The 71,574-nt window shown below is 44.2% G+C and overlaps 6 protein-coding genes across 6 annotated transcripts; all 6 read right to left on the bottom strand.

Annotated features, from left to right (window-relative positions):
- On the bottom strand, positions 33,060-34,657 carry LOC8083552 (probable carboxylesterase 2). The gene has a single exon (XM_002444475.2). The coding sequence runs from the start codon at positions 34,410-34,412 to the stop codon at positions 33,420-33,422; it is 993 nt and encodes a 330-aa protein (XP_002444520.2). The 5' UTR covers positions 34,413-34,657; the 3' UTR covers positions 33,060-33,419.
- On the bottom strand, positions 35,121-36,998 carry LOC8083551 (probable carboxylesterase 2). Its single transcript, XM_002444474.2, has one exon. It carries the CDS (start codon positions 36,340-36,342, stop codon positions 35,338-35,340), a length of 1,005 nt encoding a protein of 334 aa, XP_002444519.2. The 5' UTR covers positions 36,343-36,998; the 3' UTR covers positions 35,121-35,337.
- On the bottom strand, positions 37,446-39,845 carry LOC8083550 (putative anthocyanidin reductase). Its single transcript, XM_002444473.2, has 5 exons — positions 39,649-39,845; positions 39,305-39,477; positions 38,671-38,895; positions 38,062-38,444; positions 37,446-37,919 (listed from the first exon to the last, which is right to left on the bottom strand). The coding sequence occupies exons 1-5, from the start codon at positions 39,773-39,775 to the stop codon at positions 37,760-37,762; spliced, it is 1,068 nt and encodes a 355-aa protein (XP_002444518.1). The 5' UTR covers positions 39,776-39,845; the 3' UTR covers positions 37,446-37,759.
- Positions 50,913-51,601, bottom strand: LOC110437310 (probable carboxylesterase 13). The gene is made up of 2 exons (XM_021465711.1): positions 51,459-51,601; positions 50,913-51,366 (listed from the first exon to the last, which is right to left on the bottom strand). The coding sequence occupies exons 1-2, from the start codon at positions 51,599-51,601 to the stop codon at positions 50,913-50,915; spliced, it is 597 nt and encodes a 198-aa protein (XP_021321386.1).
- LOC8083547 (tuliposide A-converting enzyme 1, chloroplastic) lies at positions 52,961-54,480 on the bottom strand. Its single transcript, XM_002444470.2, has one exon. The coding sequence runs from the start codon at positions 54,360-54,362 to the stop codon at positions 53,295-53,297; it is 1,068 nt and encodes a 355-aa protein (XP_002444515.1). The 5' UTR covers positions 54,363-54,480; the 3' UTR covers positions 52,961-53,294.
- LOC8083546 (2-hydroxyisoflavanone dehydratase) lies at positions 62,518-63,814 on the bottom strand. The gene has a single exon (XM_021465832.1). It carries the CDS (start codon positions 63,692-63,694, stop codon positions 62,633-62,635), a length of 1,062 nt encoding a protein of 353 aa, XP_021321507.1. The 5' UTR covers positions 63,695-63,814; the 3' UTR covers positions 62,518-62,632.

Below are 71,574 nucleotides of genomic sequence, written 5' to 3'. Positions count from 1 at the left end.
CGCAGGACTCGCCTCAGGGGCCTCCGCGTCGGAAGACTCCTCCCCAAGAAGAGACGCGAAAGGCGCGCGCACAGAGGAGACCGCACGCGAAGCTTCAACTTCAGGAGCTCCACCAGCAGGAGCGGCCTCCGCAGGTGCAGAAGCCACCGAGTTTGACTCGGCAACAGATGAGCGGGCGGAGGAAGACTCCACAGGAGTCTCTAGCACAACCTCCGCCCTCCGCTTCTTCGCCAGCTGCTTGACAGCACCGCCACCCTTCCTCTTCCTAGCCTCCGCTGCAGCAACGGCCTTGGAAGAATCCTTCTTCTTCTCCAATCCCAACAAAACATCCGGAGGAATAACATAATCCTCATACTCAATCCCCAATTCCTCAAACACTCGGTTGAAACGAGGCATCGTACCAAGCGTAGACCTCCGCTGGAGATACTCCTTCTCCGAGATATTCCCGACGATCCTCCGAGCAGAAACCTCCACGCGGTCAAGGAAGGACTCTTTAGTCTCATCCTCAGGCAATCCCGCTCCGAACCGGGGAAACGGCAACCCCTCCGGAGGACCAAAGACCGGCACTTGCACCATCTCAATGGTGAACTCGTCATTCCTACGGCCAAGGGGCCAGTAATCAGCTGCGACCATCTCCTCAACTAAATCCCGACCTCCGGAGTATCGACAAGCTAGAGCAAAGGCCTTGTCGCAGGCAAGTCGCGCCTCCATCTCCTCCTCCGACACCGGATTCGAAGGATCAACCTTGTGAATAGGCCTAAGCAACTTCATCTCAGAGGCATAAGGATAAACCTTATCAACACTGCCGTCCTCCAGAGTCCTCGACGCGGCGGGAGTCTTCACGTAGAACCAGGCCCTCATCCAATCCTTCTCCCACTTGCCCTTTTGGCAGTAGGAAATCTCGCACCTAGACCCAGGCATGGTGCGGCGCGGCATGAACGCGCAGCTTCCAAACTGCGCTATATGCTCAACTCCATCGACATCCTTCACCTTTTTTGGCTGGCGCTGGAGTTCAAAATACGAACAAAAAGTACCTACGTGAGGCGCAGCTCCGTACGATTCACACGCCCAGGAAAATTTGCTAAGGGACAGTATCCCATTGGGACTGAAATGCTGTAGCTCCACATTGAAACTCTCCATCACTTCGCGAAGGAAATGATACGGAGGCATCCGAAGTCCGCAGGTGAAGAAATCCCTAAAAACCACCGCATAACCCTCTTCAGGCGCAGGTACCGTCTGACCCGCAGGTGGAGCCTTCGCTCGACCTTCCTTAAAAAACCTAGCCTCGACCATGTCGGCAATATCCTCCTCCCTCACAGTAGACTCACCAAATTCAAAAGTAATCGCAGCCATCTCCTCAAACTCCTTCGCACTAATCAGGTCACCAACGGAAGCTTCGACGTCAGATAACGTCTCCTCCAGATCTTGAGCCGCAGCCACCTCAAGCATCCAGTCTTCAAACCTCCGCAACCAACCACCGGACCTCACACTAAGAAAATTACGCAAAGGACCAGAAAAATCTGACCTTGAAGGGCGAGGCGAAGGAAAATGAGCCACCTTATATCCTCCGCAAAAACTTGAAACCTATACGCAACTAAAGCAAATGCGAGCTGGCGAAGGAAATAACGAAAACAGCAGGCAGCAAGGGTGAGACCCAAGAGCCTCCCCCATGCCCCTTTTATAGGGGGGGCCTGCGGCAACGCGACCGTTGCGATTCCCCGCGCCAAACGGCTATAAGCGGAGGAATCGGCCTGACCGTTGCGCTTCTTCAACGCCAACGGCTAACCCCAACGGCTATAATATCCTCCGCAATCTGACACGCGAAGGATATCAGACTATCAGAGCAACAATGATCGGAGGATCCTGGCAAAAAAAAAACCAAGAAAATTTATGACTAAGTAAAAGAAACGATTTTCCAACAATGCTAACAAACACATCCTGCGCACCAGGGGGGAAGGCAGCAACCATGCTCGTAGCCTCCGCAACGTGGCATCTTTTTGAGCACATGGACCGCAGGAGTGCCATTAGCCCAAAAAGGGGGGAACTGTTGGGGAACAGCTGCATCCTTCCCCCTGGTAGCGTCAAAGGTTATCCTTCACCCGAGGAACCTCCGACGTCTGAGGCGTCGGAGGATATCCTTCATCGGGAAATGCTAATGTTGACGACTCGTCTGGTCGTGCTAAGTGTGTGCAGGGACTGAGACACCGGCGGAGGTCCACGAGCAAGGAAAGGGGGGAACCTCCGACCCTCCCGGGTCCGAGGATGGCGGGAGAACGCGGCCAGGCCGAGGAACCTCCGACTGGACCAGGCTAAGGAGGAACTCCCGGGGTGGCCGGGTCGAGCAACCTCCGGCCAGCCAGGCTGAGGAACCTCCGACACTAAAGCGTCGAAGGATCCGCAACTGGGCGGAGGATCCAAGCCTCCGACCAGCTGAAGCCCCAGTCAGAGGATGAACGAAGGGCTTGCAATGTGAAATTACGCAGGTGCTTTAGGGTCAGTAGACTGTGATGTAAGAATATACTGGAATATTCCCCCACCGTCACGGGGCATTTATGTAAATGTCATTAGGTCGGTTTCCAGGCCCTATATAAGGGGCGCGATGCCGTCATTAATAAAGAGAGAGAGCACTCACTGTATTCACCTACTGTTGAGCTTACTGTCCGTTAGCGTTCAAACCTCTCACGGCTCCGAGTGAGAAGGTTCTCGATCCACCGTATTGCTGGGGAGTGCAGAGAGCATTTTCCCAACAGTGCCGACCTGCGCCGCGCCGGGCGCGGGCGGAGCGACGCGATGGCGCGACGGAGGTGGGGTGGGGCGGCGGGCCGGCGCGGGGCACGCGTCTGCTAGCGTGGTGATGGAGCCTGCCGCGAGTTGGCTCCTCTTGGTTCCCATCGGGTTTTGGCTGCTCGAGCCAGCGGCCAGCGCTTGTGGTGGGGTGGGGGTGGGGGTGGGGGGTGGCGCCGCGGCGTGGGGCGGATGCGGGGCGGGTCAGCGGCTCAGCGCTGCAGCTGCGCACCAGGGGCAGGGGCCACGGCCACGGGGCTAATCATGACCGCAGCGTGCGCTCGTCGTAGCCAGCCGAGGCGGAGGCTCCCCCGGACCAGGGTCCAGGGATCATCTGCTGCTGCCTCGAGGGCCAGCTCTTCGATTTTACTGTTGGCAGTGTCCACCTCGCGGTGTTTTTTTTTTCACCTGTTGTTCGTTTAGGCCTTGTTTACTTCATCCTAAAATTTAAAATGTTTTCAAAATTTCGTGTCTTTATAGTTTATCTGTAATTTATAAGATAAATTTTTTTAGATCTCATTAATTTATTATTAAATAATAATTATCAAATACAAACAAAATACTATAATAACTAAATTTAAAATTTTAAACCAACTAACCAATGCCATAGTGGAGTGGCAGCTCTTCGATTTGACTGTTGGCACGCTGTAAAAAGATCGGGGGTGCTCCCCGCACGGTCTTGGAAAAGCTGACAGAGGACTGGCTCAAGTCAGTCACTCGTGCATTTGGTTCCGACGACTGTCTGACGGTGTCATCTGGTACTTTTAAAAATTTTATATAAATTTTTTTTAAAAAATTTCTCGTCAGATTAAATCTTACAATATATGTATAGAACATTAAATATAAATAAAGTAAAACTAATTGCACAGTTACATGTAATTTATGAGACAAAATTTTTGAGTTAAATTAGATTATAATTGGATAAAATTTGTTAAATACAAACGAAAATGCTACGATGTCTATTTTGTAATAAAAAAAAATATTACAACTAAATAAGGCCTAGATATAATGAAACTATAAGAGTTTTGATTTTTTTTCTAGAAACATATTTTTATTCTATACTTACATATATAATATGTCTAGATATATAATAAAAATAATTTATCTAAAAATCAAAACTTATAATTTAGAACAGAGAAAGTACAACATTGTTAAAGGAGCTATCATGTTCGTAAGGGTTCTACAAGACTAATTGGAAAACTATATACCATTGATTTAAATGGTCATCTAATTGTATATATCTAACCAAAGAGTTCACACCAAATGGGATTAATAAGATATAGCTAAACTTGGATTAAAAAAGATGTTATAATTACTATTGTTAAATAGCTAACTTCCTAAGCCATGATTGCCGTACTACAATATGGAGGATTTGACAGCAATCCGAATGTACCAAGCTTTTTAACTAATAAAAGATCTACAATATAGCTAAATTCGAAATTATAGGAAATGTAAGACTCACGATAGATAGACAGACAGACAGATATATAAATAGATAGATAGATAGATAGATAGATAGATAGATAGATAGATAGTATTACTTTATATATGCTAGCTAAATTTAGAATCAAAGATATGAAAGAGAATATATAAATCATACCTTTATTAATTATCAAAATTTCCATACCATGCATGAGTTACCATACTACATATATGATAAATATTAGGACATTTGATATAAAACACTACCTAAAATCTTAAAACGATAATAATATATAACGGGCGTCTGTTCCGTTCGGACAGATCCACACATGGAACGACTCGACCGAATCGTCCTCATCCACTCCTGTATCTGCTCCTGGCCTCCTGCTCCACGCTTGCTTATCCTCATCCCCATTCTGTCGCACGCTCCCTCACCCACCCCACACCGGCTCCCGCGCCAGCACGCAAGCTTGCTGCCACCCCTGGCCGCCCGTGCTTCCTCCCTTCCTTCATTCCTCCCTTCTTCAAGAGCTCCATGCTACTCGGGGCTCCCCAGCGACCTAGCTCTTGCTCCCCCCACCAGAGATGAGGAAGATGGCGACGACTCCGAGTAGGTCGGTCTTTCTCTGGATATGAGCCCTCCTCCTCCACTAGTTCTGAGCTCTCTTCCTCCTCCTCCTCCTCCTCCTCCTCCTCATCCTCATTCTCTGGATCTGAGCCTCCTCCTCTTTCTCTAGATCTGAGGGACACAACAGTAGCCTAGGATCCTATTTTCTCCTTCCCCTGACGAGCTCGAAGGTGATGGGCCACGGCTAGAGCATCCTGCACCTCGAACCCATCCTCTTGTTGTTTTATATGCTTTTTTGCGGTGTCTCTGTGTTGTAATAGATTTTTGGAATATTGCAAAAGATGATTTTTAAATGTTGCAATAGGTGTGAATCATGTGTTGTAGAAAGAAAGTACTATTGTTGAGATTGTTGCAATAGGGGATTTTAAATTATTGAAATTATCTTTTACAAATATTACAACACAAAGTTGATTATTGAGTTGTTTCCATCTTTTCATGTTTCATGTTCGTTTTTACCATGTTGCAGTACTACTGCATGAGATGTTGTAGTACTACTATATGAGATGTTGCATTAGTTTTTTTTATGTTGTACCTTGCATTGTGCTTCCTGTTTCTGTTGTTGCAGTAGCTTTGGTTTGATATTGCAACAAGTATTTTTTTCTCTAGACATGATGCAAGGGTTTTGATCTGGATGCTGTATGGTGTTTTTTTGCAAGTGTTTCATTAGCATGTTTCAAGTGTTTCAGCTGTTCGTACTAATGTTGCAAGTATTTTATCTAGATATTTTAAAAGTATATGGTATCACGGATAGTGTGTTTCACATACATATTTTATTTGTTTCATATGTCTTTAGGCATATGCTGCAAACATTGTGTTCGGATGTTTCAAAAGTAGATCGGATTGCATCCCTGTCTTTACTTTTTCTGCTTCCTCACCTTCACCTTGTGTCTCTTTCTCCTCCTTTCGGCACCAACTAGACATCTGTTGCCTCTCCTTCTCTCTAGATGCTGGCTTAACCACCTTTCTATAGTCACCTCCTGCAACTGCTGGCTGTGGGCATGCACGTGAGCAGCGGAGGTGGTGCGAGCGAGGACTCCCCGGGTGTAGTCGAGGCATCACGGGGTGGTTTCCAAGCGGGTGAGCCCGCGTGGACAAAAGCGGAATGCAGTTGTGCGTGGGGAGTCAGAGTATAGGTCTGGGCGTCTGGACGTGCGTGTCCGTCCGGACGTCCGGGTGCTAGCAGTACTGATCTTGAAAGCTATATGAAGATAGAACATTTTGTAAAACTCAAAATTAAAATCTATCTATTTACAACAATGTTAAAAGCATCAATCTTATTAGCTGAGAAAGTAAGAAATTTCCTATTATTTAGAATAAAAATATTATTCATTCTTGTTGATGTTCTATGATGATATAACATATTATATTAAAAGACTTCATTCATAATATAACTAATAAATAGTAAATTCATAACAATATATTAGAGAAAATAAGCAATTTGATTTCCACACGAGTTTAGAAAGAAAAATGCCTAAATAAAGGGTCATGTAAAATACAGTTAGCGAGGAAAAATTTTGAACAAAAGACTATGAAAAATTAATTTTGATCTCCAAGTGAATTGGAAAAAGGAAACCTACTTAAATAGCCCATATAAATTATAACTAGAAAATATCTAGATTTAATGCCGAAAGTTTAAAATGTACTCCCTGCTGTCTAAATTATATGATGTTTTGGTTTTTTAAATATATTGTTGTTGCTGGGCATCTAGATATAATGTATATCTTAGTATATAGTAAAAGCCATGAAACTAGAAAAGTCAAAATATCTTATAATTGAGCTTTTTATCCGTATAGCCATAGAAAAAAATGCAGCTTCCTCGTATGTATGGTTTTTTTTTTAACTTACTTGTATGGCCCTGAAATAAAATTTTCTTCTATGGCTTTCTATCGTTGCTTGACAGTGTCAAATCAGTGGTAAAATGACCGTTTTACCCTTGACAAAAAATCTCAAATTCTTATCTGTCTAGAAAATTTCAAATGCAGGCTTTTTTATATAAAAATACTGTAGTATCTAGCCACTGTTCTAACTTGTAACTAGATAATACTCAGTGTGTTTCTTGCGGGTTATTTAAATGGGAAATATTGTCAATATAAATCATACCCCCTTCATTCCAAATTATAAGTAATTTCAAGAATTTTTAAGAGTTAAAACAACTATAAAAATTTATGACTTCAAATAAGTATACTATAAAATTATAATTGATGAAGAATCTAATAATACTTAGTTGATATCATAATAATTATTATCTTGTCATATAAATTTGGTAAAACTTACAACGCACATTGCCCACAACACGCACTGAATGGTGGCTTTGTAGCAGTTGCGTCTTCTGCAAGCTCTTAGTTGGCCTCGCAGCCCTGCCCCGCCCGCCTGCAAGCTCTTCTCCCGTTCTCCGCACCCAGCCTCCGCACTGAAATGGTACCTACCTAAAGGCTCGGAGCTTAGTTGGAGAATGGAAACATCTGCGTTCAAGACAGTTTGGCCTTCGCAATCCCAACCATACATGCAGAGAGAGACCATCAGGCGATCGATGCACCATGCATGTGAAATAAAGACGCACTTGTCGCCGGCCGGCCGGCCGCGCCGCTGCACGCCAGGCTCGCGGCCACGTGAGATATTAAACCTTTTGGTGGTGTTCATGATATGATCTTGAGCCGGCCACCACACTGCAGGAACCTTTACCAAAGGTGACGGCCGTGGCCAAGTGTGCACCACGTCTTCAGCTGCCTGCTGCAAGATTACAAGCAGACAGGAACGCAGCGGCAGGTGAAAAAGCGTCGGGTTTCTCGCATTATATCGCAGACGGCAAAAATGATCCATCAAGCTTATCTCTGCTGGATAAAATCTGAACAGGAGGAAAAGAAATTGAAGCAGGCATTGTATGTTTGGATATAGGATAAGCTTTTGAATCAAGATAAGCAGCCGTACGTTCAAAATCGCTGCTTCATCACGTGTTTTTGTGTGTGTGTGTGTGTGGTTGATAATCATCTGCTTTTTGCGAGGCATTTAACTTGGATTGGTAGTGCTCATTAAATCAGATTAGACAATTCTCACCTCTCAAGGGGGAAGGCACATGCCGGTCGCGGAGGTAGCAAGTAATCCCTAATTTTTTGTCGACAAAATTTCGTTACGTCCTGACAGTGTCCATGTGACCTGGTCCACATGGACAGTGGCACATATCCTGATATCCTAGTAGCCAGAAGCAGTCATAGGCTGCAACACTGAAAAAAAGGGTGTCGCATTTGGAAGCTAGCATGCATGCATGGCTACAATTTTTTCTTCTCTGAAGATTGGTTAGGTGGTCAAGGATGATGCTTCCAGCAATTAGAATCCAAATATAACCGCCATCTTTCCCTCATTTTCTACGCGTAATGCTGCTTTACAGCGACATTTCTTTCTGTCATATATAGCCGTTGGATTTAAACGAGATTCATGTCACCGCCCTGCAGTATCAGCCTATCCTTGTGCGCTGTCTAAGAGGCAGAGGATCCATGCATGTCCTACTGCCATCAGATTAAACAATACCAGCACTGCCGATTAAAATTGATACACGCTTCTCGTCTTCTTCTGAAACCACTACTGAAGCCGTGCTCGTTAAGCAGATTCAAAACCTGGAGCCGTCCAAGCTTTTGCAGCTGAAAAGTCGGCTGGGCGGCTGGCTTGACATTTGACAGTAGAATCAGAGAGATTCAGAGGCCGGCGAAGCAGACAAGAATCCTTCTCCTAAGTCCTAACTAACCCCTGGAATCCAAAGCAAAAAAAAACTCCTTTCAGCTCAGCCAGTGGCAACGCGCCAATGCCACAAGGCGGGACCAGCAGCTACTGAACAAGAGAAAGGCATTCACATGACGGCATTGCAGCTGTTGAGCTTAATTGTTCTGAAGAGCAGGAAGAGGACCGACCGTACGTGCTAAGACTGCTGCTTGTCGCGCCTAATGACATTTACAAACGTGTGGGTCTACGCTGATTGGACGGCAGAGAGACCGTGTTTTTCGAATTGGTTAACAGTTCATGTGACCTCGCTTTGCTGAACCCAATGAGCACATATGCTTGTGTTATACTACTACTGCTGAGTCGTCAGCAGTCTGATCTCTGAAGTAACTGCTCTGCATTTGAACGAAAGCTATCGATTAGTATAAACTACTAGAATTAGTTCGTAGGAAAAGCAAAAAATAATCATGACTCGCGCCTGTGACACCCTAGCTAAATCATGTACTAGCACCTTTGCAAGAAAATATTTGCTTCAACAAAGAAAAGGAAGAAAAGCTTGTGTGTGTTTTTCAACTGTGAAACTCACAACTGAAAGCAGCCGTTGCTCGTTGTATTACCCAGTCTAGATTCTTCTTTTGTGTAAAAGTATAATCAACAGCTCTTCTACCTTATTCGTTTTTTTAAAAAAAGACATGTTGCTGGTGACTTCATTTGGGGCACCAGGGTGACTGTTTTGTAAAGGACAGGATGCCTCATGCTCATGAAATTATTGCTGGACTTTGGAGGCCTGTTTCCAGGTCACAAAACCCGAAAACTGAAACTGTTCATGGAGAAGGAGAGGTGACAGTGGACCAGTCAGTGGTAGAGACAGATGCCTCACTGCTAGGATTTTTTCATGAGGAATTATGCATGGTTTCCTTTCCTTGTAGATAGTACATCGGCTCCTATTCATCCTTGTACCTTTCTGCCTGTAGGAAAAAGACACTAGTGTTAGACATCGAAAACAACAAATCTTAGCACGACCTGTGGAAATTGTATCGCTAACATCTGCTTTACATGCTGGCAAATTCAGAATTCCGCACCTGTCTGTCAACGACCGTTTTCGCAGAGCTGAGCACAGCAGCAGCCGGACCAAGGCCTTGTTCTCTGGCCGAAAAGTTTCTCGCTACGGTAGCACTTTCATTTGTATTTAGTAATTATTATCCAACTATAGATGCTTAAAAAGATTCGTTTTATAAATTAAAGACAAACGGTGTAATTAATTATTTTATTTATATTTAATGCTCTATGCATGTACCGCAATATTTGATGTGACGGAGAATTTTGAAAAGTTTTTGAATCTTACGTATAACTAAGCACTAAGCAGGCCCAAACCAAAGTTTTTGTCCGGAAAACAGTTACGCCAGTTTCATCTAAAAACAGTTACGCCAACAATTTTCAAGAAGAATCACCCTCAAATCCACCACATTGTCCCTCGAATCACTCTCTTATTTCTTCGTTAACCAATCATTGTTCATCTTGCAGCCTGGTTCATGCCCTCAGCCGATCTCTTTCCATCAGTAGCATGAGCCATGAGGCAGTGAAAGGAAGGAAGGAGGTGATAGCAATGCAGCAAAAAAACACATCAGAGCTGCAAGGACATGTCTACTCTCCTACTCACTCGTCTGCTATCCCAGCTCGCCCCCATCACATGCCGAGTCCATATCCAAGGATTGTTCATGGTCCACCAAGGGGGCCTTTGCCGACCTGCTTCCACAGCAGAAAGTTGCATGTATCTGGCACAGAGAGGCAAGCAGAAGGTTAGCCAATGCCGGCCACAGCCCACAGCGCAACGCAGCTGACGAGCAAAGTCTGAAGAAATGGAAGCGGGCAGCCAGAGTCAGTCAGTCATGTGCCAAAAAGCTGTCAGCTCGCCGGGCTGCCTTTGCCTGCATGCCTCTGCTGCTGCCTTGCTGACACCTTCGAGTGGCAGCTGAAATTTCGCACCTAAAAGCTTGCATTGTCTCTCCTACTCTACCACTGATTCATCGTTGCTCAATTGTGTACTGCTGCGCTGCGTTTAGCATGGCCACGGCCCTCGAGTGTCCGGGAGGACAATGATATCGGGATCCAAAGGCGAAATGTGGATTGCTCTCTGGATTCTTCCGTTTGTCTTTGTTGATTCACTGTCAGTCATCAGCAGGCCGGTGCAATCCATTTTGCTGCTTAAACTCTTCGCAAATCATTGTGTGTTGCCTTACGCTATAGACCGTAAGAATGATTGGAGGCGCATCTATACTGCCCGGGAAAAGGTGAGGAACCGCCAGATGATCAAACAATCGTTGGACAAATGCCAGGTAAGTTTTTTTTTTGGTCCCAAAAAAAAATGTCAGGTGAGATTCTGAAAAGGACTAGTAAAACTGTCCGCAGATTTTCTATAATGTTAGTTTGAATACTGGTGGAACCGTGGAAGTGGAATAATCCCTGGCAAATAGTGAGCTACAGCTACTTGTTTCCTCAAAAAAAAAAAAAAAAAGTGAGCTACTTCTTTCGACAATAAAGTGCGACACCACTATATCTGGCTTTCAGCCTTGCAGGCCCATAACCTGAGCCAAACTAACCACAGGAGTCCACGAGAGGTACAATGCGGCCCAATAATAACCCATATTGTCTGGACGTAGGGTCCTTTTTTTTTTTTGAGAGAGAGCTAGACGACTTGTCTGGCAAAAGGTACTGTCTGTTGTCGGGAAATTTGATAAAATTTACATAGCTAGGAAAATTGAAAGTTGATCTGTTTAGTTGGAAGCATGTGCTTAAGAAGGATAATGAAACAGATAGCTTATTTCTTCTTGTCTAATGAAGATATAATTGGTTGGGTTTCTATATATAGCACCCCACTTCAAATTCCGTAGTTTTTGGTAGTGCATCGGAACTCCCAAGAACCTGAAAGCGAACATGCCTAGATCACAAGCCGTACAGTTTAGTATACTCTGCTTAGTACTATTTGGCTTCTCCAAAATAAAATATTTCGCTTTTGTTTGTTCAAAAACACAGAGGAGTAACTTCATATTCTTAGCATGCTCAAAATCATGGTCCATAAAGATGAGGAATGATTCCTTTAATTTGACCGTCATCTTTTGCCCTGTTAAATAATATGAAGAGCTATCTCAAAAAATAATAATATCAAGAGCAAGTATAGATGACAGGATTACAATGTATTCTCAAAAGAGAAAAGATTACAATGTATTTGTACATAGTAGTTTCCAACAGTGTATTTGGATCTTATCTAATGGACTGACTGCTTTGGATGATACCCATGGCTGGGCTATGCCTTGATGGGCCAGCAGGCCTTGAAGAATTTATATGGAAAAAAGTCCATATTACCTCCCTTAACTTTTGCGAAAGTATGCTTTTCTTCTCTAAACTTCAAAACCGGAGAAAACCCTCATCCAATTTTTAAAACCGTTCATTTTACCTCCCTAGCCCAGTTATAGCAGTTTTGAAGATGATTTTATCTTTATCTTTTTTGTTTATTTTGACTGAATATTTAAAAAAATCATAGTAAATCACAAAAATTCATAAAATAAAAATCTATTTTTTTGGACTCCATATGAATAGTCTACACATTAAACATATAATATAGTATTCTTTAGTACAAATCTTTTGCTGTGTCTTTAGATCTATGTTTTATTATAATTAATTAGAATAACTCGTAGCGACAATTTCTATAGTCCAATTATGATGAAATTTTTATGGTGTCTAATTATTATATGATTGAACTGTAGTAAAAATATCGTACTCTTTGGATCATGTATAATTTAGTTATAGATTTATTTATATTTAACAAATATAAACCTAAATAAAATCTACATGAAAAAAATTCCTCCCCACTGGCTATACACCTCCCTTCCCGTACCGGTTCATTTCTATTCTCTTTCTACCCCACTCGTCCAAACAGCTACCTGAAAAAAAATTCCTCGTGTCTTCTTCACCATAGGTTGCGGCGCGAGCAAGAGCTCGCGGATGACAACCCTCGCAGCCTGCGGCCTCGTCGTCCGGGGGCAGCATGGGGAGGAGCTCGCAGCCCGCGGGGCGCCGGGGCCTTGTCCGGAGGTGGCGCAGGGAGGAGCTCGCGACCAGTGGCCTCATTCAAGGACAACGCTGAAGGTGCTCATGCAACACCAACCCCGCCCATGGCGGCCATTGCGAGACTAATCTATATCTCTTATAAATATGAATCTCACTAACTATTTCTCTTGCCAATTGTCATGCAAAAGTGTCCATATCAACATCCACTAACAGATCCAACTAACACATATCATTATGTCTTCATTCAAGCTATTCACATTACCAAATCATATCATTTATCAACATATATTGTAGTACTACGAACACCATATACATACATCTCCTAATTCTTAGTGATTAACACTCTAACCTACTTATATTTCTTCTTCATACCGCGGCAACACATGGAGAATCTTCCTAGTATTTATAATGGATCACAAACATCGACATATAGAGCCTATGCCAAAATAGGCATTCAAACCAAAACCTCATTTTATTTGTAGGTGATATGTAGCCAACAATTTGTTGGTAGATCCATCAATAAAGCTGCTTTATGGTGAATTTCCAATCGAGACTCACTTTGTTAGGCCATGTTTAGTTCTCATTCAAAAACTCTTTATTCATCTCATCAAATCTTTGGACACATGTATGAAGTACTAAATTGTAGACAAAAAAACTAAATGCACAGTTTGGTTATAAATCACGAGATGAATCTTTTAAGCCTAATTAGTTTATGATTAGCTATAATTGCTACAACAACTTGATATGCTAATGATGGATTAATTAAATTTAATAAATTTGACTCACAGTTTCGAGGCAAGCTATGCAATTTGTTTTTCTATTAGCATTCAAAAACTTCTCTCGACATTCTTCTGATATATCCGATATGATACTCAAAAAAATTTCTTTTCACGAGCTAAACAAGGTGATGGAGCTCTGCCAAACAGTTCAAAAGTTTGCAAACTCCATGTCGAGATAAGGACCAGGGGAAGCACATGCACCGTCGCTTGCCCGCCAGCAGGCTGCTGCACTGCACCACTAGCTCACTGGCCGCATGCATGCATGCCCACCTATAATGGAGGCCTTCACTTGGCTTGTGCGCCCAATCATGCCGCCGACTATAGGTTCACCAACGGTGAAGGAGTTAGGAGTATCCAGGGGCGGCGGCCGGCGGCTCTTTTCACCTGCCTTTTCGGCGGAGGCCCAGGCCTCGGCACGAGCGCCGGCTGGCAGTGCTGGACGCTCTGGCCACAGCCTCGGAATCTGAATGTTGGCGACGGCCGGCTAGGACAATCAGAGACGACGACGACGACGACCATGGCCGCTAGAATATTCCCAGGGACACTGCGAATTTGCCAGGAATCTTGGGCGATCTGGTACATCACATGGAACGGGAAAGCAGCAGTGAGTGCGGAATCTCATGGTTGGGATCTCTGAACTACTACTGCGACTGCGAGAGATCTTATCGCGAGGATCGGATGGATCAGAGGATCGCCATGCGTGTCAGGAGAGGTACCGTGCATTATTGTGCATGCGCGCGCCTTGCGGCTTGCAGCCAGACTGATCCATGTGTCCACCGTCCTACGAGCAGCAGGCTGCAGGCATGTGCAAGCATGGCACGCCTGGCGCGGTCTCTTCCTTTGTTCTAAAGATCTGATGTTGTTATACTGATTCTTTCCTTGCAAAGTGGTCTTGTGCAAATGACAAGACACAATGGCACAGACCAGATGAAGTTGAAATACTAGCTTAAGATCAAGATAAATAAGAGTTGGCAGGTTTAAGCCTATATTTGATACCTCAACAATCCAATTTATCTAATTTTAGCCCGCAACTTAAATCCTTACTCCATCCTAAATTGTAAGTTGTTTTAGCTTTATGTATCTTTTACTGTGGAGGGACTTGAGGGGCTGCCAGGTGAGTGATGTTGTAATTACGGCACCTACAAGCCCCTCAAGTTTCATCTGCTCAAATCAGCTTAGTGCTGATGTGGCCACATTTCAAATTTAAATGGAAAAAACAAACACTTTAAAAATAAAATAAAAATGTTTGGGGATGTAGAAAAATCGTGCAAAAATATCTGGAGCCTGTGAAACAACTTCTACAAGCTAAATCCAAATAACAAATTTAAATACTCAATTAATAATGCCTAGTGCATGCACACCAGCTACAATATAAATTTCTAGATGGTTACATTCATCACAGATGATGAATTGGTTTGTCCACTAATAATTATTTGCATAGTTGGTCACAAAGGGTTAACAGAGGTCTTCAGTCAGTCACCTTTAATTCAATGTCCATGTTAATCACCGTTTCTAAAGATGGTGTTGTATGCTCGTCACTGTTAATAAGAAAACAAAAAAAAACCAACAAAGCCAATCGATGAGGTCTGATGAGTCCATCGACGCACCGCTGCTGACCAAGAACCGCACCACTGCACACCTTGCCATTGACAACCCAGTCAACATTGGCGTTGTAGCTTGCCGGATCTGAGTGCACCGCACCGCCACCATGCTAGCATGCTGGCTTTGATGCTTTGCCCCGAACCATGCCACCAGCCTTAATGGATCTGCCTCACCAGCGCCCGATAAGTTGTGGCTTCGGCCAAATCCGCATCATAGGACCTACAAGACCCAATATCGTTCCTATCGGCGGCGATGGAGGGGGGGTGTAGGAGAGGCCGCCTTAGGCTAGATCTAGGGGCTTTGTCGCTGCTCTCATGTTCCCGCCTCGTGGCATCCTCATGTCCTATAGAGTTGTGGCACCGTTGGCTAGAGGTTCCACCTAAGAGGCTCGACGGTGCTTAAGAAGTGCTGATTGAGGAGATTGAGAGTTTGAAAGGGTGCTGAGATAGAGAAATGTGGGTTAGCTGGGTCTCCGCTTCATTTAATGAGCCATACCTCCTCTAAAAAATAAGCTCTATTTTCAAAACACATCTTAAGAGGCCTATATCTATTAACCATGTCTTTGAAAATGGGCCGGCCAACCCTGAAATTCATTTGGTATTTTTGGAGACACAAACATTTTTCAACCGCCTCAATAAGTAAAAGGGTTACCTTTTAAAATCTTTTTTGCAGTAGTGGTGATGACATGGTCGCTATATGGGTTCATTTGGATTTTTTCTAAAGGTTTCTCCATTTTTTTAGATTCATCAGCTCTTTTATTTAAAGCTTCTAGAACTTCTGTGTCATGGGCGCTGGTCATTTTTTGTGTGATTTCTTGTGTCTCAAAACATCATGGGCTCATTTGGAGTGAATGAATTTCACAGAAATCATACAAAAAAATTGGTAGGAGTTCATTTTCACAACGTAGGAAACAAAAGAAATCCACATTCCTAAGGAAGCCTTAACTTTTTCAAAATTTATGAGGTGTTGTATACTTTCTTCCCCATTTAGATTATGAGGTTTGCATGCCCACAGGGATTGAAACTAAATGGAATTGAAAGTTGCCTTACCCAAACCAAATAAAATCAAGTTTAGGGTGAGGGACCAAAATTGTACAAATTAGAGAGTTGAGGGGCTAAGGGCATGTCCCCAGGCAATTGCCTGGCTAGGCATGATTCTCAGGCATTGGAAATTGTCGCCTGGGTTTGCCTAGCTAGCTAGCTGCCTGGCAGGGCATGATCCAAACAGCCTCTAATAAATGTGGACTTATGTTTCTATTCAAGAGGACTTATTCCTTTCATCCACCAGTTCGAACAAGTTTGCCAAGGTGCCTGTCTCGAACTTTTACCGTTCAAAGCTCTAAGCAAATTTAAATTTGGAAATGGTAACTAGCCAGAATTCAACGGCTGATATTTCTGAAAATGCAATCAAATTTTTTGCCGTTGACTCTTTTTTCCTTAATACTCACAGGTAATCTCAACCACAGGTGAAATTTTAAACCCTGAAAATGCTTACCAACTAGTAGGTAAGAGAAAGAGTACGTAATTACTTGCCAAAAGAAGAAGAAGAAAAAGACAGGAGTACCTAATAACTAGAAGTGACGCCACCACGGCATCAGCATAGAAATGTCAGCATTCTAAAGATATCTCAGATACGTCCTCCACAACTGAATGTTTTGCGCAGTCCTTCGAAACTAAACTGTGATCAGAGAGCATCATGGACTAATGGTTTCTTATTGTCGACAACCATGCATGCAGAGAATTAATTTAAGCAACGTCGAATCTGTGCGAATGGGCATGCAGACCTGCCGTCATAAATATATTCCCACTTCTTATTTTGTAATGTGCTGATTCCTTACTTTTGCAAACATTTCTTAAAACTGATTTTATAGTAACAAAGAAAATCACAAGTTGAGCTTCATGGGTTGGATACTTGGATATGGTGTCAAATTCGGCAATGTTTAACGCAAGGCAGAAGAGAGAATGTCAAGGCAGGAGGAGAGAAAATGCCATATCTAGCTAGTCAGTCTTCCAAGTTCCCCTCTTCTCCACAGCTCACTTTGTCGGGCCACCACATGCTCAAAAAACATGCTTGGGACAGATTATGATACAAAATCCTTTTGATCTTGCTCTTTTGGTTCTTAATAATTTGTCAGAGTTTATAACTAGACAGTTCTCTTTCAGTTATCTCCGGTGAGGTGGCTAAGTGGCTAACTATAAAAGAATCAATACAGGAGTTTATATGCATGATGAGTCTCGATTGACATAAGAGGATGCAGAACTTTATTTATGCAAATCATGGTTACAAAACAGTAGTACAAAAGTTCGTAATGCACAGTGAACTGAACATTGTACACAGTACAACGACGAGCACGAAATACAAAATGAAAAGAAAAATGGACATAATGGTAGCACTGGCAACAGTAGGATCGGAGTACCAAATTATAAACGAGATGAGTACGGTGTACTAGCACTCAGCTTAACTGGATCCTTAGATGATAAGAACACGGCAACAAGCTAGTTGTTGGTCTTCCCTCTGTTGCCGATACCGGGGCTGTTGCCGGGAGCCGTAGGCCGGGAGTCCGTGGTCGTCGCCGGCATGCCTTCGCCGACTTGCTCACTGCTCGTCGCAGTGGCCATTTTTTGCTTTGCACTGAAGCCTCCATACCCTTCGACGACGACGACGCCACCCTTGCATGCTCCTTCCTTACCGTTGCACGTCGCCGTCACCAGCCGCCTCGCGTCAGCCTGGCTTGAGATGACAAGAATGATGAGAATGCATGCGCACACAACCTTGGAACTAGCCATGTGATCGAGTATATGTTAGCTAGGACTTGGAGTGGAAGAGAGGATGGATATGATCAGCAGCACTATATGGAGAGCTGTAGAGCTAGAGATATACTCTTCTGAAGTCTCCTTGGGTGCCATTTGAGAAGGGTGTCTACGACCATATATATAGTGGTGCGAGCACCGCAAAGATGCGGTTAGTTATATATGCGCCAGTTAGTGTACGTTAAGGTTCAGCGGCTGATATGTGTGAAAACAATCAACTTGAATCAGGTGTTCACTCAGGGAAGTGTAAAGGCATCTAGACAGCTAGTTTGGGTTCCGGTGATTAGTTAATGAATATAAGTACATGTAGCTAATCTTGTTTTGTAGGGTTTATAACAAAGCATTAGTCACATTTAGGTCAATTGGTTTTCTTGGTCCCTCTGAAGTGTGATTACTTAGGCTCTGTTTGGTTCCCCTTGCTAAATTTTAGCTAGCCTAGCTAAAATTTAGCAAAGCTAAAATTTAGCAAGGGGAACCAAATAGGCCCTTAGTCTTGAAGACACTTAGACTTATTGTTAGGATTCTTTTTTCTTTGACCAATCTATTAAAGGTGTCAAGGTTTGTAACTTGATTAAAAGTTTGAGGCAAGACAACATTGATGCACATATGTTAGAGTTACTCTAATTAAAAAAATAGATTTAGAGTGGCTAGATAGATAGAGGATAAGTCTAGAATCTCAAAGAAGTTGAATTGAACGAGAATGTACTTCAAATAGAGCCATAATTCAAGTTTGAAGTACACTGAACTAGTTGATCAAGGCCACCGGATTATCTGATGTGGCACTATGCTATACTATGTGTTAGACATTGTTACTCAACAAATAATCTAAACAGGAGGGTAAGCGAGAAAAAGAATAATACAATGCACCCTACCTATTAGTAAAGCAAGGCCTTCTAGAGCCTATCTAACACAGACATATATGCAAATGAGGGTACTAAAATAAATAGATTTTGATTCAATACTTAAATTGCACAGAAAAAAGAAAGGAGTTCAGACGAATCATACTTGATGAAACACACATTACTTAGTGAATGACTTAAGAACACATTTAGATAAATATTGACTCTTTTTCACATCTCTAACTATATTATCAGATTTCGGAACACGTGTGAGATTAAAAAAAGTAGGCAAACAACTTGACGATAATGTATGATGTTTCCATGAGCCAGTAAACTAGTGACCCTTTTGCATATTAATTCTTTTGTTGTGGGCAGCCTTCTTCATTTAGTATATTTGCTAGATGATATGTTGAAGGATCCAGAGTGGATCGACGAATGATCCAATGTTGATGTACTTTGAAGATTTTACGTTGGACATGTTTACTGGAGTATACAGATAATCCGATGGTATTATATATGGAACAACTAGTTCAACTTGGACATTCTTACTAGTGTGCATTATATGATCTGTCGTGTGCATCTTAGGGGGTATTTAGTTCCTCACCACCATCCGCCACGCCACAGGTGTATGGCCGCCATAGCACTGATGGCTACCGTTTGGTTGATTACTAATAATAGATAGCCACAAGTGCTCTCCTCTTTATTCTCGCCACAGGTTATGGCGATGATTTTCTCTGCCATAGGTTGTGGCGCGCCACAACTGAAGTGTGGTAAGTGGAGGCTGGCATCCAAACACCCCTTAGTGATCACAATATATCATGAAGTAAGGAATATTCAAGGATATTTAGTAGTGACAGGTGGAAAAACAGTAAGAACATGGCCTTGATGATCTGGTGCTCCTTTGTGAGGTACGATCGATCATATAGAGATACATTTCTTAGTAGGCTTTTTCCAATAACTAGAACCTCACCCTTGGGATATATTTGTGTTCAACATAGCTCATTTGAGCTCTCTCTAACCCAGATAGTTTTGCATACACTTGGTGAAGGGTTTGAGTAGTTAAAATCAAGAAGAGTGATCTTAGTGTGTGTATCTTGTGCTCTTGACTTGATCAAATGAAAATTGAGACATGTTACTCTTGGAGTTTTCTAGCTCCAAGACTATGGTGAAGGAGGTGATCTTCTTGTTGGATTTGTTGGGAGGCTCAGATGTTCTTGGTTTGAGAATCGCCAATCTGGAGTGAAGAATAGGTATTCCTAGTGGACCTTGAGGTTCTTTTAACTCAAGGGAGCTTAAGGTGCTCCATGATTAGTAGGTAGTGGCAACTACTCGATACCATATGAAAATTTGGTTGCCTCTTGTCATATATTACTTTCATGAGCTTTTTTATTGTTGCTTATCTTGTTATGTGCCTTGATCTTAGTTGTGTGAAGCTCTTCATAGACTTGTCTAGCACGTTCTTCTAGTTAGTTTCTTTCTTATAGATCCTCCAACAATATATTTAGTGTGATGTCCTTATGAACTTGATTTAGTGTGCTTGTGTAGAAGTCTTGGGGGTAGTTCTTGCTAGGGTTGGAGTACTCCTAAATAGGTTAGGTTTGTCACTTCAGTTTTTAGACCCTCAACTCATCCCTTTCCTCTTGAGTCTGTTTGTTCCTTTCAATAGGTATGGATCTTTCCTCACCCTCTCCTACCATCCTCCTAGTCGTCATCGCCACTCTAGCCATACTATCCTACAAAAACAATCCAAAACCCTTGTCATTGACTCCTCCGACCAATGTGACCACTAATCCCTTAGGTAAGTCCCCTACTTCTAATTCTAACTCCCTAGTAGCTATGCTATTCTTCCTTGGTTTGCGGGTCCTGTTGGCATTCCTTAGCATAATATACAAATCCACATGCATACATATATCAATGTAGCTTTTACCTAGGAGTATTCAAGATATCGATTTTCATAGAAAATATGAAGTGTACTGATCTAGAACTAATTTGTTCTTGGGTAATGATGATAAAGAGAGAAGAGAAAGATAGATAGGCCGGTGGGTACAGAGGGTACATGAAGGATAACACTAAGTTATTCTAATGAACTAAGCAGATCAACACTTATTCATGTTGTTTACTTTGAGCACCTAGGACCAACCAATTCACAGATAGGGACAAGAAGTAGAGTGGCATGCACCCGTAAGTCCTGCAGAACAGAACTAATGTAATGGAATAGATATGGACAACTTGTTTGGTGAAAATAGCTTATATTGGGCATGGATTGTTGAAAGATATTATTCTAAACAAAGGTTTTTGCTTCACTTCTTGTTGTTTCTTTTGCTTCTTGTGCCTATATGTCATAGACCATGGGGGAACTAGTGGCCATGCTACACAGACATTACCTAGTCCTCCTTCATGCTCTCTCACGTAGTTTTCTCTAATGATTAATGAAAATTAAAATGGCAAAAGTGGATGATTTTTTTCGAAACATAATAGACCCAATGTCTATTATTCTCTATGAGGATTGTAGTCCACCAAATTAATGACCAATGTTTGTGAACATAAATGTTATATGCCCAGTTCAAGAAACATTAAATTCAAAGTAAAGATAAATGCTATATGCCAAATGTATTAAGTATATATTAGTAATAAATATACATTCCATAATTTATTGGTCATTGAAAATTGTTTTGTTAACAAATCACATACCAATAACATTGGAAATTCATTTTAAATTATATTAAAATTCCATGATAATAAATTTCGTAAGTTGTCATTTATAGAAGTTTATATATTTTGTCTGAAACATTACGATATATCAATATTAATAGTTTCATCATTGCAGGTACTATATATATATATTTTATAAAATAATAGTACTTACACATATGATTCTTTGATAGAGAAAATTTAACATCTTGAGTGTCAGGGTCAGAATAAAATGATCGTTTATGCCATTGTAACTAACAGAGTCTAAGACCTAGGGTTCATTTTAAAAACAATATATATTTTTTTGAATAAAGGATATAATAAGCACTAGAATTTTGAGTAAACATGGTGACAATTAATAAGATCAAAACCTGAAAGCGAAAATATATACTCATGATGTCACGACAAGAGATGCAACAAAAATTAATATAATTTAAGCTAAATTTCAACTAAATAGTATAGAAACTCATAGAGACTAATGTAAAAGATGAAAACTTATATGGTGCAATTGGTAAATTTATAACAGCCGAAATAAAATTATAAGATATCTAGGTATCTATTGGTTTAGTAGAGAGAGAGAGAGAGAGGGAGAGAGAGTAATATAACCAGTTTTGATTAGTTTTATACGTATTAAAGTTAGTACTTGTGCAATATTACCACTCCGAATTCTGGTCATAAAAGCTCAGATAGAAGTTTAGCCCTTCTAAATGAAGTAGAGCGTGTGGGGTTTGAGCCTCCTGTGGGAGAGTTATTATACTATAAGAATATAAGATTAAAAAAAAGGAGGACAACAATGCCAGATCTAGAAGGGAGACTAGTAGAAGGGGGAGGAAAAAATGATAAAAAGACTAGACCAACTAAAATGGTAACTTTTATAAGCGGTAACAAAGAAGGATGTTTCAATATCACATTACAATGAAAAAAAGAGGAGGAATCCAAAATGAAATTCTTGATTTGACCGTTCCTACTCGCCATGGGAAAGAAGTGAGGAAGAAAAAGAGGACGGATGGTGAGCTAGCTAACTTGTCTAATTTTGGTGTAAGGACATAATTCCGATTTCCGCAAACTTCCAAGAGCTCCTTGTATATTCTATTACTAGTTACTACTGGTAATTTTCTATAGCATATCAGCCGTACAAATGTCATGACAGAAAATACTCGTTTAAATTGTTATACCTTTCGAGCTAATTCGTTGCTTCTTTTCTGTTCTAAACAATGAAACGCATCGTACGGCGTAATCAACATATTAATACATTATGCTCCACCATCAAAATAACCAGCTTTTGACTGGCCAAACAAATCACTCCTATATGTTTCAGGATCATCTTAATCATTGCGCAAATCTGCCCAGAAATCGCTGTCCACAACGATCTTTAACAACTACGGTCCATAAACGGGCAGGACCTCCAGCAAGCTCCTCTGCTTGATGGTTGTATATTTTTGCTACCATCCAACAAAAGCGCTAAGATTCCTCGGCCAATTGCCTTTGTCTCCTGCATATCAAAATGCTCATATATGTTTATGGAAGGGACAATTGTATTTTCTAAATCTGCAAGTACATCTATGATCTGCGGTGACGAGAGGTCATTTGCTGCAAGTTTGTTTGGTGGATTCAGATATGAAAGTTTATTCATCATCGCAAGAAGAGTCTAGCAGTAGCACAGATGTTCGGCTGGCCTCATAATGGAATGTCGTACGTAGCATTGGTATATATATATATATATATATATATATATATATATATAAAGAATGAAACTGATACTTGGAGCCACAATTTTAGTTTTTCTAACCTGGGGCACTCCTTTTGTAATCACATAAATTTCAATTTTGATTGAAATCGATTGTTGATTAAAATTGTGGGCTAGGAATTAGTTCCAAAATTAAGTCGAAGGGCGAATTTACATTTTCATCTAAAGTTAACAAATCTTACTTAACATATTTAGCATCGGAGTTAAATTTAGTCCGACTGAAATCAGCAAGCACATTTGCCACAAATACTTTGGAGTTTCTCAATAGCTGCAAATTAGCTTGGTGAGTGATGCCCTTTCTCGTCACAAGAAAAGCTTAGCATCTATGTTCCTCTTTGGCTTCACTAAGGAATGTCACAAGTAATAATATTGGGGTCATCTTTAAGAAATCAGAGCTCTGGAGTCAACTTTAGTTTGTCTAACTTTGGAGTCTTTTGTGTAGTCTTAAGAAATTTAACTTGGTTTAAAATAAGTTACCAATTAATTAATGAGAGGTCAACAATGCAACAATAGTATAATTAAATTTTGAAATGAGTCATGCGGCACCCTGAATGTATATAGCATTGGAATCAACTTTAATTTGTATAAGTTGACCTTATCAAGAAAGAATTCTGTCCAAACTGGAATACTCTTTTAGTTTAGTCTTATGAAATTAAGTGGAATACTCTTCTTAATGTAGTCTTATGAAATTATTATTTTTTGTCTTATGAAATTAACTGGAATACTCTTTTAATAGTAGTTGTATGAATTAGACTTGTTATAGAACTTCAAAAAGGTGGTTAATGAATCGATAAGAGAGCTTGGTAGACCAGACACCGGAGGCATCAATATGCAACAAAAAAAACTTCTTTAAAAATGAGACTACTTTTATACAGCATCAGCAGAAAGAAGTGACCCAGTGCTTACGGAGTCCGAAAAGCTTTACTTAATGACATCTTAGATACACAAATGATAAAGGACTATTCGTTGTGTCTGTTCTTGTTCATTGTGTCGGTGCATGTAAGGAATTCCATCCGTATTATACTAAGACTAATTCCATATTACCACTTCCTAATACGGTTATACAACACCAATGTGGCAATGCCTAAACAAGGGCACTGCCATTTCATACATACACCAAATGGTGGCAAAAAAAGAAAAAGAAAAAAAAACTCCCAATGGCTCGTATATGTTTATCCTTTGAATGTGGCAGCTTCATCTACAGTTCTACACTTCTCCAGAATTTATTTCATTTGGCTCTTTCTAATGAAGCCTATACTGCAGTTCCAGGAGATGTCGAGCTGTCCGTCATTCTTCAGAATTTGCAGCTAAGGTCAGGCTAATGACGTTTGGTCCTATGGGTGTGTTTGGTTTGTTTCCTATGTGAACCTGGCCAGTAAAACTAAGCCAGGCTACCTCAAGCCTGCTCTTAGTAAGCCAAGACCTGCTTGTTTGGTTACATGTGCTGCTGAGCCTGACTAGGATGACTTTGTGTTTGGTTGGTTGATTTGGTTTGTATACAGTTAACTCTTCCTTGAGCCGGTGAGTTTACCTCTTTTGAGACATTTTCACAAACACCTGGCATACACACGCACTGATCTTCCTCCTCCCATCATGCCGAGCTGCAGCCGCAAAAGTTATACTACGAATCAGCAAACTACCAAGGAAGGGGGAACCGAGATTGCAGTCATCGCGGCGAGAATGGCCTCACCTGCGCAGCGGAGAGCCTGGGCACCGGGTGGAGCCTGGTGGCCCACATGACAGGTCCATATGAGAAAGATGAGCAGGGAGCCAAACGCGAGCAGAAATATGGTGATGGTATACGGCAGCGCGCGCGTGTGTCAAGAAGCCTCTGCGGCGGCGTCCTAGGTGCACGGTGCAGCAACGCCCGTGCCATGGGCGAGCGTGCGCGTGACGACCCAAGGCCAGGAGTGGTGCGCGCGAATGGCCAAGGCCAAAGGAGGTCCGCGCTGCGGCCAGGTCCCGGTGCTCCCGCTCCCACGTCGCCGTCCTGTGGCGAGAAGAGAGGGAGCGTGGCCGACGTCGTGGCGCTGATCGTTGGGACCAGCATCACGTCCGGCATCCTCGCCGTGGGAGGAGCCCTTGGCGCTGGAGAAGCCGTGCGGGCGGTGAACGCGGATCTGGACATCCGCCGCTTCGAGGTCGACGACGGCAGCGCCACCGGGTCGATGGCGCCGTGCGTCGCCAGCTCCGACGACAACCTCACCACCTCCTACTCTCCTAGTCCCCCTCCCTGGCGTCTGCAGCCTCCTCACTACCGCCGCCGCTGCCGCCGGAGACGGAGCCCGTTCCGGGCGGCTGGTTCAACGCGGTCGGGTCCGCATTGGCGGCCGGCTTTGGTTTGCGGCCGCACGCCGAGCACATGGACGACGTCAGCACGACGATGGCGGCCACACCACGAAGAAGGACAACACGACAAAGAGCGGTGACGAGAACGGCCTGGCGGCTGGCCAGAGCCTGGCTCAGTTGGGAAGCTCGATTTGGGCTTTTAAAGCTGGCCAGACTATCTCTGTACGGTTGGCCCAAGTTGGCCATGCCCCAAGCCTTCTTCAACCAACCAAACACTCATTTTCTGGCTCAAGTGAGCCCTGGCCACATGTGGATTGCAACCAAACACACCCAATATGTAGGGCTCAACTACCTTTTCATCCAGCAAGGACTGCAAGCATCTGATTGGTCATCTTAATTGCATAGAGCTTACAATTGGCTTTGGAAATCAGGCTATCAAAACAGAAGAAAATTCTTTTTTTGGTTGGTCCTAAAGGACAGGTTGAGCACCAGGGCACTGCTCAAACGAAGGAACATGCACCTTTCGGATTTTTTTTTCGAGAACATGCGCTGCATGTATTTCATTAAGCGAGGGTTAAGAGTTTTACACAAAAACCCAAGACAGTAAACCACAGATTACCGTCACAGAACAAAGCCAGACCAAAGCAAGTTACACAGCAAGAGACAAAGAAAAGACTGCTGAACTACTGGCCCGAGGCTAGCAACGCCCCGAGCGCCCTGAAACCGGCAGCCACCCAGAGTGCTGCTTCGTCAAGGATAGCTTGCAGAAGAACAGCCGGCTATCGAGACGATCTTTCAAAGGTTCTCGCATTGCGCTCCTACCAGAAGTTCCAACCAACAACGAAGAAAAGAAAGTCAAAGCCTCGACGGATTTGCTTAGGAAGCCTTTTCCTTGAATCGGTCCACCAAGCCATAACGTCTTGTTCTTGTACTGTGATTATGTGCTGCAGCTGGAACCTTCTTAGGCAAGAGGACCAAACCTGGCGACTGAATACACAGCCCAAAACAATATGATCTAAAGTCTCAGGCGACTGATCACAAAAGATGCAGAGGTTGTCCTCTTGAAGCCCATGGCGCCACCTCCTATCCGCTGTCCAGCACTTCTTGTGCAAAGCCAGCCAGAAGAACAACTTAACTTTAGGTGGTGCCGAAGTTTTCCAGATTTGCCGAACTCCGAGAGGTGTGGAACACCCCAAGAACATTGCACCATAAGCGGATGTAGTTGAGTACTGCTGTGATGCAGCAAACCTCCAGGCGAAAGTGTCCGGCGTTCCAGAGGAGAGGTGGACTTGTTCAATTGCCCGACACAGGCCGACGAAGTCCGTGAGCAATCTTACAGTGTGAACGCATATTATATGATGCACCCATGCGTGATTATTGAGCGCCTCCGCGACGGTGACGCCCCACTTTCTCTTGGGCACTGCTTCAAAGACAGTTGGGGCAATGATCCTGATGCTTGCCCCTCGAAGCCAACTGTCTGTCCAGAAAAAAAATGGATTCGCCGTTTCCCAGGACGGCGGTAGTTGCTGCATTGAAGAAAGCCATGACGTCCCCATTTTCCTGGTCAGGCAAATCAGCCCATGGCCGTCCCTGATCGACCCGACGCAACCATGGCCAACGTAGCCTCAGTGCCAATCCAGTCCGACGAAGATCGGTGACCCCAAGCCCCCCCCCAAGGCTCACGGTCTGCAGCAGATCGGCCAAGCGACCTTGCAGTGCCCCCCGGAGGCAGAAGCCGTTCCTGACCAGATGAAACCGCGGCGAAGCTTGTCGATGCTTTCGATTGCCGAGGTAGACAGGCAAAGGGCAATGGACAAGTGCACTGGAATTACAGATAAGGTACTCTTAACCAGTGCAGTTCTGCCTGCTATGTTGAGCAGATTTCCTTTCCAAAGGGGGAGCCTAGCAGCCACGGCGTCGATCAAAGGCTGCTCGTCACATTTCTTAAGCTTGAACAAGGACAAAGGGACACCCAGGTAACGGCAAGGGAAGTCTTGTATCTTACACTGAAGCAACTGCTGAAGCCTTTCGAGTTCATCAGTCCCACAGTGGATTGGAGTTGCGATACTTTTGTCCATGTTAGAGAACAGGCCCGAGGCCTCCCCAAATAGCTGCAGCGCTGTGCTGAGTTGAAAGGTCCTTGTTTGGTTTTGGTAATTGAGTGACAACTTAGGTGGACTAATAGTGTTTATGTGAGATACACAGGAGATTAGTCCACAGGTGATGATGTGATGATGGAGGAGCTCATTGCATATGAGACATGACATGGAGTCATGTGACCAAGGTGGAGAAGATCAAGATGAGGCTTGGCTTGATGGACCGGTTGCAAGAGTGAAGGGCAAGTCGGAGGCTTTGAAGCGAGGGACCGCGTGTGACGGTGAAGCTTGAGCAAGACTTGGCGCCGATGGACCGAGGCAATGGTGAAGAGCAAGTGAGGTCAAGATCGATGAACCAATACGGTCACGTGATGATATGAAGTGGATCATATCATTTGGTGATTGGTTGGTGCATGTGTTGCATCAACATTGGAGGAGATGGAATGGAAAGCACAAGGCAAAGGTATAACCTAGGGCATTTCCATTTCACCGGTCATAGGTGTGTAGAGAAGTTTATGACCGGATTTAGGATAGATGGCTGTACTATAAAGAGGGGCAAACTTGTTTGCATATCGGTCATCTAGTGCCACTTGAGCGATCTAACTTTGCATTCGTGTTAGGATCGAGTGGCGTGGCAAGTTGAGAGGCTAACTCCTTTGGGAAAATGTTTGTGAAAAGCTAACACACTTGCACATGGTGGTTTACACTTGGTGGTGTTGGCACATTTACAAAGGAGGTGGAGTTCCTAGGGTTGAGAGGCGTGTGGGTTCCTCTCTCCCTCCCGCCGAGCTTGCGAAGCGGGATTCGGCGTTTTTTGAGAAAATTAAATGTATATTTTCTATTGCGCCGGTGGGAAATTTGGAGAAGTCGCGGAAGTGTTTCTCGCTGAGAAAACACTCACCGGACGCTGGTCTAGAGCGTCCGGTGTGGTGTCTGTGGCGCAGGTGTGCACCGGACGCACCGGAGTGAGTCCGGTGCTCAGCGTCCGGTGTGCGGGCGGTTTGGCGAACCTCTCTGCACTTGAGTCCGGTGAGCACCGGACGCTTAGGGTGCGTCCGGTGACCGTGCGAGTTTGCAGAGCTCTCTGCGCACGAGTCCGGTGTGCACCGGACGCGTCCGGTGTGACGCAGTAGAGCGTCCGGTGGTGCTGTGCAGGCGCGCGTGCGCAGTAGCCGTTGGCGGCAACGGTCGAGTTCAAACGGCTAGTGACACATGGCTGACGCCTGAGCACCGGACGCTGGGGGTTGAGCGTCCGGTGGCTCCTTGCGAGCGTCCGGTGCCCTCGTGTTTTGCCCAGTGAAGGGGAAACGGCTAGTTTAGCTCTTGGAGCTACAAATAGAAGTGGTGGCCGGCCTTGGCTGGTGCTGAGCACCCTTGGGACTTAGTGTCCATGCTTGGGGAGTGCTAGTGAAGCCTCTAACTCACATATGCTTGATAGTGATCATCCGATTGTGTGAGTGAGCGATTCTAGTGCGTTGCATTGAGAGATTGCATCGAGTGGCACTAGGTGTTCGTGTTGCAAGCCGGTGGAGCCTGTTACTCTTGGAGGTTGCCACCTCCTAGACGGCTTGGTGGCTTGTGACTCCGTCGAAGCACGCAAGGAGATTGTGCGGTGCTCCGGAGAAGAGATTGTGAGGGGTACGGTGCTCACCCTGCGGGGATCGTGAAGAGTAACTCTATTGGATTGTGCGTGTCATTGAGCTACCTCACTTGTGGGTAGGTTCTTGCGGTGTCCTAGTGGGGACGAGGTTCGTGTAACACCTCTTAGCCGCCGAACCACCAAGTGTTGGTCGACACACGGGGACGTAGCTTGGTGGCAACCAAGTGAACCTCGGGAGAAAATCATCGTGTCAACTTTGTTCTTCCCGTTGGTTTGCAAGTCCCTAACACAAGCTTGTTCTTACATTCACTTACTTGTGCTTGTGTAGTTGCTCTTGTAATTAGTTAGCTTTGTGTAGCTTGCTAGTTACCTTCTTGCTTGTGTAGCTAGAAGTAGTTCTCCTTGCGTGACTAATTTAGTTTGTGTAACCTTGTTAGTCACATTACTTAGTTTGTGTAGCTAAGTAAGTTGCGCTCTCTAATTTGGCATTGGTTGCCTTGTTATTGAGCTTGCTAGTGAGCTTAGACTTTGTGCGCTTTACCTCACTAGTTTGAGTAGGAGCTTCCCCAGTTTGCAAAGTACTAGTTGCATAGGTTTGTGTGACCTTGCTTCTAGAATTGGTTAGGTGAGCTCTTGCTAAGGTAGCACCTTGCTTGCTTGTTTAGGATCTTTTATAAGGTGCTAGAGAACTTAGATAGAGGGGTGTAGTCTTGGTTAGACCGATAATTTTAATTCCGCATTTGTTTCGGTTAGCCGGCGTAGTAAATTTTAGAAAGGACTATTCACCCCCCTCTAGTCCGCCATCTCGACCCTTCATGAGTACAGTTAAATCTTCTTCCGTTGGGGAAACAAAGAGAACTAGGTCATCTGCATAGGGGCTCACTCGCTGCACCCTTCCAGCAATCCCAAGTTGTGCAAGGTGGCCTTCGGCATCCAGCCACTGGAGCATACGGTTGAGGACTTCCATTACGAGCACAAATAGCATTGGGGAAAGGGGGTCTCCCTGGTGGAGTCCTCGCGCGTGGCACACTCATCTCCCTGGAGCACCATTTAGCAGAATCTTGGTACTAGCTGTCGCTAGTATTGCTGATATCCAGTCTGTCCATCTTCTCCCGAAGCCCATGTGTTGCAACAATTGTGTCTTTTGCACAATTCAAGCAACAATTGTCCCAACACATTGTGTCTTTTGCACTCTGAATGTTGAGGAGGATCTGGATCATCTCATGTTTCATTGTCCTTTTGCTATGGCCTGCTGATTCAGTTTAAATGTCATTTTGCCTAAGACTAACAACATTCTGAACATTTTGGAAAGTATGAGAGATCAGCTCAAATTACCCTTCTTCATGGAAATCATTGTTACAATGTGTTGGGAAATTTCGATTATGTGAAATTACATCATCTTCAAGAATATTTCGCATTCAGTTCAGAGATGCAAATCAGTTTTCAAAGAGTTTGCTCTAGTTATCCTAAGAGCAAAAGCAATTCATCACCCGCTTATAGATCAAGACAAAGAAGTACAACTACCATTTGTGGTGAGTAGAGGCAATTTTTCATGCAAATTTAATAGGCGATAGATGGAGATATGCCATTCTCTCATTGCAAGTTCTAGCATCGATATATCATTTTTTTGCCTTCTTTTCAAAATGAGAAGTTTCCTAAATTGTGTCAATCTTTTCTATACTCTAAAGTATATGTAGACCCTATATCTATAGTAAGAAAAGACCATTTCCTGCAAACCTTTTTAGAATAATCTTCATCTGCTACAAAGTAATGGGAGTTTTTTGTCTTCTGCAAATTGGTTTGCTAATAGATGCTTTGTGTCTGAAAAAAGGTGTATAAGTTAATAGTTTGCTTCAGTAAGAATGCCATTACGTGACAATGGAAAATTTTTCCCCTTTTGAAACATAGCATTTGGTATACTATTTTTTGTTTAAATACAAACAATCCTTTTGTAAAGTATATGATGTAAGAAACATCTCAAAGAGCTCCTTAAAAAGACACTTGCCAAATCACAGATTATATCGAGTGTGTAAACTGAGTAAGAAGCTGTTTTTTTTTTTTGCTTTCGCCTCCCAAATATGAGTAGAATCAAACCCACCACCTCCAATCCACCCACTGTTGCAACCCAGCCAACCATATCAGGGAGTTGGATGTGAGATTTACCAAGTGCGTATCTCTAGAAAGTTCAGATACAAAACTGTCAAAATGCTCTCTCTCTTTTTTCCATTTTGCCGAAAAAAAGAGTTAGACAGTTGTTCTACAAATTGTTGGTCATGCTCTTAAAATGAGATTGTCATATAGGTACCCTGAATATATATATAGCATTGGAATCAACTTTAGTCCGTCTAAATTGGCTCTTTTCAAGGAAAAAAGTTGTCCAAATTTGGTGCATTACGAAATCTAACTTAGTTGAGAATCATCTAAAAGTTGTCGATAAACATATTGAGAGGTCAGTAGAGCAACTGCGGCATATGTAAATTTTAAATGGGCTACTTTAATGCCGCTCCCCTAAATATATCTATGGTAGCCAAAGAAAAGTGCTTCATTGCATTGCTTGCGGACTCTGAAAAGACCGACACTTTGAGCTGAAAAATCCAAAGAGTATCCGTTCTTTTCTTACTGAGATTTCAGATAATCAAACTAAAGAGCACCAGTCGTTGTGTATTATTCTCATGTTTTTTGAGATGCATGTGCCGATGCTTTACCAAACAGTATCCTTCATTCAGAAGTCAGAATATTTTTTATGACATTTCATCAGAGACTAAACCCACAGATAACCAACATTGAACAATTGCCACGGTTGAAAGCCCATCAAACTTAGCTTGGAAATCAGAGTCAACCTTCAGTGCATGGACTAAAAGAACAGCTAATTATTATCTACAAACAATTGTACTGACAAGTGCTGTTTTTAGTTGGTTAAATGTTCCTTGCACATGCACATTTCAGTTGGCTGATTGACAATGGACCTCTGATTTCTGAGAGAATGCTTGACGACGAAGGCCTTGTCCATGCTGAGCGGGGAGTTGGACGCATGCAGACCAAATAGATATGGCCTCTTGGCAGGGAAGATAGTGCTCACAAAGAAATCGAATGGGCCCAATTAAAAACGAAGCCCAGAAAATGTGAAGGCTTCCCCAAAAGAAACCTTTATATGGAAACAAGAAAAACTGAACTAACGAAGAAACAAACAAAGAGAAGGCAATGCAGTAATTTAATAGGATGATATGTCTTTTATATTATCCTGTAGCTTCTCTGGCATCTGTGAAACTGAAAAGTCAAAATACTTGTGTACCGAGCCATCATTGACTTTCAGCCTTCATCATCATCCTCTCGACATAGACTGCACCCTGAAATCCAAAAAGTTTTCAAGATTCCCTATCACATCAAATCTTGCGGCACATGCATGAAGCATTAAATATAGACGAAAACAAAAACTAATTACACAGTTTGTCTGTAAATTGCGAGACAAATCTTTTTATCCTATTTAGTTCATGATTGGACAATATTTATCAAATACAAACGAAAGTGTTACAATAGCGAAATTCGAATTTTTTTTCAGAACTAAACAAGGCCAACATGGGAAGCAGAAGAGGCTAGAAAAGAACAAAACAGTATAATAAGCACATAAAAATGTATGCAAAGGCATCTTCCCATGTGAGCCAGCCTAGTTGACAAATGTATGAACAGCTGAACTTGCCAATTCTTTCTTCTTTGATTTGTTTGTAGGGGTATCTTAGCAATCGAACCCAGCTGAAATTTGTACTCCAATTCACTGCATTGTACTGTGTAATTCTAAAAAAAAAAAGAGTAATTCCTTGAGCAATAGCTGCTGCAAATAAAATAGGCACCATCTTGTAAAAGATGGAATCAATGTTTCCAAATTCTGTGTCTGAGAATTGGCAAGTTCAGCTGACATTTGGACCAAAATTGAGAACTGGTTCCATGAGCAATAGCTGGTACAAATAATATAAGGCGCGATTTCCACTTCAGTTGTGCTAGTAAAAGATGGAATAAATACATGTTTCAACAAAATTCTGTGTGTCCAACAAGTATAATTTCATCTGTATGACACTATGACTGTATCGTCATCCCCAAATTACCAGGTGCAATACATGAGCACCATTGCCTACTAACAATGGCAAATCCCCCTTCATCCATCCTTACACCCAATTTCAAAGAATACAAACACAACTCTGAACCTGAAATGTACTACTATAGAAGTAAAGTAAGTAGTGTAGCGCCAGCAATCTTCATCTGCGACGACGAAGCTGCAGTTATTCCGATCTCCGAGTATACAATGAACGAAGCTAAATTTGATCCAACAACGCCACCAGCCACCGCCGGCGAGGCGAGTCAGCGGTTGAGGAAGTCGCTGATGACCTTGTCCTGCGCGACGGCCTCGTCGCAGCTTGGCTCCAGGAGGTGGAACGTGTGTCCCTTGCCTGGCGCCTGCCAGATCTCCGCCTCGCCGGGCCACCCGCTGGCCGTGAGCCGGTCGTAGTAGTTGCGGCCGCGGTCGCGGAGCACGTCGCCCTCGCCGACGCACACGAGCACGCGGCTGCACGCCAGGGACGCCAGCGGCGGCGCGCCGTCCACGAACGGGTTGATGAGCGGGTCGTCCTCCCCCGTGGTGGTCGGGCACATGACGCGCCACAGGGACCCCAGGCTCTCGCGCACCTCCGGGCTGAGGTCGTCGGAGGGAACCTTGTCGGTGCCCAGGAAGTAAGGGTGGATCATGACGAGGCCCCGGATCCGGGCGCCGTGCGCCAGCCCGCCCTCCGTGGCGACGCGCATCGCCATGTGGTGCGCGATGTTGGACCCCGCGCTCTCGCCGCCCAGGTAGAGGCGGGAGAAGTCGGCGTGGCCCGCGATCCACGGGTCCCGGTTGTCGGAGTCGTCGGCGGCGAGGTGGGAGACGACCCAGGTGAGCGCGTCCCAGGAATCGGCGTAGGCGGCGGGGACGGGGTGTTCCGGGGCGAGACGGTACTCGACGGAGACGACGAGGACGTTGGCGAGGCCCGCGAAGGTGTTGAAGTAGGCGTGGAAGGTGGGGTTGAAGGCGGAGCCGAGGCAGAAGCCGCCGCCGTGGTAGTAGACGAGGATGGGGAGCTTGGCGGCGCTCCCGTCGTCGAGGCGCGGCGGGAGGTAGAGGCGCGCGGAGACGTTGGGGGAGATGACGACGTCCCTGGAGGCGACGCCCGTGGCGGCGTCCGTGGACGCGGCGACGAACTCGGTGCCGAAGTAGCGCTCCACGCGGTTCTTGTAGACGCGGATGCAGGGCATGGACTCGTACACGATCTCGTCGTCCGCGGACGCCGGCGGCGGGGCCACGGGTGCGGCGGCCATCGGAGATCTGGCTGGGCCGAGCAGCAGGCAACGATGTTCGACTGCTCCTCACCTGCGGTTTGGAGGGGCAACGGGACAGCTCACCTCACCTGTGGTTAGAGGGTAGCTGGTACAGCAGAGCCGTTCGGTGAAGTACTAGTTGGGCTAGTATTCCGTAACTAATCTTTGCTTGCAAGTTGCTATACGCCTCTCACATGCTGATTTTGGTGAAATTTGCCCCTCCTCTCAACCTTTCCTTCAAGCCAAAGCATCAAACGGGAGTAGGTTATTCAGCAAACAATCGCTGGCTGCGCAGCCTACCAATAACCAGTCAACGTCATGACCTTTTCTTATCTAGGGCTTGTTTCTGAAAACCAAAAAGTTTTCAAGATTCTCCGTCACATCGAATCTTGTGGCACATCCATGAAACATTAAATATAAACGAAAATAAAAACTAATTACACAGTTTAGCTGTAAATCACGAGACGAATCTTTTGATCCTAGTTAGTCCATGATTGGATAATATTTATCACAAACAAACGAAAGTGCTACAGTACCGAAAACTTTTCATTTTTTCGGAACTAAACACATTCCACTGGATGCAACGAACGCAGTCTTTTTTTTTTGGTGCATACATATTCAACACCTATTATCTTCACCGTTCAACATTGCATTGACATATGTGCAATCTAAATCAGTAATGTGAAGCAGCAGCGGAGAAGTGTGAAGTAGCAGTAGGAGAGTAAAAATACACGAATCTTGAAACACTTTTGGATGGTGTAGATAGTACATGTTAAGCATGTAAGTACATGCTACATCACATTATTGTTCAGTCAATGCCAGTACAGCACTCAGCACACAAGCACACGTACGCTCTTGCGCCAGGTCCGGTGACCGGTGACGCGCGTGAGTGCGGTTCTACTACTGGCCTACTGCTCCTACTTGACTAGCTCCCGGTGATGCGCGCAACCAGGCGGTCCATGAGGAGCACCGCCTTGTCGCTGTCGGGCTCGCGGAGGTGGAACTCGTGGTCGGCGGGCGCGGAGTCCAGCAGCTCGGCGTCCGCCGCGTCCCACCCGCTCGCCAGCAGCGCTTCGTAGTAGGCCTTGCCCTCGGCGACCAGCGCGTCGTCCGCGAGGCACACCAGGACACGGCCGCACCCGAGGCGCCTCAGGCTGGGCGCGCCGTCCGCGAGCGGGTTCACGCGCGGGTCGTCGGGCCCCGCCGCCGTCCGCCCCTCGCCGCACGCGAACTCCCACATCTCCGCTAGCTTGGCGCGCACCCACGCGTAGTTCGCTACCTCGTCCCCCGCCGCCGCCGCCGGGGGCGGCGGAGACAGGAAGAACGGGTGCAGCAGCGCCATCCCCAGCACCCGGGCGCCGCGGGGGAGGACGTCCGGCTCGGAGCCGGCGCGGAGGGTGAGGTTGTGCGCGAGGTTGGCGCCGGCGCTGAACCCGAGCACGAACACGCGCGCCACGTCGCCGTGGTCGCGGACCCACGGGTCGGCCGCCGGCGCCGGCGTCACCACCAGCCGGAGCGCGGCCCAGGCGTCGTCGTAGCAGGCGGGGACGGGGTGCTCGGGCGCCAGGCGGTACTCCACGGACACGGCGAGCGCGCCGGCGCGCGCCGCGAGGCGGTTCATGAAGGCGTGCTCGGGCGCGTCGGCCGCGGACCCGACCACTAGCCCCCCGCCGTGGAAGTAGAGCACGATGGGGAGACGACGTCGACGCCTGTCGCTGTCGCCGCCGGGGTGGCGCGCGGATACTGGGAGGTAGAGGCGCGCCCACAGGCCCGTGGCCGGGTCGAGGGTGACGTCCTTGGAGGCGACCCCGGTGGCGGCGTCGACGGAGGGCGGGACCGGGTTGACGGGGAGCAGGCGCTCCACGCGGCCGCTCTTGTACTGCCGGATCACGGGGGCGAACTCGAACGTGACCTCGGCGTCGGGATCCATGTCGACTGTGCGTGGTGGCGCGATGATGGCGACGTGGTGGTTATCGGATTTGTGGCGGCGGAGGGGTGAGCCGTGGCGAGGGTATTTCAAGACGTGTACAAGCTTAGTACGAGTTTTTCCTTACTGAACTCTTTCAACTTTCGCAAAAGTTCGCTTTTCCTTACTGAACTCTAAAACCGGGAAAAACACCCCCCTTAACTTTTAAGACCGTTCATCTTACCTCTCTAGCCCTGTTATAAGCAGAAGCAGTTTTTAAGACGGTTTTATATTTTTCTTTTTTATTTATTTTAGTTGAATCTTTGAAAAACTCATAGTAATCACATAAAAAATGGAAAAAAAACTTTTTTTTGGACTTGATATGATTAGATCTACAAGTGAACATATAATATGGTATGTTTTAGTTTAAAATTTTTGTTGTAGTTTTAGATCTATGCTTCTGTAATTAATTGGAATAATTCATAGCTTTCTACTTATCAATTGTGATGAAGTTTTTTATGGTGAGCTAATTATTGTAATGAGTATGAAATTTTTACTATAGTACAATCATACAATAATTAGTCCATCATAAAATTTACATCACAATTGGACCGTAGAAACTGTAGATATGAATTATTCTAATTAATTACAGAAAAACATAGATCTAAAGTCATGGCAAAAACTTTGTACTAAAACATATGATATTATATGTTCAGTGTGTAGATCTACTCATGTAGAGTCTAGTAAAATTAGATTTTTCATTTTATGAGTTTTCTTTGATTTACTATAAATTTTCAAAGATTCAACAAAAATAAAAAAAAAAGACAAAATCACCATCATTGCTGTAGCAAAACCACTGTCCAAAAACCATTTGAGAAGGTTATTTGACCGGTTTTCAAAAGTTTAGGGTCGGTTTTATAATTCGAGCGGTGAAGTAATCCATCTAGTATAGTTGAGGGAGTTACGCAGATTTTTTTCCTAAAAGAAAGCTACTTGCTTTCAATCACCCAGAAAAAAATCCGAAATTACTGCAAGTTCTAAACAGGAACTAGTTAGTTTCCGCAAATAACAAAGCCAGTTAGCTTGGCGTTTGGCAACGATTCTAGTGATTTATGAAAAATATTGAGTAAAAGAATATGCAACGCAAATAATAGAAAACCTAAGTCGAGCTATATATTTACAACAGAGCTCATACATTAGCATAATATGAGATTTCGGATTTTTCTTTTGACCACCCCGAAATTACCAAAAGCCACAAAAAATTGGGAAAATTTTGAACACTGCACACAAGTGGACTAAATTAGGCTAACTCAACGCGTATCAGTTCGCCCTGGTTTACCTCTTGTTTTATTTAAGTTTGTCTAGTTCCGAATTTGCGATGTGTAAATTGAAAAAATGAACAACGCAAGTTCCTCGTGCTGCTATGATTAACCTTCCAGCTTTATCCTTTCTGCATGCTGAGCTTGGTTGCATCAAGACAACCTAATCTCGCCGCACAGGCAACGCTGCTATCAAGAATCTCTTCGATGCCGTACTTGTACACGAAACCCAGCTCGCCCAACCTGTCCCCGTCAGGCTGCACCCTCGCCACCGCCTCCGTCCTGACGCAGATCCAATCAATCGCAACAGAAAATGAAAATCACCATGTCAGATATCCCGATAGAGCAAAATCATTCATAGTCTGTGTTCATGACTTCTTGTGCAGGGTGATGATGCTGTGAAGGCATTTGAATTTGATCTTACTCTTTCAAGATGTCGAGGTGAGGGAACTTCCTGGCGTAGTGGCCAACCACGTCGTGGATGGTCGGGTACGCGGCGGCGCAGAGGAATCGGCCGGCGATGGAGTGGCGGCGCTCCATGCAGAAGATGAGCGCGTCGCAGACGTCGTCGACGTGCACCAGCGGCAGCGACCCCAGGAGCTGCTGCAGGATGCGCGGGAGCCCGAAGTAGGCCTCGTTCCGGGACACGGGCGACACGGCGCTCTCCACCGTCTCCGGGACGCGGCCAAGGACCGTGTCGCCGGCGACGAGGCCCAGGGCCAAGGTCACCACCTCGAACGCCGGACTCTCGCCGCCGTTGTAGCTCAGGAGTTCCTGCTCTGACTGCACCTTGGACAGTATGTACTTCTGCAAATGGCCGTCAGATTTATCAGTTAATTGAAATATATAGTACATGTTTGACTAAAAATTAAGGGAGCTATTACGAGTCTACACTCTACACAAATTCAGGATTTTGTTTGATACATACGCATAATAGAATAGGTCATTTTTTTCATAGAAATAAAAACAGAGTAATCAGCAAAATTGTCCTCTGGCGTTCAGTTCAGAGATCAGAAGAAGCTTCGCTACTTACATCGAAGTGTGCGCTTCGGAGAGGATAGTCAACGTCGGGCGAAGTCCAACAAGATTCGCTGATGAACTCTCTGTACCCGATGACGCCGGAGACCTCCTCCTCCTTCAGCGGCGAAGCGGCCGATACGGAGGCGGTGTGGATCACTCGCTTCACCGTCCTGGACTCCTCGCACTGCCGGAGGATCGCGCGCACCGCGTCCACTACAGCTTCCGCCGTGCTCTTATACTGCCACAAGGCGGTCGGCGGCACGACAAGATTTCGCTTCAGATAGATAGAGAAAACAAGATAGACAAATAGCACCAGAAGAACCGCCAAGATGTTTCTTGTGTTCACAATCCTTCTTCGATGTCTATCGCTTCAATCTCAAATTTTTACTTTGGAAGGACAGTAATTTTCCACAAGGTAAAGTTATTTTTGTCCTCAAGAGCATGTGTAAACATACATCTCAATGCGAATCTGTTTTGAGATGTGTGTTTGCACATTTCTCAATGCGAATCCAATGGTGGAGAGAGTGACGACGTATGACGAAAAAAAAACCGTGTTCTTTTCCACAACTAAAGAAGAGACAGCAGCACGGCGCCTGACCATGACTCATTGAATAACAATGAAAGCGAGAGCGATGGCGAACTTTCACCTTGGAGCCGGCGTCTTGGAGCCCGAATGGTGTGGCGACGAGGAAGACGAACTGGCAACCAGCGATCGCCGGCGCGAAGGTGGCGGCGTCGAAGAGGTCAGCGTCGAACAGCCGCAGCCGCTCCGCCGCGCCGGGGACCAGCCGCCGCAGCAGCCCTGCCTTCTCCTCGTCTCCTGCAGCCACCAGCAGACGAATATCCGAATCAAGCAGCCACACACTGACGAACAAGAGCCGATCCACACTCGTTTTGCCTTTCGGCGTGTTTCGCCATGACGCGCGGATGGAGCCGGTGAGCCGCCATCAAACGAGGGAGGAGGTCACGGCACGCATGACGCTTGACGCACCGGTGTTCCGCAGGGTGGCGTGGACGGTGTAGCCTTTCTCGAGGAGCTTCTTGACGAGCCAGGAGCCGATGAACCCGGCGCCTCCGGTGACGCACACCCGCACTCCGCTGCTCTCGTTTTCGGCCATGGCTGCCTCTCAATGTGAATGGTAACAGTGTTTGGATTTGGATTGGACCGGGTTTGCTCTGGCGTGAGAAAGCTGGGCCGGCCGGGTACTCCATTCATCCAAATTGCAACTAATTCCATGAATATTGGAGAGTTAAAGTATCTCAAATTTAACTAAATTTATACGGTACGATAAGTTTGACCAAATTTATACGGTAGCATAATAACATTTATAATTTCAACTAAATATCATTAGATTTTTCATTAATTATATTTTCATAGTATATCTATTTGATGTCATAAAACATTATAATTTTTTCTATAATTTTTGGTCAAATTTGAGCTTTGACTTTTTAAGATTCTTGAAATGATTTACAATTTGAAATGAAGAAAGTATAAAATAATATATATATATATATATATATATATATATATATATATATATATATATATATATATATATACCCATGAGATTAAGCAGGATACCAAAAGTTGACCGTCTTACGGCGGCCGGGGACTTGTGGCTGGTGTCCGAAAGAGAAAGGTAAAATAGTGCGAGAAGCCAAGTCAAAACTCATGTGCGGCCAAAAAATACTCTTAAAAATAGTGTTGTTGTTGACTTGCAGTTTTGAATGCAATAGTATTACTAAAACTGTAATTTTTTAGAAGCTTAAAATACTTCACTTTAGACCTTTTTTTTCTATAAACCATTATTTTATTTCTTTTTGAAAAAAAAGGAAATGTTTCGAAAAACTAAAGTTTCTAAAATATAAGATATTTTTATTTTTTAGACATATTTATATTTATTATCTATCTAGACATAGTGCATATCTAAGTGCATAGTAAGTAAACTAGAGAGCCGCCACCGTCTAGGGTAGAATCGGCACCGCTTGCCTGCTCCTCACTCTGCCATTGCGCTTAGGGCCTATCTCCTTCTTTCTCTCCGGTGTGTCTGCCGGAGATAAGAGGGAGAGGGGACCCATCTTTTTATGTAGTTTTCTAATGTCTTGGGGTTGAGTCCAAATATTTTTTTTTTGACGAGATCAGATAATTTTCGATCGGGATCGCTAAGGTGATTGCCACGATGAGATCACCATTGCAGGCACCGATTTCACCGAAAAGACCCTACGAGGACAGCGTCTTCGGGTCACCGATCTATCTTCAATGGTCACAAAGAGGAAATCAAGGTTTCAACTTGATGAACCTGCATCCTATGTCGTCTTTTAATGATTTAGATGTATTTTGGACTGGTTCTAAAGCATTGGATCTTACGACACGTCAATGTTTTGGGGTTAATCATTGGGTTTGGCATAAGGACTACACTTTAGTTCCGGCATTTGAGGAAGCCATTGGGGAAGAAGACGATGAAAGAATTTGAATTAAATATTATGTATTTTTATTTCAATTTTTTCATGTGTAATTTGGGGACGTACTGTGTCAAAATTTAATATAAGTCTCCCATCCTTTGCAAAAAGTGCATAGTAAAATCTATTATATTATATTTAGAAAATTATAACATCATATAATTTAAAATAGAAGGAGTATTATAGTATTTTAATACTACAACATCCAAACATAGTCTAAATAAACATTAGCGGCCAGAGGTGGAGGAATATATAACCAAGTTGTGAAGTATATAAAATAGATAGCTTAGTTAAAGTACTAGCTCCATATAAGAAGGTTATAGAGATTATCACTAAAGGGAACAAATGGCTCTCATAGGCTGCAAACATCATAAATTTGTTTTGGTCAAAAAACATCATAAACTTGACTTTAAAACATTTTTCAAGGGAAACCATTAGCCTTGGAATATACATATTGCTATCACAACTCTACATAAGGGAAGGACAACATTTCATTTCATGCAGACTTACCGAGGGCTTCTTGTTTTTGGAGACACAAACCATCTTATTTTTTGAGTGTGTGGATCACTCAACTCTAGACCTAAATAGTTGCATACAAAGGATAAGTCCCAGGTTTTATTATCATATATAAATCTACCTTACTGGGATTTAACAAAGGGACTCATTGTTTTCTCCTGCTAGCAGTTATATAACTATACATGTTAATTTAACAATGTATCATCTGAATGATTCTCATATCTCTACTTTTATTAAAGACACTTCCTGAAACCAACCAACACAATGTAAAAAACTGAACCTAATCAAGGAATAGCATTGATCGAAAAAAAAATCAAGGAATAGCAAGAGCATCAATCATCATATACTATACGCTTTATTATTTCTATAATTCTAGCTGCCTGTAGATGTCTTAAAAATACTTGAACCCTTCCAGTTCTTTAGGGAGTAAAAAACGAACATGATACCATTTTTGAAAGTTAAATGGCACGACCAGTTGTATATATGTCAACTCATAATTGTAGAAATGAAATCACCTAAATAAACCTTTGAAAATAAATAACAACCCTCTAAAAATGAGTGATTTAGCAAGTTCCCACTCATTACCAAAACCTCGTTACATATGTAATTAACGAGACAAAGAGAAGAGGTGAGAATCAATGAGTAAAAAGGTGGGATGGGACAAATCAACGGGTAAACTCTGCAGTCCAAAGAATTCCCGTAGAGACATCAATGATTTCTATACGACATATGGCAATGCACCACGTGTTGTGCCAACCAGAAGGTGCATAGTAATTTCAAAAAGTGACCAAGCACATGCTGTGAATCAACCAAACCTCTCTCATTTCTTCAGCAGGCCAGGATATTGTGTATAAGCCAAAAAAACGTGAAAAAAGAGCAAACACCGAAACAAAAGTAGTAAGTAGGACTGCAAGAGTTCTCATCTGGTTTTATCAAACAGAAACAATCTTTTTCATCACCCTATGAGATGCATGTAGAAACAGCGGGACTACAACCCAAATCCTTAATTTTTTTTTCTATGTTGTGGATTGACACAATGTAAAAATCAAACACATTTCTGTTTGGACACACAAATCACCAAATGAATGACCTAGATGCATAAATCACAGTCTGTAGCTTTAGAAGAATCCAAGATAGGTGCAGTAATTAAAGCAGTGTAGCTCTGGAATCTGGACTGTCAATCAGAGATAGATGACTGCAGTAATAATAAAATTACTAATATATCAACGGTTGGAAATAATCCCTCCATCATAAATTATAAGTCATTCTTCTTTGGGAGGAACCGGCCAGCCAAACACAGTGACAAATCTCTGTTATTATATACCTTCAAAGTTCCTGACAAAGGCGAGCTGAATAACAACCAGCAAACCAGCAAACCTCAGGATGGGATTGTTAGGGAACAGATTACAAGAAATAATCAGCTTACAGTTAACTTATTGCATACACAAAAAATAGGATATTGCTTCGAGCAAGTGATGTAGATGATGTGCATTTCCATACAATCTGATACTAATTTGCTATATTGCACGAGCTATAAGCAAGCAGGTTTTCTCAATGAGTTCAAAATAAGACAGTTAACCAACACCGGCAAACCTCACAGGTCAATGCTGGGTGCTGGTCTATGATTGATTTTGGACAAAATATAGCCGAATCGCTTTAGGCCTCTCCATGCAAACAGGTAAACGCACATAACAACTCACACAAGGTAGGACTTTAGGAGAAATACTGGTTTCACCAAACTGCATGCTATTTGGACGCACACGTGAGATATCAGAGTTCAGAGCCAGCTTCGTCCAGGTTAATGCTGTTGCAGATTCAGGTTCTGCTGCTGCCCCTTTGAGTGGGATCGACAAACATTCTCGTCCACCCTGGCAAGCGCCACCCTCTTCTTTGCTTCTTTGTTCTGCATGTTACAAGCCAGTTCAGTATTCAAATCATATACGGAAAGACTGCATAGATGGAGTGGAATTGGTTCATTACCTTCTTGGCGTTTAGTTTCTCCTTGATCTTGGCTTTGAGCTGCCCTAGGCTAAGCTTAGTCAAATCCTCGGATTCACTTGCAACCTTCGCTCCCTTCTCTTCTAGCACTGCCATGGGTTCAGCAGTGTTCTTCTCACTACTATTCTTGCACACTGATGGCTCCATGGTGATAGCGTTCTTGGACAGGGACTCTGCGACTTCATCAAGCAATGCATTCTCCTTCCGAGCACCCCCTTCTTGTGTTGCTTTCATCTGCTCATTGCCATGACCAAAATCAGTTCCAAAATTGTTTTCCTTTAAACATTCATCCATGGTATGTGTGATATTTGGTACAGTCCTCTTATTTGACATGTCCTCAGTAATCATAACTGCATTTTCCTCAACAACTTCATCATCAGTCCCTGTTACTTCATATGGCACTTCAGTAACTATACCTATAACTTCCTTCTGTTCATCTGCATGAGCAATGTCAGTTTTGAGATGATCCAAGACAACATCTCCATCCATTGTAACTGTGCTCTGTTTCTTCTCATCAACTATCAGTGGTGTCTTCTCCTCAATTTCACTATCAGTCCCTATGACTTCTGGCACTTCAGTAGTTACCACTTCCTTATGTTCATCAGCATGAGCACTATGGGTTTTGAAATGATCATCCACAATAACTCCATTATTTGTAACTGTGCTCTGTTGCTTCTCATCAACTACCAGTGGCGTCTCCATCTCCTCAACAACTTCATCATCTGTCTCAGTGAGTTCCACTTCCATCTGTTCATCGGCATGAACAACATCAGTTTTGAAATGATTATCAACGACATCTGTATCCATTGTAACTGTGCTCTTTTGCTTCTCATCAACTCCCGGTGGTGTCTTCTCCTCAATAACTTCAATGTTTGTCCCTGTGAGTTTTGGCACTTCCACTTCCATCTGTTCATCAACTATCAGTGTTGTGTTCTCCTCCACAGCAATTTCACAGTCTGTCACTTGTTCTGGCAGGTTGTCAGCTTCAACAAAAATAGTTTCACACTGATCATCCTCCATGTCATGCATGCCATCTGTCCCCTGCAGTATCTCATCGATGATCAGTACTCTCTTTTCTTCTTGAACAACTTTATCTGATACTGTGGCTTGGGACATGTTGTCACCAATAACCATTCCATTCAGTTTATCACCATTCTCATCCAATGCAGCTTGGTTCTCGGGCATCTCACTTGTGATGTTTCCTGCCTTCTCCACTTCAACCCAGCTGACATCACTTGAGCAATCAAGAAGAATAGTGTTACCCACCGAGTCATGCAGCACATTATCAACACCCTCCTCTTGACAACTAAGAGCATCTTCAGTATTGACCTCCTCATTGGTCTCTTCTACAGCAACCTGACTGATGTATGTCTCACCTTGATCTTTGTCCTCCTGGGTTGCCAAAGGAGCAAGGCACTTCTCATCGTCCACTTGTTCTTCTTGCATTTCTGAATTAACCGTGCATTCCTGATCAGTCATAGATATCTCTTCTCCTGAAGTCTCTTCCATCAGCTTCTCATCCTCAATCATCACCACATCTGAAAATTCAATACAAAACAAAACAAAATATATCTATATTAGCTTTAGAGACAGCTGAATCAGAAAATAAATGGAAACACGCACACCCATGTGTATGTCTCACCTAGATCTTCGTCTTGTTTCGGTGCGTCCACCTCATCTAACTCTTCCTCTCGAGGATCAGACTCCTTTGCCAACTTTTTCAGAGCATCACATCGCTGGTAAGAAACTGGTGCACCCACAGCCTCTGCATCAGAGAAGACACCTGGTTTAGGAATTAAATTGGAATCAACAAAAGTAGCATTTCAGTTGGTGCACATTGATTGGGATGAAAACACTCTTCAATTCTCAGTTCTCACCTTGTGGTTCCTCTTGTACCTCCGGCTGCAAAACGGTCCTCATCACTGTGCCCCTCCTCGTGGCTCTTGGTGGTGCCTTCTCCTCTGCCTTTGCAGCAGCAGCTGCTGCTGCTTTCATTGTCGGTTTACGGCAGTTAGTCTCCCGGATGGGTACCGCTTCCACAGCCACATCCGGTGCACCCATAGCCTCTGCATCAGAGAAGACACCTGGTTCGGCAAACAAAATTAGCATCAACAGAAGCAGCACCTCAATTAGTGCACATTGATTGGGATGAAATCACTCCTCAGTTCTCAGTTCACCTTGTGATTCCTCTTGCACCTCATGCTGCAAAAGGGTCCTCATCACACCGCCCCTCCTCGTGGCTCTTCGTGGTGCCTTCTCCTCTGCTGCCGCCACCGCTGCTTTCATCGTCGGCTTACGCGGACGAGTGGCGCAGATAGGTACTGCCCCCACGGCCACATCCCCTGCCTCAGCTTTACTTCCAGCAGCGCTTCTCTTCATAGCCGGAGCTTCTGAAGGAGCAGAAGCACACCGGCTGGCACCACGCCGCCGCACAGCAATTGCTGGCGCATCCCCCTTCTCTTCCTCCGGCATCATATCCTCCTTTCTCTCCTCCTTGTTGTCGTATAGCCTGACAAGCTCAGTCGACTTGGCCTTGGCACGGCGACCGCGTGTGACAGGGCCCCTCTGCTCCTCCTCTACCTTAGCTTCTGCCAAAGCTACAGCAGGCGCCGCCTGAGCGCGCCGGCTGGCACCTCCGCGCCGATCCACGCCAAGGATTTGTGCGTCCTCTTGCTCCTCCTTTTTCTCATCATTGCTGTCGTCAAACTTGACAGGCTTGCTCGAGGTGCCCTTGGCCTTAACACGACGGCCGCGTGGGATCGGGGCCCTTTGTTCCTCCTCTGCTACCACCTTGCCGCGTGGGATCGAGGAAGCGAGGGTGCCTACCTTGGGTAGCGCGCGGAGGGCGTCAGCCAAGGCAGCATTGGTCATGTTGGCGCGGACGTCGTTGCGCTTGCACAGCGCCTGCAGGTCGCGGCGGGGGAGCGCGAGGAAGTCCATGCTCTCTTCGCCGTGGGCGGCGGCCGTGCTCGGTGCTCCTGTCCTGTCACTTCGATCTCTCTGCCTCTCCGCCGTTTGGCCGCCGCCTCCTCGTTTCGATGTGGTTCCGCTCGGCTCGCCTGGGGTGCAGCGAATGCGAAGTGGCGATGGGTCATCCGGAAAATTAAACGACTGGGAGTGTGGGGGTCGTATATAAAGGTAGAGAGCGCGGCCAGATTTGAATTTGGTCGAACCACATGATGCCACGTGGCTTACTTGTCGTCGTCTCTTCGATACGATCCAGTCTTGCTGTATCTGAAACTATGCGCTCATTTCGAATTTCGAAAATTGAATGCGTACTTCCCGAGGCCTCTCTATACGCGCATATTTGCTTCCATAAACGATTGAGTTTTTTAAAATATGGAGTAGTTGCTGCATCTTGTATGTGGAGAGATGAAAGTTAGTGAAAAATGATGTGGCATTTAGTCAGGAATGACGTAATAAATAGTTGGCATTGGTAAGCTAGCGAGAAGAATAGTGAAGAATGATGTAGATACTTACATGTTGTGTTTGGAAATTAGTGTGCTTTAATATATAAACTCAGGGACATTCAAGGCTCTAGCCAAAAAGTTGGAGGCCCCATGTGGTATTCATCAAACATAGCATCTACCGTGTCGTGCGTCTATATAAAAGTTCATCTCTAATCTATATGTCAATAAGAATATAATATCTTAGTCCTCGTCAAAACAAAAACTCACACATACATGTGGTGAGAAAATTTGTTTAATTGGAGCAAATATTTAGCAACTCATCATAAAAGCTTGTTTGCTTCAAATTGCAAGAATGTCTTGTGCGTTGCTGCGGAAATTGTTGGTAAAATTATATTACTTATATTTACTAAAATGATTGAATAAATATCATAATACACGTTACTGGATGATTTTTAGCATTCTGATGTGGACTACTAAATATATGTTAGTAAAAGATATGGTTTGCTAATATAAATAGCTTGAATGAAGACCTAATGGCATATGTTAGTTGGATGTGTTATATGCTGATGTAGACACTTTGCATGGTGAGATAGTTGAATATGTTAGTGGGATATTATAGTGGATGCTGATGTAGACACTTTGCACGACAAGATATTGCTAGTGGGGTTTATATCTTTATAAGAGATACAGATTTATGTAAAATCAGAAAGAAACAGTGATTAATTCAACCAAATTTGAAAGAGGGACCAAAGAAAACTCATTAAGCAAGCTAGCATTGATTATCTACAAGTTTAGTTCCTGAATGAACACACGAGGATCACCTAGTTGAACAGTGAATTTCCTGATTGAACATGGAAGATTTGTTTACATGTAAAAAAGGGTGCATTCACTAACAACATAGCCATTAGGATTAACAATGTTTACTAGTATGCAAGGTATACTTGAGGTAGCTAGGCTACGGTGAAGATCGAGTACTCACCTCAAATGATGATTAAAGAGAAGCATTGCATAGCCTAGAAGACATCCAAAAAACTGAAGACATCATACAAGTGAAGCGGACACAAAAAAATACACTCAGATGAGCGGAGAGGTGCACCCAAGCTTTCAGTGTGCACCGGAGCTCTATGGTGGTGTCACCAGAGTTCCCTGGTGAGAACGTCCAAAGGAAGAGAAAGAAGCAGCCACAACATAATTCAGTGTGGTTACTAGACTACCAGAGTTATTAAAAGAGATTTGCAATAGTGGCACGGTGGATGAAGCTAAACAGAGCACTGGATCTCTTTTGGATGCATGCACCGGAGCTTAGGTGTTGCCTGCTAAAGGCATAACAGTGCACTAGATTTCTCCGGTGGCAGTGGGTGTAGCTGAGAATGCACGAGCATTTCAATCCGGAGAGGGTTGCACTTCCACTGAACACGAGGATCTCTTAATTCGCGGGGCATTGGATAAACCACCAGAGATTATTTTAAATTGTCAAAATGAGCTAGTTGGTGCGCATAGGAACCACTCCTATTCACCAGGGCCTTGTTTAGATCCATTTTTTTTTGAAATTTGACACTGTAGCATTTTGTTTTTATTTGACAAACATTATCCAATTATGGAGTAACAAGGTTTAAAATATTCGCCTCGCGATTTACAGGTAAACTGTGTAATTAGTTTTTGTTTTTATCTATATTTAATGCTCCATACTTGTGCCGCAAGTTTCGATGTGACGAGAATCTTGAAAAGTTTTTTGTTTTTAGGATGAACTAAACAAGGCCCAGAGCTACTATCTGGTACATCTGGCTTTTGTAGCCTAGTTGGTGCTTGTGGGCTATATATACCCCCTTGGCCAACCACTTATAGAGAGTTGGAGCTTGAGGAAGTCATAGTTGAGTTGAGTCTCATTCATTTGTGCTCTAGTCATCATATGCGCCTAAGTGAAAATTAGGACATCCATGCAAAGGCTCCAGTGACAGTGAGGACCAGTATGTGGAAAGTGTGAGCTTTCTGATACCTCATAAAAAACATCATCGTGCTGGAGTTTGTGTTCTCTAAGTCATTTATTTTTTAAAATTTACTTATTGCATTCTATGTGTGAGTTTCACGTTTTTAGTCTAGCTTGCTAGGGTAGTCGAGAAGCTTTGAACTTAGGGTGTAAAACTTTTTTTACATTAGAAATAACAACAGTTAAAAAAATCTAGTGACATCTAGATAGAACTAGTGGAGGTTTTTTATAAAATGGTTTCGGGCTTTGGTTTTCAATTGACGTAATTCACACTTTCTCACTTAGGCATCACATTCCCTCCAATAATCACGGGCTCTCTTGTCATCATATGACCCCTAAACTTTGAGGTTTTCTGACTATAGGATCTGATACCACTTGTTATCTTGTTAGATGTAGACTCTATAGATCTACGAAACAAAGAACACAAAAATATAAAAACTATAGAAGAAAATACACAAGTGATAACAGTATCGAGGAACAATATTTTTAATAGAACAGGAGGGGTTTGCACCCCTACCAGAAAACTAGTGATAATTTTAAAAAATAGAAAGTTTGCATCGCTACTTTTAATGAGGTTCGGCCATCTGCCTACATCCTCTAGACCTATGAGCGCTTCTCCCATACAAAGCAGCTACAGTAGCATCCGGGTGCTCCCACGGCCTCACCTCTACACCATGCAAGAAACCATGTTGGTACTCCTTTTATTCTTGTTTACTCACCAACCGTTTGAAGGTTAGAATTTGCACTAATAACAATCAAGACAGCCCCTTCATCGTGATTGTCAATGGCAAGCTCCGAGCATAGGGTTGCTAGATCTAGGTGAGAAAACGTCAGATATGCATGTAGCGAAGCTGGATAAGATCGAGTCACCGGCGACCACCACGTGCCACCCCTGCAACCTTCCTCCACCGCACGTCTCGATCTCTAGGTCACTAGGGAAAGCTATGCCTACACCCACTGGCAAAGCCCATGGATGCACGCAGACTGTGGCCACACCCACTGGTAGCTCAATGACGAACCACTAACCAGAACTCAGCACGAGGAAGAACGTGAGAAAAACAACGGATGCACACTACAACACATCGGATTAGCTTCTCCCCATCGTGGATCTAGCCCACCGTGGTAGGGAAGGGGTCATTGTCACTGTTTTCATCATAACCGCACGGGGATCCAGCGGCACACTTCGGTGAAAGCAAAACAAAAAGTGGGAGGGAGGGTTGTGTGCTAGCGGCTTGGCTTTCCCGCACATGTCGCCTAGGAGAAACACGAGGGTGATCTCTTGGTCATAGTCTCCCTCTTTGGATCACATAGTCCTAATATTTAGTAGTTAATAACAATTAGGTCTTGTTTAGATCCAAATTTTTTTTAGATTTTGACACTGTAGCACTTTTGTTTTTATTTGACAAACATTGTTCAATCATGGAGTAACTAGGTTTAAAAGATTCGTCTCGTGATTTACAGGCAAACTGTGCAATTAGTTGTTGTTTTCATCTATGTTTAATGTTTTATACATGTGCCGCAAGATTCGATATGACAGAGAATCTTGAAAAGTTTTTGACTTTTGGGGTGAATTAATTAAGGCCTTAGTTCGGGTATCAAACAATTTTTTGGGTGTATGCACATATGTACTCCCTAGTCCTTTCATCCTAAAATACTCCTGCATCAAATTTAATATAAATATATACTTTATACTTAATCTAATGGTACTTACTATTATACATCATAAAAGTTAGTATATTTTTATATAAATTTAGTCATATTTAAAGATTTTGACCTCAAAAAGTAAGATGTGTATTTAATTTTGGGACGATCAGAGTAGCTGGCATGGTCATAGACGACCGATGGTTCACCGTCACACTGCAGCAATAGTGCCAATACTGCCCATCACTCACGAAGCTCCATGCTCGCTGCACCCTCTCGCCAGGAACTTTGGGTCCGTGCCCTCCGACGGCAAGAGCTCCCCGCCGTGGAAGTACGGGTGCAGGAGCACCAATGCACCATCTCCTCGATCCGCGCTCCGCCGGGCAACCCGCCGCCGTCCCTGAGAGTCACGTTGTGCGCGATGTTGGCGCCGGCGCTGTCGCCCGCGACGAAGAGACGCGCGGCGTCGCCGTGCTCCGCCCAGCCAGCCACGGCTCCGCGTCCGCCGTGTCCGGTCGGGAGCCGGACGGGCCGCGCGCCGCAGCTCGCCACGGCCCAGCCGAGCGCGGTCCAGGCGTCGTCGTAGGTGGCGGGCACCGGGTGCTCGGGCGCGAGGCGGTAGTCCACGGACACGGCCACCACGAGCGCGTTCAGGAAGCGGGACTGCGCGCCGGAGAAGGCCGAGTGGACCGCGACGCTAAGGCGCCGCCGTGGAAGTAGACGAGGACGGGCAGCTTCGTCGCTGGGTATGTAGAGCCGCGCGGTGAGGAGGCCGGCGTTGATGGCGACGTCCCGGGAGGTGACGCCCGGCCCGAGGCGGCGTCCGCGTCGGCGTCGACCCTGGACGTGCCCATGAGGCGGCGCACCCGGCCGCTCTTGTAGCGGATGAGGAACGGCGAGAAGTCGAAGTCAACCTCGGCGTCCGGATCCATGGAAGGCGACAAGAGCACGAGCTTAGCTGCGCAGCCGTACGAGCGGAGCAGGAGAGCCCTCTCTTTTTGGCACTGGCAGTAAAAATCATCCGCTGGTCCAGCGTGTGGCAACTGGCAACTGTGCCACCAGCTTCGGATTCTAAATTCAATCATCAACCAATCAGGCTCCACATCAACATAATACCGAATTCACGGAAAAGAACGTCACATTTGGAAGCATCCAGAGTATCACGAGCTTGACGAGCTAGAGGACGTACTACATTGCATTTCCAAAGCGAGAAGGTGGGGGTCGAGGTGATGCCCACAAGGCCACAATAGCATTACCCCCGTCGAGGTCTCGTCTCTTCTGAGAGGTGCCTTCCATGGTGGCATCGATCGACGACTTCTCCGGCGATGACGTCCGTTTTCTACAGTTTCAAAACAATTTCGGCTTCTACACAGTTGCACTTCATGTTTTCCAGGCCTTGTTTAGTTCGTTCACTCAAAATCTCAAAAAAAATTCAAAATTTCTTGTCACATCGAATCTTGTGGCATATGTATAAAACATTAAATATAGATTAAAAAATAACGAATTGTACAGTTAGTCTGTAATTTACGAGATGAATCTTTTAAATTTATGGTTAGATAATAATTATTAAATAAAAATAAAAGTGCTGTATTACCTTAAAAACTTTTCACTTTCTCAGCTAGCCATACCGTGGATTGTCAACGAGGCGAGCTATAGCATCCATGGTGGCAGCAGTGAAGTGGTCACTAGAGCGAGCGCGACGTCCACAGCCACAAACCACTGCAGCAATTGGAGTGCGGTGACCTCGGTTCAAAGCCGTATGAATACCCCTACAAGTGCGTGCCATCCGATTAAAAGCCAGCACCTTTAATGCAGAAAATGGATCACGATCCCTACAGCATGCCTGAAAATTTCTCCCCCAGTCGCGCGCTATATCCGAAATGCAAGCCGTGACACACATTTGATGGTCCATAATCTATGCCTCGCTCGACCTCGACAGTGCGCCCAGCTTTAGGCGACCCAGGCCCAAAGTCATACTACGTGACACGTCTGCTGCCGGAGCCGGAGCCGATCGAGCTCTCAGTGGCTCGATCGGCCGGGAGATCACGCCGAAAGGCGCGGCGGCCGATAGCGCGAGGGACAATCATTTCTGCCGGGGGATGGGGGCGGCGTTGGCGCGTCATTTCTGCCGCGGATCGAGAGGACACAGCACACTTCAAGTGCTGGTCGGCACAGCAATGGCGCGGCGCGGCGCGGCTATTCCGTCGCCGGAGTGACCGCACCCCGCCGCGCGAGGGTACCACTGCCTCTACTAGTTCGAGCAACTCTGTCCATAATGGGGCACGAGCACGAGCCAGCCAACAGTAGACCCCCTGTCCATTAATGGAGTAGTATACATTACCCGGCCGCAGTAATAAACGAGTGCAAGTTACATGTGATGCGGTTACAAACAAGCAAAAGAAAAAAAAAAAAAAAGGACGTGCACGTAGACGCAGTACTCCTACATGCCAAACATCTCTCTGGTCACTGACAAAATACAGTATACGGTATGGTGGTCGTTACAGATGTCACCACTCACCAGTGACGACTATAGCTACGTACAGGGCTGATCGATCGTACGTGTAGCACTACCACGCTGGCTTGGCTGCCGACAAAGCAGAGAGCCCTGGTGTGAGGAAGCTACTATTAGCTTCCGTTGATGAACGCGGCGAGCGTGGCCATATGCATGGCGGCCTTGGGCGAGGCGAGGTTGTTGAGGAAGTAGCAGTGGCCTTCCCCGGGCGTCACGTACAGGCGCGCCTGCCCGCGCCACCCGCTAGCCCGGAGCGCGTCCACGTACTCGCGCTGGAACGGGCCGAGCCGGTCCTGGTCCGACACCGTCATCAGCACCCTCGCCGACGGGAGCCGCCGCCACACCTCCGCCGGCAGCGCCGCCATCGGGTCCACGTACGGGTGGTCCATCCCGTACCGCCCCGCGCAGATGAAGTCCCACGAGCGCTGCGAGCCACCGCTCACGTACCGGCCCAGGAAGTACGGGTCCAGCAGCGCCACGCCCTTGATCCTCGCGGCGGCGCCGCCCTGCTGCTGGCCCGCGCGCATTGCGAGGTTGTGCGCGATGTTGCCGCCGGCGCTGTCGCCGGCGAGGAACAGGCGGGAGGCGTCGCCGTGCTTGGCGAGCCAGGGGTCGCCGCCGCGGCGCGCGTTGTCGAGCACCCACGACAGCGCCGTCCACGCGTCGTCGTACGCCGCCGGGAGCGGGTGCTCCGGCGCCAGGCGGTAGTTGACCGACACCGCGATGACCCCGGCCTTGGCCGTCAGCGCGTTCAGGTAGTTGTGGTACACGGGGTCGAACGCCGACTCCACCACGAACGCGCCGCCGTGGAAGTAGACGAGCACGGGGAGCCTCCTCCCGCCTCCGGCACCGGCGGCCACGGCGCGGCGGCTCGGCCGGTACAGGCGCACCGCGAGCCCCGTCCCGTGGTCCACGACCACGTCCCTGGAGGCCACCCCGGTGCGCGAGTCCATGGACGCCGGGACGAACGTCGTGCCCATGAACCGCTGCACGCGGCCGCTCTTGTACTGGATGAGGAACGGCGAGAAGTCGAACTTCACCTCCATGTTTGGGTCAGTCGCCCTGCTGCGGAATGCCGACGACGCTGCTGCTCCCCCCTTCGTCGCCGCCTCCCCTGCTCCGAACAACAACGCGCAGAGGCAGAGCGCGGCGGCGACGAGCAGGACAGGGGAAGCAGCCATGGCCACCACGATGTGTGCGCGGTGACTGGCAGCCACGAGTGGAGTGACCGCGCACTGTGCTGCCGCCGCCGCGGATGTGATGTGGCTGCGCGTCCAAATGCCGCCCCGGGGCTCGCGCGCTTATATGCACGGGAGGGAGAACCACCGGTTCGGTGCGGGCGGCACGGACGATGGGGCCGGCCGGGCCGCCACGGCGCGCTCGCGCGCGCACTGAAGTGCCTGGGGCTGCTGGTGGTGGTGGTGGTGCGGAGGGCTTCCGCGGGACGCGACCGGTGGCGTGCGTGACAAAGCCGGCGTGGGCGACGTGTCATGTGTCCGCCTCACACTGGCGCGACGGTTTGGTTCGGTCAATGCCCCGGAGGAGCACGCACGCACGCACGCGCCCGCCCGTCGCCGTTGGGCGTTTCCAATAGTGGGGGGTGGCGGCCGCACTGGGCACTGCCCACTAGGCATTAGCGATCTGTAACCATCGGACGGTTATTGCTCGAGCGAGCGAGTGCTTGGAGCTATCGTCCCGCAGTAACCGGCACCGCGGAGCTAACTAACTCCTGCTGGTCCAACCAAGGTCATGCTCATGCATGCGCAACGGCCATGGCGATTTTGTCCACCGCGCGGGCTCCTCCACGAACGTACGGGCGTCACGGGGACGGGACGAGCGACGATCCGTGCCCGTGCGCGTTCCGGCTTTGCGCCACTGCTGGCACGGTACGGTACCCCCGGGTATGTATCGGAAGGTTGAGTTTGGAGCGTTCCGGCTCCGGCGTGCGCGTGCGGTGTCGGCGCGGTGGCTCGCTCGTCCGCCCGGCCGGTTGTAGATCCAGCATGGCATTTAAGGTGGCATTGGTGCGGCTGTGACTGGGACTGGGACGGGGGCCACGCACTTGCTAGCTACCTGTATCCCCGTCGTGCGAGCGTCTGTTGCGTTGCGGCAGGCCATGCCGGCCGTTTTTCAGAGCCTATCCTAGCCTTAGCACCCGTACTTATGGCGCCCCCATCAATGGATGCTCGGCGTTTCACTGCTACTGAAAGCTACGTACACGTACACAACGGATACGGTCCATCGCGCACTGTACTGATGCCGCCATTCACTAGCCGAAAAGCGACGCAGGTGACACTGCTTGTAAATGCTGTTCCATTACTCGCGGTTTAACCTGCAGAACTGCAGGACTCCCCACCCCAGTGAACCAGTGATTCCACGGAACTTTTATCGTGTTTGTTGTAGCAGCCGCAGCCCGCAGCGGACTGTACTGTACTACCTGTGCTCGGCCTCCTTTGGTGAATGCTTAGGACTTGTTTAGTTTGAGAAAAATTTTGGATTTCGCTACTGTAGCACTTTCGTTTGTTTGTGGCAAATATTATCCAATCATAGACTAACTAGGATCAAAATATTTGTCTCGCGATTTACAGATAAACTGCGTAATTAGTTTTTGTTTTTCTCTATATTTAATGCTTCATGCATGTGCCGTAAGATTCGATGTGACGAGGAATCTTGAAAAATTTTGGGAACTAAACAAGGCCTTAGCCTGTACAGCACTGCTCCGAGGCGCGGGCGGAGGCCACGGGAGGATGAATGGCCCGTGCTTAAATTTGGCAAAAATTTTAGATTTTAGATACGGTACTACTTTCGTTTATATTTGATAATTGTTGTCTTATTATAAACTAATTAGACTTAAAAATTTTGTCTCGTAAATTACAGATAAACTGTATAATTAACTTTTATTTTTTATTTATATTTAATACTTCATGTATGTGCCGTAAGATTCGATATGACGGAAAATCTTAAAATTTTTTGAAAACTAAACAAGGCCTCAACTGTGAACCCTTTGTTTTTAGGCGGCGTTGAGAGCGTGCTAAAGATGTAAGCAATGGTACGTAGTTAGGCCTTATTTAGATCTGAAATCATTTTTAATTTTGACATTGTAGCATTTTTGTTTGTATTTGGTAATTATTGTTCAACTTTAAATTAACTAGGCTTAAAAAATCCAGCTCATAAATTATAGGCAAACTGTGTAATTCCATATTTGATGCTCTATGTATATGCCGCAAGATTTGATGTGACAAAGAATCTTGAAAAATTTTAAGGTAAACTAAACAAGGCCTTAGCTGGCGTGGAGGTCAGAGACATAGGTGACTATTTTATATATTCTTTTGTTATTAAACCTACATGTTTCTCTTATATGGTCTTGGCCTTCGTAAAATAAATCAGCTATTATTTATTCGACACTAGGGACTACTCTCTTCTATTTTTTTATCACGTCAAATCTAGCTAGCTTAAATAGCTAACCGACGCCCTGACAAGTGATGGGCGCAAACCTTAACGGCAGCGATAGTCATGGCGTCTGGATGCGCGCGACGCAACAGATTTCTGCTTTCGTCTCTCAAGGTATGGGAATGGATGAGGGCGCGATAAATGATAACAAACATTTCCGGCTCCTATCGTCCTGTGGAAACTGGTAACTGAATGTGACGAGAAGTACTGCATCAATAGTCGTGTTTGTTTCACATCCAGTATCAGCAAACGGCACAGACGTACAGTGTGGAGACTTCTAAAAGTAACCATATGATCTTTGGCCTTTGGGCCACATTGATATTTTTTTCCCAGAAGGGAAATTTAGTTCTCAAAAAAATTTGTAAAAATTTTCAAGATTTTCATCACATCAAATCTTACAGCACATGCATAGATTATTAAGTATAGATAAAAAATAACTAATTATACAATTTGTCTATAATTTACGAGACAAATCTTTTAAGCTTGGTTAATCTATGATTGAACAATATTTATCAAATACAAACAAAAATTCTACGATGTCTATTTTGTAAAAAAAAATTGCAACGAAACAAGGCTTTAATAGCACAGTTACATTTATGTTTACATGCAACCCTTTGAACGTAAAGGACTAAAGTATACCTATAAAAAAAGTCATTTTAGGATAGGAATACTGTCCCTAAAGTCTAACTTTGACGTCTTATTTTTATAAAAATATTTATTAAACAATGATATATATATATATATATATATTTATATTTCTAATATTTAACACAAACCTTGTCCAAACGACTTTCTTTATAGTATGAAATAGATATGCAGTAGAGTATATCCAGTGCCCCCTAATAACATTCTTCACCTCTAAGCTACGTTGATGACTATTGAATTCAAACATGTCGGAAATAAATAACGCTGACAATAGCCAAATGAGCATAACCCTCCAATCATATCCTTCATGACACACACCGAAACTTGGAAACACTGTATGATCCAACGCCACGGAAACTTCTCAGGATACATTTGACACGTTCAAGATCGTCGACTATGATCAATGCAAGCTAGCACCACCAGTACCATGACAGCTAGATCTAGAAGCCTAGATACTTGTCCAGCTGCCAGAAGATCTAAATCGAGCAAGTCGGTAACACATAGATGCAAGGGAAACTCGATCAACCAGCCCCCAGGTCACATGGACCTTGCAAAAACAAAAGGAAATGAGCACCCGCCTACAGATCTCTATGATAAATAAGATTTGGCGAGCAATCGACCAAGATGGTGCTAGCAGATAGCTCATAATTAGAACAAGTTTTATTCAATCTAATCTAAACCCTAATAAACTACTTCAATGACCGAGGGTGATTCTCACTCCTTACCGTCGGCGAGTCCGTTGCATAGGATGGAGAAAGACCACGGTGGTCGCAAAGGGGCCACAATGGTAGCGAGGAGTGGAGGAGGAGGCCACAACGAGTAGGCAACTAATCAGACATGAAGACTGGTATGTTACACATGATGTGACCAAGTACAAGATGATGTAGAGGTGGTGAAAAACAATGAAGTACTCATCAAACGGAGTCGAAAGTCCAATGGGCACATGGTTGGCGTAATGGACAAAATTGACAAGTTATGTAAGTGTGAAGTATAACAACATGATGCAACCTATGGAGACGATTACCTCATTTGTATATAACCATAATAATTCTTCATTCTATCGAATCATGTTCCTCTTCCTCTCATTGAGCTGTCTCCATTCCGTGTTGCTAACACAGCAAAGGATTTGATATGGCAAGGTGTGGCACCGTAAGATTGGCGTTATTTGCCATTTTATGCATCCTTTGGAACATCCGAACATGGGATTTTTTTTCTCATTCTTGTATTTTTTCCCTATAAAAATGAAGTAAATTCTGTGAAATTTTTGTATAATTTCTGGAAAATTCCTACATTCTAGAGGGGGCCTTAGTGGTGGTTAATGGGTTTGTTATTGTGATGGTTGTTTTGTTTTCGATTTTATGGAAAGCAGTTTTTTGTAGTGGCATCTATTTTTTGTTATTTTAATTGCCTTTTCTCTATTAATACATATCTGAAACTTTTTTACTGGTTGGTTTTTTTAGAAAAAGTACAACACTCGTTGTACCTTGTTTTTTTATGAAACATAAGGGGTCTTCCTTTACTGGACTTTTATTGTAGATTTCTTTTTTTAAAAAAGCTTCGGACTCAGGATAGAACACTCGCCGTACATTGTTTGCCGTGGATGCCCGCCCCTTGACTCGCTCGCTGAATAGCCGTTCTGCCATGACGCTAGCTCCCAAGGCCCTGGCTTTGGGCCAGCACATTTACACAATTACACGGCACGTTCTTTTTCGGAAGGAAAAAAATCCACATTATCTTCTTGAAAGTCTATTTTTTTAAAAAAAATTAAAATCAGGTAAACCACATTGTTAAACTTTTAAAAATGTTCATTTTAATTCTAACCCACCAGTTATAAATGGTTTTCAAAGGTGGTTTTGTCTTTTTTTTTAATTTATTTCGGATGAATTTAAAAAAATATATAGTAAAACAAAGAAAAATCATAAAATGAAAAAAAATAATTCTGTTAGACTTTACATAAGTAGATTTATACGACGAACATATAATATGATATGTTTTAATATAATTTTTAGTACTTTTAGATCTATGTTTTTTACAGCTGCAATTTCTATAGTCTAAAAAACTCGACCTGCGGGGGTAAGATAGCCCCCGAGACTTACATTAAGAAGAAGACCTTCTTACGCAGGTCGAGAAAACCCTGAATCCTTGTCCCACCCATACACAGTGGCATCATAGCCCATGTGAGAACATGACCAAGACCGAACCTTAGACCTGTACTTTGGCATGAGACAGACGAGGGGATTTTTTAACTTTAGCCTGATAATTCGCTCTCACGGAGAGTCGAACCCAGGACCTAAGAAGTGTCGCGGGGTTCCTCTAACTAACTGGATTATAGGCCCTTTGGCGCAATTTCTATAGTCTAATTATGATAAAATTTTTATGGTGGACTAATTATTAATTATTAATTAGTCCACCATAATAATTATGATAAAATTTTTACGGTGGACTAATTATTAATTATTATATGCTTAAACTATAATAAAAATTTCATACTCACTGGATCATGTATAATTTAGTTATAGCTAGTTAGGATCCATCTGTTACTTCATCAAGCAAAAGCTTGTGTGGGATGCAGTACTCCTACTTTGCTTGGGTTATGTATTTCCATTTCCCCAAAGTGTGGAGAACTAAATAATGACTCCAGGCCCAATTGGAATGTTACGAGAGTATCCTACGGTTGAGTCATGTTGTTCTTTGTTTCTTCATCGAAGGATGCAGGTACACGCGATTGCAGTGGTTATATGATTTTTCCATTGAGAAACGGGTCAGGTGATGACGTCGAAACGGGTCATTGAGCAAATCGGCAACACAACCACAGTATTGGCATTAGTGTGACAGGTAAAACATCGTCGACCATCACAGTTACTCCCTGCGTGCCAAAAATAAACGCACAGCTCACTTTTTGAGAAGTCTAAAGTTTGACCAAATTTTGTATAAAAATTTAATAATGTTTATGTATATAATAAGTAGCATTAGATTGAATTGAAGTATACTTTTATAATAAACTTATTTGAAAATATAAATATAGAAACTTTTTTTGATATTTTTAATCAAACTTAAAAAAGTGTAACTCCTCTAGAAATGAGATGTGTGTTTATTTTGGGATGAAAGTACTACGGAGTAAATGCATACTGGCACCCAAGAATCTGTTTCATACAAGAACTAATTGTTACTCCCTCCGTCTCTAAATATCTATCGTTTTCGTTTCTCGAGAAACAACTTAGACTAAATATAATAATAATAATAATAATAATAATAATAATAATAATAATAATAATAATAATAATAATAATAATAATAATAATAATAATAATAATATTATTATTATTATTATTATTATTATTATTATTATTATTATTATTATTATTATTATTATTATTATTATTATTATTATTATTATTATTATTATTATTATACAAAATTAGTATCATTGGATGGATATTTGAATCTAGTTTTTTAATAAATTTATTTGAAGATAAAAATATTGTATGCATTTTTTAGAAATCGAGTCAAAGTTATCGGCACGCAAATCGTGGCAACAAATATTTAGAAATAGAGAGAGTATTAGCTACTAAAAATTAGGACTATGATCGAAAGAGCAAAACAGTAACCAAGAGGTCAGACCGTGTTCCTCCTGGATGACATGGTGTCGAGCCCAACCCCTCTCACATAATCCTCCCTCACTCCTCTTGCTTTGCTTCTACCTAACTGTGCCGCCAGAGCCCCGTGCGGCCATGATTGCAAAGAGTGGCAAGGAAACAACCGCTTATATTGGTTGCTCCCCTCTTTGTCGTGGTGGGCTAGATCCACAACGGGGAGAAGCGAATCCGGTGTAATGTAGTCCGCAATCATTGTTTTTCTCGCGTTCTTCCTCGCGTGAGGTTCTAGCCACTGGTTCATCATTGGGCTACCGGTGGCCATGGCCCTCGGAGCGAGGGCATTCAAGTTGGATAATCCTCGAGCCCCACCGAAGACCACGACCTTCTTTCGTCTTCAACTACAGTAAGTGTGCCTACAACATTTGGAGCTACTCCATCAAAGACCATTTATTGTGACGTGTCCATAAGATCCAAGCTCCAAGGATTATGAGAGAGTTGATTCCCTTCCTTAACATATTACTAGCAGCATTGCTCACTTTCTCCCACCAAAAATGGAAGATGTTTCTATCGATTGTGGGGGAAAGGCTTGGAGTCCAATCCAAAAAAAGAAACAGAACTAAAACTCTCTTGCAAGTACACAATGGACTAAAAGGTGATCAATATCTTTTGTAGCCTAGTCACACAAAGGATAGCACTCAAGGTAAGAGAGTCCATGGCGTGCAAGGCGATCCGCAGTCAACATCGGTTGTGAGCTACCAATCAAATTGTCAAAAAAAGAAGTGGCATTTGGCCGGTGCTCAAGTCTTCCAAATTCTCTCACAAGGCTCAAAAGATGTAGTCCTCACAAAAAATCCCTTCTATGCAATCTTAGCCGAATATTGCCAATCTGATAAAAACCGCCAAGTATTATCTTCAACTTCTAGTTGCAAAAAGTAATCAGATAGGACATCCCATAGGTAGAGATAATCAATAATTACAACTACCGTGATTGCCCCTTTTATGTCAAAAATCTAAGACTGGTTGGTGAGGGCATCATGGACGGTTCATTGTTTGATCCTCCTTTTAGGAATGATGGCGAAAAGACGGAGCCAACGGTCTATCTAGAAAAGAAAGGACTAAGAAATTATTATTGACTTTAAATTAGAGATGAACTTTTATATGGATACACAATGCTAGGTTTAATGAATACCACATGGCCTCCAACTTTTTGGCTAGAGCCCTGAATGGCCCTGAGGTCTTGTTTAGTTCACCCTGAAAACCAAAAAGTTTTGAAGATTTTCCGTCACATCGAATCTTGCGGCACATGCATGAAACATTAAATATAGACGAAAGCAAAAACTAATTACACAGTTTAGCTGGAAATCGTGAGACGAATCTTTTGATCCTAGTTAATCCATAATTGGATAATATTTGTCACAAACAAACGAAAGTGCTACAGTACTGGCCTGAGTATCATACTTCGCTGCTTACCATATAAACCTGCAAACTATTTACGTCATTTCCACCAATAACTTTCAATCTCTTGCTCCTCCTCTACCTGTGTTTTCTTTCCTTTCTGTATCTCTTTTTATCTGTACCTGAACCTGTTATTTTGTTTCTTTTTAATTAATTGCAGTAGGGGCTCCCTCCTGTTTTCATTAAAAAAAACTTTCAATCTCTTCACATACAAGATGCAGCAACTTTATTTAAGAAAAACTCCCCGTAGCAACGGGGTTATCCTCCTAGATCATTCAATTCTGTATTCACGAGGATTTGAGGATCTAAAGCTTAGCATCACAACCCAAAGATCGCTCGGACGATGGACCTAATAACAGAGCTTGGGCATTTGACGACGCCATGAAGGACGCAATGGCTGCTATCATCTGCTTCGTCTTGCCGCTATCGTCGGAACTACTGAGGAAGAAGACGTGCCTCTCGCCTTGATCCTCGTACAGCACGGCCTCGTCTCCTGCCCACGTGCTGGCTCTCAGTGCCTCCACGTACCTCCGGCCTCTGTCCCGCATCCTGTCCAGCTCGGCCACGGTCACCATGGCTCGCCGGCAGCCGAGCGACACCCACTCCGTCGCTGGCATCGCCACCGGATTGATGAACGGGTGGTCGATCCCGTATCTCTCCGCGCACACGAACGCCCACCACCGCTCCTCCGTCTCCAACGACCGGCGGCGGCGGGGCTCCGCGCCCTCGGACGGCGCCACGAGCTCCTTGCCGCAGAAGTACGGGTGCAGGAGCACCATCCCTTCGATCCGCTCGCCGCCGGGCAGACCGCTCCTCCTGCCTGCCCTCATCGCCACGTTGTGCGCGATGTTGCCGCCGGTGCTGTCGCCCGCGACGAAGAGGCGCGCGGGATCGCCGTGCTCGGCCAGCCACGCCCACGGCTCCTGCTCGGACGACGCTCGGGCGCAGCTGGCGGTCGCCACGGCCCAGCCGAGCGCGGCCCAGGCGTCGTCGTAGGCGGCGGGCAGCGGGTGCTCGGGCGCGAGGCGGAAGTCGACGGACACGGCCACGGCGCGGGCCGCTGACACGAGCGCGTTCAGGAAGCGGAAGTACTGCGTGGAGAAGGCCGAGTTCACGGCAAAGGCGCCGCCGTGGAAGTAGACGAGGACGGGCAGCTTCGTGGATGTACCGAGGACGTCGCTGGGAATGTGGAGACGCGCGGCGAGGCCAGTGCCGACGTCGATAACAACGTCCCTGGAGGTGACGCCGGTGGCGGCGTCCGTGCCGGCGTCGACCCTGCCTGTGCCCATGAGGTGGTGCACGCGGCCGCTCTTGTAGCGGATGAGGTACGGCGACATGTCGTAGTCCACCTCGTTGTCTGGATCCATGGCCAGAGGCCCAGAGCCGGCAAGCCGATCGCCGAGGGGAGCCAAGACTGGACGAGTGTGTGTGATGAAGCAAGCTCCATGCCATTTAATCCGTGCCCGTCTTGTGAGCGTGAGTGTGACTGTGAGACACATGATTGCACGGAGTCTTAGTCTTTTACTCCCTTGGTCCTAGTATAAGAGCAACAACCGGCTATGATTGCACACAGTCTTATTCTACTACCTCCGATCCTGTTTATAAGTCATTTCATTTCGTGTAGGTCAGCTGTCAAACTTCATATACTTTGTCCAGTAATTTAACCAACTTTTTTAATTATTATAAAACAAATTTTATACTATTAGATTTACAATCAAACATACTATCCAACTGTAATAACTTTATAATCATAATAATATAATATAACATAACATAAACAAATAATTAAAGTATAATTTAGAAGACCACATCATGTCAAACTATGCCTTATAAACCGATCTGGACTCCCAAGAAAGTAGTATTTAAGAGCAACAGTCGGCAACTGTCTGTATAAATCGTTGCAGTCTATCTCTCAGCTCACTTATATTGTAGTTACATCTTCATTATTAGTATCGCTTGTCTTATAAGCTATATTTTTTCTACCAGCCAACAGTATTTTCAGTACTTTCAGCTATGACTTTTCAGACAAACGAACAAGCTTATCTCACAATGTTTTTTGGTTATTGTGTCCACGTCGATTGTAAATCTCTCTCCTTCCCTCTCTCTCCACCTACAACCCACCTACTACAACTTTTACTGTGCTTGCTCTAAGATATAACCACTTCTGATTCAAAGACGAACACATTTAATTCTCTCTCTTAATTCTAGTACTGCATCGATGTACGTGTCTCTAGGGAGAGCACCCCTTATATCATAAAACTTGAATAAAAAGTGATTTTTGATATATTACAATGAAGGGAGGACCAAACTAGAGCAAGTGTTGTGCTGCATCTACGATAGAACCAGGTTAGAGTCACGACACCTTTTGTCGTTTGCCCGCTCTAGCATTGTCGATGCGATTTCAAGCGATTGCTCATTCAAACCATGCTGACGGGATTTGAAGAGCAATTGCCCCTAAAACTAATGGTTTCTAGTTGAGATATGAGGGAAGCTCAACTCTAGCAATAGCCCTAAATCAGATTCCTAATTTCGTATTTTACCTTTGCCCACAATCTATATGGGTATTCTATGTATTTCACTGGATAAAAATTTGAACAATATTGTTACTACTTTATACAAATCAGTGTCCATAAATTCAAATATATTAATTCAAATTCAAATGGCATTGCTCATCACATCACATAGTCCACCACAACATTAAATTTATAAATATGAACCATATAGGAATGAATCAATTCTCTCTCCCATTGCCATCACTACCACTAGCCTCGACAACCCCTACCCATTGCACCATTTAATTCACTATTGTTGAACACCATCATCCGCTAAGGTACGAGTTGAGCCCTTATTACTATCAAATATGTTTTCACATCTGGAGCTGACATCATATAAATTGGAGAACTTGACAAGGTGTTCTTCACTTGCCCCAATCAATAGGTTAGGTTTCGTTTGATGATTTCCTGTTCAATTTGGTCTATGGTTTGATTGTCGCTTTCCATTTTCTCATAGAGGTGTAAAGGTAAAGACAAAAAATTTATGAGTTCTATTGGAGGAAGACTATGTGCAGTATTTGAATCATAACCATGCATGGCCATAGATATGAGATTGGGGAAGGAGGTGCCACTAGGGTAGCTGGACTAGTTGGAGGTGGAAGGCAACAGGAGGCCATGTGCACAACAACTATTGAAGACGAAATGGACTTGTAGGCTTTGCACTACAGGAAACTGGGCTTTGCCGACTGCTAAAATCCTTTGCCACCTGCCAAAGAAAAGGCAGTCGGCAAAGATTCTCTTTGCCGACTACCCAACTATCCTGGCAGGCGGCAAATAAAGGCAGTCGGCAAAGACATCATTTGCCGACTGCCTGGCAGGTGGCAAAGAAAGGCTGGTGGCAAAGGTGGCTGCCTGGCAGGTGGCAAAGAAAAGCTGGTGGCAAAGGTGGCTGGCAGCTAACGGCATCCATCTCCGTTCCCTTTGCCACCTGCCAAGCTGTTAGGCAGTCGGCAAAGATAAAAATTTTTATTTTTGAAATTTGAATTTAGGTTTTAGACATTCGATGTCGTCACTTGCTCCAAACTTCCTCCAACTTTTTTCATAGCCTCCACATGCAATAAGAGTGAACCTTATAAACTTTCTTGATTTTGTGACCCTTTTTGCTATATTTTGTAAATTAATTTCTTTTAATTGTATTTTCCACCGCAGAATCCTACTTTGAACTGCAGATGCATCAAATAATGAAACTTAGCCATTCGAAAAATGATATTCATGTTGGAGAGTCTATTTTAAGGTCATTTCCCGAAACTCACCCAAAATTTTGATGTCTTTATCCACGGGACATGACCATCCAGGTGTGTTAGAGGTGATTTTTAATTATATAAAATTCAAACAAAGTCAGAAAATTACGAAACTTGACCAAGTGTCATGTTATCACATGTGGAAGCTATAAAAAAATTTGAGAAAGTTTGGAGGAAGTTGCAGTATCAGATGAACAAAACCCACACATTTCCAATATGATCGCATGTGATCACATGCGCAAGTGTTTGGGTTTTGTACATCTGACATCATAACTTGCTCCAATTTTTTTTCAAATTTTTATCATAGGCTCCTCATATGATAACATGACACCTCAACAAGTTTCGTAATTTTCTGATTTCGTTTGAGTTTTATATAATTAAAAGACACTTCTACCACACTTGGATGATCATGTTTCGTGGACAAGGACTTCAAAATTTTGGGTTAGTTTTTGGATATGGTCTAAAAATACATTATTCAACATGAATATCATTTTTCAAATGGCTAAGTTTTACTATTTCATGCACCTATAGTTCATAGTAGGATTATGTAGCGGAAAAAATAATTTAAAGAAATTAATTAATGAAATATAGCAAAAAAAGTCAAAAAATCACAAAACTTTTTGAGGTTTAATATTATCATATGTGGACCCTATAGAAAAAATTTGAGAAAGTTTGGAGTAAGTTATAGTATCAGATGAACAAAAACCAAACATTTCCAATATGATCACATGTGATCATATGTTGAAGTGTTTGGGTTTTGTACATCTGACATCACAATTTGCTCCAAAAATTTTTCAAATTTTTATCATAGGCTCCCCATGTGATAACATGACACCTCAACAAGTTTCGTAATTTTCTAATTTCGATTGAGTTTTTATATAATTAAAAATCACTTGTACCGCACTTGGATGATCATGTTCCGTGGACAAGGACTTCAAAATTTTAGGTTAATTTTTGGATATGGTCTAAAAATACATTATTCAACATGAATATTATTTTTCAAATGGCTAAGTTTTACTATTTCATGCACCTATAGTTCATAGTAGGATTATTGAGTGGAAAAATCAATTTAAAGTAATTAATTAATGAAATATAGCAAAAAAAGTCAAAAAATCACTAAATTTTTTGAGGTATCATGTTATCACATGTGGACTCTATAGAAAAAATTTAAAAAAGTTTGGAGCAGTTACACATCAGTTGGACAAAAACCAAACATTCTTTGCCGACTGCACTCGATCCAGGCAGTCGGCAAAGAGTATTTGTAAATAAAATATACCGCGCCTTTGCCGACTGCCTAACCTAAGGACTTAGACCTAAAACCTAACCACTAATATGCCAAAACGTTATCTTGAAAAAAAAAAGAAAAACGCAACCAGCAGCTCCACCCGAGCGACGCACGCAGCAGCTGCACTCGAGCGGACGCACGCAGTGCCGCCGCCGCCGCACTGCCGCCGTCGGCACACCGCTCGCAGCCCCGCCGCACCCCCTGCGCCCTGCGCCCCCGCCTCCCCTGCACCCTCCACCCCGCCGTCGACCGCCCGGCCGCCCCTGCCCCGGCCGCTCCGGCCCCGGCCGCCCTCGATCCGCTCGTGCCCTGGCCGCTCCGGCCCCGGCCGCCCTCGATCCGCTCGTGCCTCGTCCTCGTCTTCGCCTCCTCCTCCGCCCGCCGCTTGATCCGGGGAGGCGGCGCGTCCCTCGTCTTCTGCGGCGCCCGAGGAGGCGGCCGCCGCCGCCGCCGCTGGTGGGGAGGCGTCGAGGGCAGCAGAAGAAGAGGAGGAGGCCTTCGAGGACGCGCTCACCGACGAGCAGCTGCGAGAGGTTAGTGCCGTGACCGCCCCGCGTCCTTATTGCATTTCCCCTCACGGTTGCTGACTGCCAATCTCTAAAAACTGGGTAACGATAATGTCTAGGGTTCTACTTGTACTATTGCTGGTATATATCATCATATGTATTAGATTTGGGTTCTACTTGTACCCAGCTCTGCAATGGGTACGGTGCAAAGGAAAGGTTTTGCATGCAGATCGCAATCTGCAAATGTGTGCCTTTTCTGACTTTGCCATGGCCTGCTTTTTGCTTAATTTGCTTGTGGTTGTGGACGAGATCAGATAAGTGAGGGTGAGGCTGAGGCCAGCCAGTCATCAGCCAGCTGCTGGTCTGGTCATAACGGAGCAGCGAGATAGGGTTTGATAAATTGGTTGGAGAGCTCTCGATCGATCGCCATAGCCCATAGGAGATGGACATGGACCTCGCACCTACCTAACTGAACCCATCAATTGAACAGCATCAGATGACTATCTGACAGAGGCATCCGGTCAACATCCAGGACAAGCAAAATGTACACGCAGTTGCATGGAATATTCAGTCACTGATCTTCTATTACCTTGTGAATGACATGTCCATTTAGTTTGTTGTTATGCTAAGTAGGCAGCTTTTTTTTGGTTAATTATCAAGGAAGAGTAGCGGCCATGGCAAGCAACAAAGAGAGGGAAGTATACGTAATGGATAATGTACAACACAGGCTTTTTTGATATTCAGTATGTTGTTTCTCAATAGAACTGTTTAAAATGATAGACTTTTTTTTATTAATTAGTAATTATCATTACAAATTCAAGATTTGGGTTATTATTACTTCTAATTGTCGCTGTATAAATTCAAGATTTGGGAAGTTTTTTTTAGATTATGTGTCCGTCATTTGACTAGTAGTATAATAAAATAGGTGAATTTACTGGGATTATGTCATTGTGTTCTCCCTGCTCGACTGCTTCCATTTGGAAAACATGAATTACCTGATGCTTGTATCTCACCAGGATTATGAGGGCTTCAAAGACGATGAGCTGGAGGTACTTGAAAGAAGAAGTGGATGGGGTTCTCTGTACACGAGTGATCCTCAAGTTCTTTGCATGGACTCGAGTGATCCACAAAATCCTCCTGGTTATATTGGCCGGCAAAGTTGTGAGCCGCTCACCACACAGCAGTTTTTTCACTGCGCCAGAATTGGCAACAGCTGCTAGATGGCAAGAAGACATACCTCCGCCCGCCAAAGAACAACCGTGTTGCCAAGGACAATTATGCCAACTGCCTCTTTGTAACCCCAGAACCTCTTCAGAAGGCAATACAATGTCAGGTATAAATATTGTAGCCTCATAAACTACTTAACTGAATTTACTTGTTTGTTCCTTAATCATGAATTGTTTCTCCTTCACAGTGAAGTTTCTTTTTCATGCTCAATGAAATGGTCTGGCATCTGAAATTTCATACCATCATCAACTATCATTAAGTATCCAGAAGTTTTACCATTGTTCTCTATTGAAACATCTGTGTTCTGTGATGCCCTGACCGTACCCTGTTCATTGTGTTTGTAGATAAGATTTGCTAATCAATGGAAATAAATATGTGATGATGATTTGCACTAAACATTTCCTGGACTGTTTTCAGATTCCTTGAGTGCGTCCTAAGTCTTGGCTTAGATATTCCAGTCATGATTTCTTAAATATATTAAAAATAAAGCTGATGCATCTCTTGGTCAGGCTGGATGTTTCTGTTCCATTATCGAGAAAATGTTACCCATAAAATAGATTTGGTCTTTCACACTAAAACAATTCTTGTTTTTGTAATTTGGTGTCCTGGAAAAAAATTGTAAATATTGCCATGAACAGATACAGTGTGCCCCTGCAGTATTTGTACAATGAAAATATCGTGAAAGTCAACCAGAAAGTTAAGTATGTCTTAAACAATGTTGAATACATGGTTACCAGAGACTTCATGGGTTCATAATGTTTACTGCAAGCACTAGCTAGCTTGCAAGTCTTTTTACGCAAAGACATATTGCCGTGAATCTTATAGCGTTTTTTGTAAAAAAAAGAAAGTAAACTCGTGTTCCCCATGCCTTGCCTCAGCAAAACTTATCTGGATCATCTTAAGTGAATCTTATGAATCAATTATTATGCCTATGTGATGCTAACTCTCTTTCAACCATAGGTGCCAGTGCCACTATCTGATCTGATTTTGTTCGTGCAGCCGCTGAAAATCCTACATTTTGTTAATAAATTCATATGTTGTTTCTCTCGGTCATTGAATGTTCACATGGACAAATGTGTCCGCCGTTGTGATTATTTATTTGCCATGCACAATTGTTTCATGCATCTGTTATAGTTTTATTTATATTTATGTTACTGTGGTGTGCTGTTTCAATACCTATTTTACACGCACAATGTAATGGTTTATGTGCTGTTTCAATACCTATTTTACACGCACAATGTAATGGTTTATTGAAATCTGCACCTTAATTTTGCTGTGGTCTTAAATTCATGTTGCTTTGCATAATTTAGGTCTGCAGATACAGGTACCTAGTTATCTACCATCCACCTTCATCATGGTCATCTTCTTAACAGGTGTAATGAGCAGTCTTTTATCTTGAGAACTTTAATCCCTGCGGCTTGCGAAGTGAGCCTCTGACCATCAGCTTGTTCTCCAGATTGATGAAGGAAGGGGTCACAACGGGATACCTCTCTGTCTGTGCCTTGATAAGCACACCAATATAGTGTTGATTTTGTCAAGAAGTTCTAGAAAAACTGTAAGTTCACTTTATAAACTCCACTGCTACTCAGTCCTAAAAAAAGAATAACTTTGAAGCATTTAGCTGTTAATAAGTGTTTTGCCAGCAATTGATTTGTCATTTAGTTTATTAAATAGTATTGAAACATTTAGTGAGTGTGTGTCAGATTTATTTGATTTTCGACAAAAGGACAGAACATCTAAGAATTCTTAGAAATTTAGTTCTTTTCATGTAGTGTCAGGTTTAAATTTTTAAATATTGAATTGTCGCTGTCTGAACTTTCTTCACACCAACAACATAGATTCATGGCTATAAGAAATTATTTTTCTATACCTTGCAAGAGGTAAAGAAACACATAAGAGTCTCTTTGTTGTCTACTTATGAAGTCTTGATGAATGGTTGGGTAAATACTACATATGTTTTACCTTTTCTTTTGCCGTCACAGGTTATATTTCATTTTTTCAGAATTTGCTGGCATGCTTTCTTATGTGCCCTTCTTTTTTATGAAAAAAAATCTAGGTGAAATGGAATTGGGAGCAACTATGCCATATTAGATATCTGCAGCAGTAGAACTGGGATTGGGAGCAACTATGCCATATTAAATATCTGCATCAGTAGAGAAGATGGTGCTTGATGTTTGAAGCTCTAATACCAAGGGTAGAGAGGACCTACTAACTGGTGCATCTTGAGTCATTGGACATCCAGAAAAAGCACCATCTAATTGAAGCTCTAAAGGCACCTTCTGAAGACAGTGGAGTTTGAAGACATGAAGCCATCTTGTTGTTTAGGACTTGCAATATCTTATTGGGGCTTTCTGTTTATAACTATACTGCAGGATTGTAGAGCTAGCATGTGTGGCTAGGTGATGTTTGCTATTTGAAATTGTTTAAACTGCTTTT

Source organism: Sorghum bicolor, chromosome 7 (genome assembly GCF_000003195.3).
Source record: "Sorghum bicolor cultivar BTx623 chromosome 7, Sorghum_bicolor_NCBIv3, whole genome shotgun sequence".
Taxonomy (NCBI): domain Eukaryota; kingdom Viridiplantae; phylum Streptophyta; class Magnoliopsida; order Poales; family Poaceae; genus Sorghum; species Sorghum bicolor.
The sequence above is the reverse complement of the archived record's forward strand: the minus strand, read 5'-3'. Positions and strand labels throughout refer to the sequence as shown.

What these genes read in the sequence shown, in the direction of transcription:
- LOC8083552 (XM_002444475.2), bottom strand. Translation starts at nt 34,412, where the DNA reads ATGGCCGCCGCACCCGTGGCCCCGCCGCCGGCGTCCGCGGACGACGAG.
- LOC8083551 (XM_002444474.2), bottom strand. Translation starts at nt 36,342, where the DNA reads ATGGATCCCGACGCCGAGGTCACGTTCGAGTTCGCCCCCGTGATCCGG.
- LOC8083550 (XM_002444473.2), bottom strand. Translation starts at nt 39,775, where the DNA reads ATGGCCGAAAACGAGAGCAGCGGAGTGCGGGTGTGCGTCACCGGAGGC. An exon ending in CGCCACCCTGCGGAACACCG is followed by an intron (nt 39,478 to 39,648) that starts GTGCGTCAAGCG and finishes TGGTGGCTGCAG; the next exon opens with GAGACGAGGAGAAGGCAGGG. An exon ending in CACCTCGACATCTTGAAAGA is followed by an intron (nt 37,920 to 38,061) that starts GTAAGATCAAAT and finishes GATCTGCGTCAG; the next exon opens with GACGGAGGCGGTGGCGAGGG.
- LOC110437310 (XM_021465711.1), bottom strand. Translation starts at nt 51,601, where the DNA reads ATGGATCCGGACGCCGAGGTTGACTTCGACTTCTCGCCGTTCCTCATC. An exon ending in CGGGCGTCACCTCCCGGGAC is followed by an intron (nt 51,367 to 51,458) that starts GTCGCCATCAAC and finishes GCGGCGCCTTAG; the next exon opens with CGTCGCGGTCCACTCGGCCT.
- LOC8083547 (XM_002444470.2), bottom strand. Translation starts at nt 54,362, where the DNA reads ATGGCTGCTTCCCCTGTCCTGCTCGTCGCCGCCGCGCTCTGCCTCTGC.
- LOC8083546 (XM_021465832.1), bottom strand. Translation starts at nt 63,694, where the DNA reads ATGGATCCAGACAACGAGGTGGACTACGACATGTCGCCGTACCTCATC.